General features: G+C 38.3%; 3 protein-coding genes across 7 annotated transcripts; all 3 read right to left on the bottom strand.

The window, feature by feature from the left end:
- Positions 1–24,566: 24,566 nt before the first annotated feature.
- On the bottom strand, positions 24,567–34,060 carry LOC128251653 (ATP-dependent RNA helicase p62). Of its 4 annotated transcripts, XM_052978730.1 has the most exons (7): positions 33,968–34,060; positions 33,475–33,732; positions 31,067–31,218; positions 28,966–30,087; positions 28,316–28,554; positions 26,055–26,233; positions 24,567–25,537 (listed from the first exon to the last, which is right to left on the bottom strand). In XM_052978730.1, exons 3-7 carry the CDS (start codon positions 31,075–31,077, stop codon positions 25,331–25,333), a joined length of 1,758 nt encoding a protein of 585 aa, XP_052834690.1. In that variant the 5' UTR covers positions 31,078–31,218; positions 33,475–33,732; positions 33,968–34,060; the 3' UTR covers positions 24,567–25,330. The 4 variants fall into 4 exon arrangements, with proteins under 4 accessions (XP_052834690.1, XP_052834691.1, XP_052834689.1 ...); XM_052978731.1 differs by lacking the exon at positions 33,968–34,060 and having other exon boundaries at positions 31,067–31,229; positions 33,475–33,613; XM_052978732.1 differs by lacking the exons at positions 24,567–25,537; positions 26,055–26,233 and adding an exon at positions 27,144–27,714.
- A 1,304-nt stretch (positions 34,061–35,364) lies between these two features.
- On the bottom strand, positions 35,365–38,057 carry LOC128251655 (hatching enzyme 1.2). Of its 2 annotated transcripts, XM_052978734.1 has the most exons (3): positions 37,635–38,057; positions 37,409–37,581; positions 35,365–36,260 (listed from the first exon to the last, which is right to left on the bottom strand). In XM_052978734.1, the coding sequence occupies exons 1-3, from the start codon at positions 37,646–37,648 to the stop codon at positions 35,455–35,457; spliced, it is 993 nt and encodes a 330-aa protein (XP_052834694.1). In that variant the 5' UTR covers positions 37,649–38,057; the 3' UTR covers positions 35,365–35,454. The 2 variants fall into 2 exon arrangements, with proteins under 2 accessions (XP_052834694.1, XP_052834693.1); XM_052978733.1 differs by having other exon boundaries at positions 37,409–38,057.
- A 7,308-nt stretch (positions 38,058–45,365) lies between these two features.
- Positions 45,366–46,485, bottom strand: LOC128251656 (procathepsin L). The gene has a single exon (XM_052978736.1). It carries the CDS (start codon positions 46,419–46,421, stop codon positions 45,411–45,413), a length of 1,011 nt encoding a protein of 336 aa, XP_052834696.1. The 5' UTR covers positions 46,422–46,485; the 3' UTR covers positions 45,366–45,410.
- Between the last annotated feature and the right edge of the window lie 25,604 nt (positions 46,486–72,089).

Genomic DNA, 72,089 nt, shown 5'->3' with positions numbered 1-72,089 from the left:
TTGCGGTTTGCACATGCAATTTACATGTGTAATTTTTTGGAGTGGCCCAGGCATGAAAAGTTGCCGCTTATTGTCGGTGGCCGGGACCGCAGGACTAGAGTCCCAATGACAGCTGGACGACAACTTCGTTAAACGAACTGCAGTCCGCTCGAAAACTACACTGCGGAAATGAGTTACGACGAAAAATTAGCTGATAGTTTGCTAACTTCTTGTATTTTACATTTTAAAAAACTATCCAAATTATTTAAAATAAATATCAAGCTAAAAGTTAATTAGCTACTTACTATAACTACTTTTTATGATGATATATTCCATATGTTAAATGATAAATTTAAATTTATAAAAATTTAGTGATTTAATAACATTATTAATTTATTTAGTGAGAAATATAAGCTTAGCGCGGCAAGTTAAAAAAATGATGATTGAAGCGCTAGTCACATCAGTTATTTGATATAATTTCAATCTTACTAATCTTTCATCTTTTCATAGTTTAAATTCGTAGGAAACAATATGGTTTGATCACTTAAACGATTTTGAGTTGACTATAAAAGTTATTATTTTTGTAATATGCTTATTAATTTTTTTTGATTTGTTTTATGTTAATGCTTACTAATTAATTATTGTGTTTGATTTTCAAAAATGTGTTTAACACTAACAAAAAAATTATCTGCGCACCTCATTGGCTTAAACTAAGTTTACTAAGATTAAAATTGTGCACAAATTTGAGCACAAGCTCTTGCACCTTGGGAGTATATTACTTTTAGATTAACAAAAATTTTAAAGCAATGGTAAAAAAAACTTGTCTAGTTTACTATTTGTATTTGTAGGTCGTTAATTTTAAATGGGAATTATTTCGGCATTTCAGTTTTGACAAAGTTGCTAAGCAATGTGCTGAATTTATATTTGTTTATTTATGAACAGAAATTAATTGTAGGGAAAAACATTGTGTACACTTCTGCAAGTGTACAGTTTGCACCAGTTAGTGTGCGATGCATAGACCCGTCTGCTGTTGGACATAATCGATTTACTGTTGTCGGGATTGTGGGACTCGGGACTCCATTCTACGCATTTCATCAAAGGGCCCAATGTTTGGGCCATGAGTGGAGCGCTCTGCTCCGGCAGCATAACCAGCTCCGATGAATTATAATTAATGATTGCGGCTTGAGCGGCGGCTTAGCATTTGAAATTTATAGCGGGGCCACTTGGAAATTGCTTGGGCACAATAAATTTAAATTAGCACTAGGCAAGGCGGAATACACACAATAAATAACTGGACAAGGTCAGAGCGGTCCAAGCGATCCGTCGTCGGTGGCCATTTGAATTTACTGTGGAATTTAATATTTTTATTGCCACTCATTATTGTTGAGATTATTATTAATGACCGGGGCACCAGGACCTTTTCGCCGCCTTTCAGCAGGGACTCTTTTCCTGCAAAAGTGCCGCTCAAAGCCAAACACACAACTTGCGTCATTAACATATTTACAGTCTATTAATTTGCTGAGAGCGTGTTGCAGTCGCCATTCCACCAGCACTGCAGTCTCAAGTCGTCATCAGTATAAACATCAACATCGCATCAACATCAAGCCCATTCTCGTTGGTTAGTTCACTCTCTGGGCACATAATTAGAAAGTTTTGCACTTAAATGCAAGTTGAGCATGCGGGCCACTCGAATGAAAGCATTAAGCCAGAGTGCAAGCCAAGCACACATTTGAAAATTGTGCTCTAATAGTCGTGTGGCAACGGGCAGGGGAAATGGAAATAGAAATGGAAATGGAAAAGGAACTGGGTCTACAACTGGAACTGGGTCGGTCTTCCGGCGGGATTCTTCTTCCAGTTATTAGCGTTATGCCAAATGAACCCAAGGAGCAGTAAATGATGAGACCAGAGGAACTCTTTCGAGTCGATGGATCAGATACCCCTATTAAACGAAACATCTTTGATAAAGGCCGTACAGATTAAAAATGATTTATGAAAACTGCATGAAAAGCATGAACAAAATGAATAATTAATAGTCAATAATAAAATACATTTTATGAAACCATTAATTGACCACGTTAAATCTTTCTTTTAACAATTCTTATATATATTTTAAAATTGTGCACAAACTCTATCAGGTCTATATGTACACCAATTTAGGGACTCCAAACTAGTAAAGAATATTCCAGGACTAATAAAATAAACAAAGTCTTTGTGACATTAAGGTCATCGAATTCCTTAGACCACCTTTTTATTAAGACCAAGCACTTTTGTGGCTTAATTCACAATGGCAGAAAAATGGTCGGAAAAGAAAAGTTTTACGTTTAGAAGTTTTAGTCAATGCAGTAGATTGACCCGATAAAATGTCATTTATTTGCCTTTAGCGCTATTTAAGTCCAACTGCTTTCCGAAACACCATGTTTGAAAGGCATTAAGATCCGCTGTTAATCCGAACTGCGGGAAATATTACTATGTTCAAGTCTAGAGGGAGTTCGTTAATTAATAACGTTGAAAGAGGGCCAGGGGGCATATGAATACAACTGATTTGGACAGGACGAAAATTTATACGTAGTTCAAAAAAACAGCGCAAAGGATAGGTAGATAGAAGATAGAATTTTCAAATAGCTATGTTAAGTACGAGGCGGAAAACGAAATGTTTAAACGTTTTTCGATCTTGTGGAAACTGTATCTTCCAACGAAACGGTCGTTACGCACCGTAAATTTGGACAGAGCATTTAAATATCTGGAAAAGGCAATTTCCGCACGCCCAAAATATACTATAAGTGTGGACCTAACATATAGTATGTTTTTTGTAGTTTGACGGATTGTAAGCGGAACCCACAAATAAAAAAAAAGATTTCAATGCATTACGAAACACATTTCAAATATGGCCTCAGCAATTTAAGAGCGTGAATAAAGTTCTGAGCAGTCGATGCCATTTATAAAAATATTTAAACAACGAAAGTTAGCTTTACGAAAGCAAAGGCTTTTTTGTACATACTTCCAAATATTTCCCACAACTCTGTTCCTGCATCAATAGTCAGCTTTAGAGTTGAGAAATAGGATCTTTAGGTTGCGTAAGTGATGACCTGCTGAAGTGGACTTTGATTATTTTTTGCAAACATTTAAACAATTTATTATTGTATTGCCTTTTTAAAATTTTTTTTATTTTTAAATTTTCCTAAAATTTAATTAGGCAATTTTATACAGATTATTAAACAAATAAAAACATATAAAACAACATAGATGTGGCCCCAAACAATTTATAACTAATATTTTAAACCGTTTTGTCCGTAACCCATTTCTTTTATTATTTTTAAATCTGGGGTTAATTGAAATAAAGTCGAAAGAATTATACATTACATAAAATTTATTTGCAATATTATTTGGGGCCTTCCAATGAGGATATAAACGCTTATTTGGAAATGAAACCGAAAAACTGGATATAATTAAATAGTTCCGTTCGCCTCCAGCAGAGCTCTTAATTTGTTATTCATTTTTCATCACCCAAGGGTGAACACATACAAAATCAGCAAACATGTGGCATGCATATAGTGCCATTCATAGAAAAGGAAAATGATTTTCAATAGTTAAACTAACTGGATTCGGGCGAGTGGTTTGCCTCATGGTGACCGCTCGGTTCGCAAATTTACCGTTATGCATTTGGGCATTAAATTGCTGATAAATACACGAAATTGTATGTCATTAAAAATTAATTAAGAGCAAAATATACAAACGCATCCAATCCATGTGCAGCGACCAAACAAAGTAAACTCAATTTATTTTTATTAAATAACATGTCAAACGGTATTGAGAGTAGAGTACTTTCTATCCGACCCCTTCATCGACCATCGACCCAAAACCAAAACCAGAAACGGAAACGGAAATCGCAGTTTTCATATACCAAAATAAATATGCATAAAAATTCATTTAACACTTGGCCACTCTCAAATTTGATACGCTAAACTGAGCCGAGAAAGCGCTTAAAAGTGTCCCTGCTCAGGATTGTCATTGATATTCATGAGCTCGGGGCGTTTGAACTTGACAGTGATTAAGATTTGGCTGCTGCCCTCCGCCCTCCGCCCGGCGGAGAAAGGCTTCTGGCATTTGCTTTACAAATGTAAATTAGACCGCCATTTTTTCGTCCCAGATATTTTAATTTAGTCTGTAAAAATGACACGGCCGCAAACAAAAAGCAAAGGGCGAACAGCAGGAGGGCAAGATTGCCAGCTGGAGCAGTGCTTGCCTTTTGTTTTCCGTGAGCGTTACCATCTTGCTGGTGTCCCTTTTCGTTTTCATACCCTTGCGAAGGATATATTAATACTGAACTGAAGTTTGCAGGCCGCACAGAGAGAAATTGTTTAATGATATTGTGTTATGTGTAACAAAGAAATGGGATATTAGGGGGTGCTTTTATAAATAATTTACAAAAGTGTCCAAAAGTATGGCTTATCCCATGCATAATATTTGTTTAGTTCAAAGCCGAATGGAAAAAAAACGGCTTTTCTGTTTTTCTTTGCTAATTCCTTTATAAATTATTTTTGTAATTTTATTTTCTTTTGTTAAAATCATATTAATGCTAAAATTATTCAATTGCAGTAAAAATCTGATGTACGAATATGAACCGCAAGATATTACGCTACTGATTCTGAAATGATTTATTCCATTCACTTTCATCACGTTTCAGTTTTAAGAAAATCGTGGTTTGAATATCAAACATTTGACATTTATTGTCTTTTTATGCCTTTAATAAATTCCTCTGTGGTTCTGTGCTTAAATTCAGATTAGTTACATTGTAGTACTGGGTTATTGTTTGTGTCGACCAAAGTATTCATCAGACATTTACATTGAATCTGATGACGTTGTTTTATATTTGATATAATGCTTATAGAATTTTTGCTTTGCAGTTCTGAAAAGGAATATAGTTTAGATACTCAAAGCCTAGCGAACTTTGTTATTTCAATTTTAAAAGTTGTTAGCTTTTGCGATTTTGTACAACCAAAATTTTTGGTGAAAGGTGAATATCATAAATTTGGACATAAATTATTATATTTTAGCAATCAAATCAAAATTCTTGCGATGCGACATTTATTAAACGACATATGGTATTATTTATTGTTTTGGAGTCTTATTTTGCTATCAAAGATTTGATTTTTCTAATTTTCCAATAAAAAAGAACAAAGATCCTCCTTAACCGGCCAACTATAACCTCTGGCTACTCCTGGAAAGCGTGGTTTACAAGGGTATTTGAGGATTCAGACCCCACAGCTATTTGTTTTTTCTGTGTATGTTTTTTTTGTGCACTTTGCGGTGTTGATTTCGCCAGTCAAAAGCGTGGTTACATCAAAAGGGTTGGCCCACGCGCTCGGAGCGGGCCGCGGCTATGGAAATTTTTTCCGTGGTCCTCTGTCCGACCTCCTGTCGAATTTCTATGCTAAAATGTCAGGCAAAAAGCCGAATGAAACCAAATAAATGCAAACGATGTCAATTTAATGGCTGCTGTTGCTGTTGTGGCTGCTGCGCCCGCTCCTAAGCTTGGTAATGTATAATGTCTTTTTGGAAATCATGGCCCAAACTCAACCCACCCACAAAGTTTTTTATCAGACTTTTGCAGCTACAGCTCGCTGGCTCACAGCTCCTCCAAAAAAAAAAAGTAAGTCAAGCAAAAAAAAGTGGAAAAGTTGCTGCTGCAACGGACAGGGAAAAGTAAACTTTAATTATAGCTGGCCAGAAATTTTCTAATGAATGCCATGCCTCCTGCCTGAAAATTCAGCTCGCCTCGTTGCGTTTTCTATTTGCTCACTTCCACTACTTGTACTATTTATTTTTTGTTTATTTTCTCCGCCCTCCCGAGTCCGCTTGCCTTATTAAAACTTTCTGTCAACTTCTTTTCTTTCTCGGGCTTTAAGCCCTCCGCTCATCTGTTGCCATAGTTATGTGCCTTGGATGCGACTGGGGGACTGGTGGACTGGGGGACTGGAATCCATGTGCCCAAATTTTTTCGGCTTTGCATGACAACCGAAGAAGTCAGAAATTTAATTAGATCTAAATGCTGGGCGGACTTTCTAATGTGCCGCTCGCTATAACTCGACTTGTGCGGCTTGTCTTGTATTGCTTCTTTTTTATACAATTTGTCGTAAGAAGTTATTTTTTTTTTAACGTTGCCAAGCCAGAAATTGTTTAATTAAAAGTTTTGTACTGCCATTTGAGGAAATACATACAAAATAAGGAATGGTTGAAAGACGTTGGCCTTGTTTCCCATTTTTTCCGCTTCTGGTTTCACTTTTGCCGCCCCTTCTGCTCCTGAGCACTTTAAACATTTCCCTACAAGCGCCGAATATTTCGTTTTCATTAATTAAACGCTAGGCAACTCAGCCATCGGTTGACTAATATTATTATTAAATGCCTTTTCATAGAGCTTTTGTCCGCATTTGGCCTTTTGTGGCCTCGTGGATGAGGGGAGGCAGCCCTCCAAGTTGAAAGTTGCCCAATTGTAATTAAATAAATACGCAGTGCTCAGTGCCCGAATATGGCTTTCAATATGCATTATAATTATGCCTACTTAAGGTCACATCAAAGTCAGCGTGCTAAGATGTTGCGCATAACAATGTGCCAGCCAACGTGATTTTAATTAACAAATTATCAATTAATAATGGCCTTGGCAGCCGTTGCGCAAATAGCGCAACTGAAGTGAATAATTTGACTGGGGTTAGATTGAGAAGTTTCAGCTCAAGTGCTACAAAAGTTGAAAAAAGGACTTTACAGAGTAAAAGCGTAGGTAAGTCTCAAAATATCTAAAAACCAGCTAAAATATTTGTAATATTCAAAAACAAATGATATTCGGCCGATATATATTTGTCAAACCCTCGAATGGTGACACCATTGATTGTATTCGAGCTCCTCTGACATAACAGAATTGGGAACGGATAGAGTGTGGAAATATATAAAAGAAACCAACTTTTCAGCCCAATCAATCTGCTGCTAAAAGAGAAATGGGAGCTTCTTTGATTGGATTCAGAATCAGAATCAGCATCAGCACTCATTCACTCTTTTTGGCAGTTGCAGACAAAAGCCTAGAAAAATATTTGCTTAAATTTGTTTGCAGTCCATCCCGCACCGAGTGTTGCAAAAATTCAGTTGGCAATTAAAACGCAAAGCGAACGCCACTTGAAGTCCCTGTAAAACCAATCAAAAAATACCATATCAGTGCGGACCTGGGAGAAGGGATTGTGGTTCGAGGTTGGGTGGGTTGTCCTGGTGGCAAACACTGATAATGGCAAAAGTTCAGGGCCCCGCTCACCCAAACGCAATAAGAGCCAGTATTGTGTGCGATACAACTGAGGTAAAACCGAAAGCAGACTGGCCGCAGTGGAAACTTTTTGCCAAGGGTTGACACCCATTTGAGCTGCTTTTTAGAACCCAGAACCAGTGTGCAGAAGCGAAACGGATAGGTGGGATCCAGATGGAACACGGAGGGAAAAAACACTATTCTGGACTCAAGTCTATTTTCTGAGAGTCGGGATCATTATACATTAAAAGTCAGCAGAGTTTGATGTTTTCAAATTCAACTTTCAACCCGTGGCATCTACCATCTGATTATGTACAGCCTTAAAATCTTCTTCAAAAGAACAGATAAGGGACAATAGGTACTTCACTCATAATAAAATTAACCTAAGTTTGAGAAATTCTAAATCAGATATATATTATATTATTGGATTGGTGGTATCTTTATAAAAATTAATGGAACATTGTTTTAATATTTTAATTTGAAGTTTATTTCTTTTTCTTTGCCAATATAAATATTTCAGCATTAAATGTTAATTCGAAAGCAATGGACAGACCAAACCTTTTTGTAACATTAAAAAAACACTCTGTTGACTTTGAATGGGTTTATACACTCAGAAAACCTAATTCCTTCAGTTAAAGGATAATTAACACAAGGAGTAGTTGCCTTAAATTTGTGTCTTTAAAAAAAAAATGTAGGACGGCATCACCTAAAACTTCGTTTTAGGTCATTTTTTCCTTAATTTTTAACGTAAAATTTAAGGCATATGTTCCTTATTTTAAGGCAATATTGTCATAAAATTAAGGCAATTTAGTTTTCTGAGTTTAAAATTTAATAAAATCTTTGAAACTTTTAGGGCAACTTTTATATTTTTCATAAGCTGTTATTATTACCAAATATATTTTTTTACAGGGTCAAATAACAGGAGCTTAGTGCTTGCTGCCAAGAAATTTCCAATAAAAGATGTTACATATTTTTCCCTCAGTGCAAAAGTAACCGCCACCCAAAAAGAAAACAAGCACAAATAAACCTCTATGGGGAAAATGTCCGAGCGTCTCCGGTGTTTTTTGTCTGTTTTTTTTTGTTTTGTGTTTTTTTTTTTTGTTTTTGTTGTCCGGGGAGGCGGAGCTGGAGGCTGCTGCAAATGTGCCAAAGTTAATTAAGATCGAAATCAATATTGGCCCTTTAGCTAAAAGCATCAAACAATCCCAACATGCCCGTTCGGCCTTTCCATTCCATTTCTAATGCGCCCCGTGGGCGTCACCCACGCAGCAACAAGAAAATCAACAAAATGTGTCAAAGTGTGGCAAAGGCCGGAGCCAAAGTTCCGAATTCAGTCGGACCGGACCGGACTGGGCCGGACCGACTGGCAAAATAATTTAAGATATTTCGTGTTTGCTAATCCGAATTGTCCGTAACTTGGCCATCGTTAACACATTGCCGCATCTTTGATTTGGTGTCTGGCCCCCCGAAACTAAAGTATGTAATTTAATTTGCCTAAACTTGGATACTTTCATGTTGGCCGGCCAAATGGAATGTCTCTTTTATGCCCATTCTTCGGCTCCTGCCCCCATTGTAATTAAATGACGAGCTTTTCCTGCAAAAGTGCGAAACTAGCACCGAAATTCCCCAACGAAACTATGCCAGCAAATGGCAGAGAATGGTTCAAAATGAAATCTGTGTCGCTGGGAAAGTTTCCTTTTGTGAGTGCAGCATAAAGAAATAGTTCGAAAGATTCATTACAAGTGGAATCAAACTTATATTAACTGGTTGCCCCCCGTCTTCTCCCTAAAAACCCAAACAAATGGATGGAACTTGTGGCCGGCAATCTCTTCTGGTTCGTATTAAGTGTTATTTATTGACCCTCAGTCGTAAAAAAATAGTTCTACTTGTAATGGGGTTTTGCAAAAAACATCATCAAAAGAAAACAATTAGGGATTTTTGTATTATTGTTCAACTAATTAAAACAATCGAAAATCAATATTGTTCCGATATAAGCATTTATTGAAAGACAGCAACACATTTCAAAACAAATTGCATTCAATGGATAGTATTAAATATATTTTATGTTGCAATTAAAAATTATTTTAAATTTGTATCTATATAAAGACAACTCCACATTTCACCACAAGTCGCATTCAAACAAATAGTAAATATAAATTGCATCGAACATGGCAATTTAAAAACTCAATTAAATTCCGCAGTTATATAGACTTCCCCATCAAATCGTGCTGTTATCATGACCATTACATCCAACACAAAGTCCCACACTCATCCACTCTCATAACCATAAATTAATGCCATAACATGTGTAAAATCTGTAAAATCTACTTACTAAATGCACATAAATCGGCGATTTGTTGCGGTTGCCGCCAAAGCCCTGGAAAGAAGCGCAAATTAACATAATCCCGGTGATAATTGAAAAACACATTTGCGGCGATGTAACATTTTTTGAACAAACACTTCCTATTGAGTACGGACGATTGGGTGTGTGTCTGTTATTGCAATTTAATCGCAACCGGGACTGGGCGGAGCATTAAGTTTTTGGCCAACGCAGCGATAAGCGTTGGCCAACAAACTTGCTTTGTGCTCGCTGGCCGATAAGCCACTGCCAGCATTGTTCCGCAGCATCATTTACAATGCGGCGGCAGGTGCGATTTGCTGCATGGTAACTCGTCTTCGACCGAAATTAATTACCAAGCATAATTGTGGCACAAACCTGCACTCCAGCTTAAAGCTGCCATGGACGATATACTATACAATTGAGCCAAATGGTCAGGGACCGTAAAACGCCCGATGGACAGGCAAGTCCGACTTCAGCTTTTGGCTTCGCACAGACGACCGAAATAAAATTAAAAGTTTGTGCGTGCACTTGGCCAGCTAAATGCATAAAATCTGATATTTTATGTGGGGCCAAAGTCTGTCCTGCACCGCCCGAAGCCCCCGATCCGATCCACTCCGCATTTCGCCTCACGCCGACCCAATCTCTGTGTTGTCGTTGGGTCCCGTGACAATTGCAACCGGAAACGCGCATAAATGTTGGCAACTAACTCGATTTTTTCACCCTCACCACTATTGCTGTTGCTGCTGCTGTTGCTGTTGCTGCTGTAAAATATGGCAGCAACATTGTTGGAAGGAAGGCAAGGGAAATACTCTTGAAGTTTCGGAAACCTAACTTTTACTCCGACTTTCTTTATATTTATTTTAAAAAGTTTTAGTTTTCCTTAAATGTTATTTTTAATGCTGAGCTTTAACTAGCGATTTTCTTAGTGAAAATATAATTAAAACAATAACTATAATATAAAATAAAAATAATTTATAATAATTGGAGAGGATAAAGACATTTATATAGTTTTATTGTTGTTGTTCGAGTGGTAACAAATTGTTTGGATTTAGGAAGGAAGCGTTTTTGTATTGGTTTTGGAACTTTTGTTCGTTTCGGGGATAGATTTCAGCAATGAAATTATTTTTTTGTTTGGAATTAACAATTTGGGAAATACTTATAACTAATAAAAATTGTATGTATTGTTAGTCATGACAAACTAACTAAACGGTGAGATAATATATTTTACTGCATAAAATGTTTTTAACGGACAAAAATGTCGATTACTTATATCGTTTTAGTGTTATTTCCGCACTCATGTTATAAAAATGTCATTTACATATATAATTTTTTATATAAACTAAATCACGCTTGGTTATTTAATAGCTTCAAAACATGTTATGCTTTTGTTAAGCATTATAATCCTGTTTTTTGGATTTAGTAGGGTATTTGATTGTCCCTCTGTAAAATGTAAGAATTCCATTCAGTTTTTGGCAAATCACAGCACGCATTGCAGAGCACACACTTGACGCCTCGGGGGAGTCAAAAGTCCTGTTTTCTATGTTCAGTGCGTGCTCAAACAAACAGTATTTCATTTTGTATGTTTTGACTTTTGGCCGCGGACTGCGGACTGCGAATGAGTTTGGCTCAATTAACGCGCAAGCACAAAGACCCAACTCGGGCATACTAATGTTTAATGTATTTACGGCTTAATTAGAGCCCAAAAATCGTTACTCATACGCCGGCAAGGCGAGGCCATAAAAAGGTCATTGAAATTGGGCGCGCTGCACAGTTCATTAAAACGGTTGAATGGGGCATAATTTTCGAATTAAAATTCAAAAGTTTTCCAGGCCAAATAATGAAGCCGCCACACAATCTGTTGCCAATAGTCAAAAAGTCATAAATTTCAAATGCAGCACCAGCAGTCAGGGAAAGAACGTATGGCCCCCTCAATCGTCCCTTTTGGAAAGTGTCGAAAGAGGCAAAGAAATTTGCCGTTTGTCGACTCGGAAAATTACTCCTGAATTCATCCATGCATTGTTGTCAAGGGGAGGAACCCGACTCTAAATCGGAATCGGGGCGGTGTGCTGCCAATAATAATAATAATCATAACGGCAAAGGCATCGACATCGACATCGACATCGACTTCGACATTGGCATCGGCAACTTCACGCCGAAAGTGCCAAAAACATTTCAATGATGCTGCGACTGTGACTGTGATTGTGACTGGGACCCTGCCTCCGGCTTTTTACTGGCTCCTTCTGCTGCTGCAATAATTTTCGAATTTTCATTTGCCATTGCGCCTCCGAAACACAGCACAGATGTTGTTCTCCTCGACGGTGGATCGAAGAAAATATAGCCCCCACTGCCGATGCCCCATAGCAATCGCAATTCAAACAGACCCATCCCCATCCCCATTCCCACTTCCATTTCCCTGCCCGAGCTCAATTGAAAAGCGATTTTTCTCTTTTCCCGTAAATTATGTGCCAGAAATTGGACGTTTAGGTTCGGATTGCTGCGGCTCCTTGTATCGAAAGTCTCCATAATTATTTAGGGGGCCCCAGGTCGCCGTGATAATTTGTTTGTTATGTAAGTTGGCTTAGGTAAGCTGCGGCGCATTGTTGGCCATCCGTCAACAGCTGCAGGGAATTAATTGGTTACACTTCAGCCGCCCAATGGACATAATCTGAGCTGCCTGAGACCCCTCGGAATTGCATAATTGGAACCGGTAACTCGCATTCAGGTTGGCACCATGCGATTTTCATCAATTGCATAAGATGATTGAAGGTCTAACTTACAATTATAATAAGCAAATTATTCTGATTAACAGAAAAGTGCACGAAAGATCCTTTAAATCATGCTTAAAACGACAAGTGCCTTCATTTTTAAGACATGTCTTGTAGCGATAAAAATAAATAAAATGTATCTAATAGTTTCCATAATAGCTGCCTAATAAATGATCACATTCATAAGAAAATAAACACAAGTTCTATTATTAAAATAAGATTTATATTTAAATAATATTTAATTATTATTTAAGAATAATAATTTCCGGCGATGAGTTCGTTTTATACACGTTTATTTTACTTAAAGCCTTAATCTCTTTAATCAAAAGCTTGCCCATAAGTAATTTAGCTCAAGTAAATGTGGCCCTGTTTTCTGTATATGCATTTTTTTAGATTTTTGATTGAGACAAGTATAAGGCTTAATAATTCAAATATTTTGTTAATGTGCTAAAATGATGTTTGTCAAAATGCCTTAAAATTATATCAAACATTAATACCCGTGAAAGTTTAACATAAGGACTCACAGTTGGAGTAACTACTTCAATTGTAAAGAAATAAATATAGCCCATTCAATAAATAATCATAAAACCAATTTTGTCGACAGTAACCTTCTCAAAACATCAAAATCACTCCAGATATAGTTCCAAATCAGTAGCTCTGGCTGTTGATTACTGGATGACCAAGCGAATCGGAAAAAGTTAATCTACTGCAACGGTTTTTATTTAAGAAAAATCGAGAATAAGAAACTACGATCAGCTCAGTCATCAATTAGTTACTTGGCCATTTGTTTTTTCTTCTTGTTTTTACTTTCCTCAAGACTCTTTCTTCGATTTCCCATTCTGCGGAAGCACTTTCCATTCTCGTATTTATTTTCAATTATAACGCATGCCACTTTGTAATGGTCCTTTATTATTATTTGCACTGAATTTTTTCCTGTATTTGTAGAGCGCTTTTCTCTTGCTTCCATTGCCGTTGCTGTTGCGTTTTCCTCTTCCCTTTATTACATGCCAAACATTTTTCATATTTTCCGCATTACTTGCATTTATATACAAAGCGTCAGACTGGCTGGCACACTTACACACACAATGTTATCTCTCCGCTTCCGGCTGAAAGAATTTCTTAGCCCTCATCCTCCGACGGTGAGTCGGTGGGCTGTCGCTCACTCCAGCGCACAACATCGTGACCACCAAGTTGTCTTGGAAAATGGTCAAAAAATAAATGGATGATTGAATGAAAACCCCGCCAGCTGGCAAGAGCAAAACTCTATGTGCATGAACAAAAAGTGGCCAGCAAAAGTCCGAGTCATCCGAGTCTTTAAAGCCAATGGCGGCCGCCAATTTCCGGCTCGGCGTTTTCGTGTTCGCCATCTTCTGGCGCTCACTTCCTGAAATACTTGTGCTCCAGCTCGTACTATTTTGGCAGCCCGATGCAACGTCTTGCATTCATTGGCCATAAGCTAGCAATTTGTGTGTGCGCCCTGCTTAAAGTTCACTCAATGTTGGTTGGCCCAATTTGGCCGGCGCTCCTTCTGGTCCAGATCCAGTTGGAGCTGGTTTATTAAATTCAGAGCCAGTCCAAGCGCAGACTGCAAGTCAATTGCCTGGCTAAATTCTAGCTGCTCCAATTTCGCGCAGGATTGGCGGCAACGAGAGACAAGCCAGTGTCCGCGGCCATTAAAATACTTGTTTTCGCTGGCCTTATTATTACATACATATTTTCCTTTCTGCTCCCTGTCATCTCGTTTCACAGCCGCATTCCCTGCCCAGCACTGAGAATATAATCAAGAAGCCAGAACTGCATTCCTCCCTGCAGTACTGGCTTCTTCCACAGCGAAAATATTTAACAACAAATAGGTTCAAATTCTGCTTTAACTCGAAGTTTCCAAGAACTCACTTGACCTCAGCATTTATGCCATGTATTGTATTTTTGAAAGAGTTTTGGCTTTAAGTCACAAGATTTGTAGCGAACAATCTGTTGTTTGTCCATTTAAATTTAATTTATTCTTTTTACAACTTATTGCCCCTTTAGAAATTATATTTTAATCAACAACATTTATGTTTGATGATCCTACAAAGCGTCGAATTAGTTGTTTGTGACAAAAGAACTAATGACAACTTTAACAAAGTATTTTTTTAAACAAATAATAAATGCAGGCAGTGCAAACTAAGGTATATTGGGATTAGTTTAAACGTTTCAATTATTATTTCTTATTCTAATATGTATATTTTTCCTATAGCTTGGGTAATTTTTTCCCTTTGTGCACCCAGACAAGCAGTCTGCAACGCGTCTTCGGGGATAATTGAAATTGTTTGCACAATTTTACACTCCAAAGGCTAATGGAGTAGTCGACCGAGTCGACTGACTGGGCGCCTGCCTAACTGAGGCGAGGCCACCCAGCCAACTGCCACGCAGCCGAACCAGTCAACCAGATCCATGGCACTGAAGAAAACATATATATGTCAATTTAAGGTACAGAGAATAAAAAATATTGACTCAAGAATAAATAATATTCGAATATTAAGCCGAGGTTTTGACCAAGTTACTTTTACTTTTTTCAAAGATTGAGAATTTCCACGCCATAAGTTTTCAGTCAGGACAAGTGGATGTCCCTTTTGCACTACAACGTTCTATATTGAATACAACTTCAATATTCTGCTTCTATTATAAACATTGCTGACTCTGAATAATCATTAGAAAAAGAAAGTAAGCAATTATTCTAAGTTATGTATATTCTTTTACTCTTACCGTACTAAAATGTTTTTGTTCCAAGGAGCAACAGAGTTTGGTTTTGTAAATAATTTAAGTAGAAATTTATCTAAGCACGTCTGTATACCTAGATTTGTTTCTAACGCAGAATACTTGGAAAAAAAATGTTGTCCACTATAATTCCCAAAATTTTTTGTGTGGTCAATATAGGCTTTTAAAAATAAAAAAAAAATTGTACAATATAATATATATCTGCAAATACCAAACAATCATATAACAAACTAACAAATAAATTGGATTAATACTATTTTGAAGAGATTTTTAGTCATTAGTTTTTTGAACAGCAGTTTAAATCAATTACCTTTAATATAGTAGAAAAGTAATGTGTTTTTTATTTCGGTGTGGCGACAACGCGCTAACTGGAGGCCATTTCAGAGCTGTGAGCTGGGAACCCAGAACTGGAAGCTCAGGGCTGGAGCGGGCGGAATCTCGAGCACCACAAAGCGAAACGCCAGCGCCAAAGCCACCGCCCGGGGCTGAACCGCCAGAAGTTGCTGCCAATGAAATGTTAAGCAAATTTTACTGCATAACAAATTGCAATGCAAGATAATTTGTGTTAGATAACAAAGGAAAGCTAAGCAAGGCCACAAAGTGGGCGAATCCAACGAGTTAAATAATACAATTTTGCTGACCTTGGGCCATTCCAAGCATACCAAAGAAAAGCCAGAATCCTTACAAATCTTAGCATATTTTGTTGGGCAAATAACGAGCGGATAAAAACTACAAAATTTGTCGGCTCATTGCAATCTTTTGCTTTTACTTTTTGGAAGTCCTCAACTAATATTACGCCAACCTATTTTCTAATATCAGAGAAATAATTTAAGCCGTTGAAACAAGTAAATTTCTAATCCAATTTGCGTTTGCTTAAATTAGTTGTCAGGAACATCATAACTTAACTAGGCTATTTAGTTATATTGCTTACTTTCTGAATTTGGTTCTTCAAAGTAAATTTTTTTCCTTATGATTGTAACATCTTTGTTACTTTATGACTCCGAAACAATCTAAAGCCTTAAAGCTTTGTTAAAAAAGAAGAAAGTAGACTAACCCCCTTTTTTTAAGCCACATGAGTTTTATTTTGATACTTTCGTCGTATTAATTTTAATTAATTTGATAAAATAATAGTTTAAAATTTATGTAGCAATAGTTTAGTTTCTGTGACAATATTTATTTACTAGTTGAAATAACAGCACCCGATTTAACTCCTAAAACTCCAAAACCACTAATATTGATAGGTATAAATAGCTGCAATCAACCCACATGGGAGACTTAATTAGCTGTAATGAAATCCGAGCCATTTCTGATCTACAATAACTTGGACACGCTCTTTTCAGTCTGTCTGTCCGCTGATTGGAATGCTATTACACTTTTAATTACAAGTTCTGCCGACTTGGCCTTGCACCGAACACGAGCTGGAGCTCGAGCCCTGACAGACAAGCGAGGGCAAAGTGAAAGCCATTTGCATATTAGAAGTGTTTTTCACACCTAAGACACACACTCCCTCCCGCGGCGAGTGCTTCCCCTTTTTTCTGTTTATTGTTTGTGTACGCACGCATAACGCCTGCAAATAAAAGAAGAAATTACAGCTCATTAGAAAAATGAAACAAAAATGCGAATAAAACGAATGCAGAGCTGCGGGGGATGGTACCGAATGGAAAACCCAAGAAGAGCAGTAAAAGCAAACAGCAGGCGGGCAACAAAAAAGGATTCAGCCAAGGCAGGAGTATCAAAAGTGCACTCGGGTAAAAATAAATAGGGTTTTTGCTTTTGAGTTAGAACATATTTTCAAAGAAAACTATGGGCTTCAAAATTGCACAAAAATATTTTTACTTAGTCATTTTTTTTCTTTAATAATAAAAAAGTTGGGATTTTGCAAACTCAAGTTCCTTAAGTTAAAAATTCTATTATGTTTAAATGTTTAAAAAAATCATTTTTAATAAATCCATAAACCCATGTTGAAAAGAAATATACTTCTTCTAAGCAATGAAAGGATATTTTAAAATTTAAATATTTTAAATAATTTTTTTTTAAAGAATTAGGTATTTATTAAAACAAATATGGCCCATAGAAAAATCGATCATTAGGTATAGGATATATTTTATGGATATCTACTTTAAACTTGGGAATTTAAATCTTGAATTGACTATAATTATTTAATGTGAGCTATTTAAGGCATTTTTTGTAGTGCCCCCCAGTAACAGAGGTAAAAACGGCAAAAACAGGATGCGCCAGGGCAGACGACGAGTGAAAAATGTAAATAAAATATTGCAAGGGTGGTGGGTGGAGGTGGGTTGAGGTAAGTGAAGTGGGGTCGAGGTGGCGCAGGAACTCAGAACCACTTGAACACGTTGTCAAGAAGTGTGGCTTGCTGTTTGCATACACATCTCGCACATATTTACGGCCCCGTAAGTATTTTCTTGCGCCCGGGTGTGGGTGTGTCTGCCGGCAGCGACAGAAGAGGAAGCAGCAGCAGCCAGGACACATTATGCGTCGTTTAAATAGCCATAAATCTTGCATAAAAGCACGCGTCCAGCAACAACGGAGCGCTGAAGGACAGGCCACTTGACTGCAACTTTAATATGGAAAATCAGTTGGCTAACGACGGTGCGGAGGGCAACAGCGACATTAGGGGATATTTGCAAAGCTAATTTAGCAGCCAGTTGGGACTTAGCTCCACTTGCAAAAAATAATTTCTTTAGCTGTTCAAGGTGAATAAGTTTTTTTAAGTGCTTTAAAGAAGAACTCTCTTTTAATATATAAAAGTACTAGTAAATTGGCAAACTTAGTCAGGCTAAATTCTATTTAAAATATCAACATCTCTACCTTATTTACCTAAAGTGTACAAAGCAAATCAAAATATATAGTTATTTTTTTAGATATACGATTGTTAAGTTGTTAACTTGACTTTGGTCTTAGCAACCATTTTGATTTATTTAAACCTTTTTTTGGTACTAACTTTTTTCTATAAAAATGAATTGATCAGATTTAAAAATAAAATTGTACCTCCGTTAGTTAAAGTTGATTATATATTTAATTTAAAGAAATCTTTTTAAAATATTTAATGTCTTAGGCGGTTTTTCGAAGAATCCTATATTATTTTTTTGTTGTGTGCTAATGGTGTTACACGGTTCATCAAGTCATTGGCCTCGCCCCATTAGAAGTTGAGCGTAAAATGAAGTTGACCAAAGTCATCGGCGGGTCAAATTGAATTTTGCCCCGAGGCGTCGACGCGTCTCCGGCATCAATATGGACTCAAAGGGATCAGGGCTAAATGCTGCACGCGACGTCAACGCCATCCATCTTACTTAATGTCAGATGCAGTGCCTCCCCGCTGCTCCAAAGGAACCCAGCGGCATCCTCAGGAACAGGAGCAGGAGCAGGAGCAGGAGCTGGTGGAACCTCAGCACTTTCCTCATTATGCGATGCGATGACAAAACAACAACTATTAAGCGGAGCAGCAGGAGCGGTAACAGCAGCGGCCACACTTTTATGATTTGCTAACGACATGAGCTGCGCCGCGTCCTCGCTTGCCGGCTGTTTAAAAATCAATTTCATCGCTGCGTGCAGTCCCTGCATTCGCCTGCTTGGCAGGACCTCCCAGCCTCCTGTTTGTACTCTCCTGTCAGGCTGCGACACAGCACACCCCGCTCAGCCTGCACACAACAAAAGCCAATAGATGTCAGTGTGATGGGAACAGGCTGGAGCAGCCATCACGCAGCATCATCGCCCATCAGGCTGGGTGCTACACTCAGAAAAAAAAGGGTCTTTTAGTCGTACATATATGAGTTGAGAAAACAAAACAATATAAACCAAGCTGAAACGAAGGATGATAGTCCTTGCTATTTAATAGAACTAAATAAATACTCTTATAAATTAGTAAATAAAATAACATTAAATAAATTGATCAAATAAATGATATGCATTGAACATTTTAAGCTACATTACACCTTAAACAATCTATGAGCCTTACAATGGATAAGCTCATTACCAATTATGTTAAGAATAATATACGTTTAAATTAAAGAATCATAACTTAATATACTCTTCTTTTAGTGCATCCCAAAGGAACTTCAGCCTTTGTATCCTGCCGGCAGCCGGCATGCGTCAGGTGTGCCATTTTAATAAATTATGCAGCCAGCTAAATGCTTAAACAATTGAATTTTATATTTACATAATATGTAATGTGCTGCGACATCATTATGCAGGCATCGGGTTCGCACCATAGAGAAGGCGGCTGTTCTGAACGACATGTGGCCCTGGCCGCCCACACTTTATTGAATTATGTTCCTTGCCGAGAGTGGCGGCCCAGAAATATGACACAAATTGCTGCAAGTTTAGGCCAAAACTAAATGGCATAGAATGAACTCCCTGTTTCGAACAGCCAGCCCTCCCCCAATCTCCTTTCTGTATGCTGGGCGGTAAATTTAATTTGACATATGAAAGGTCGGGGAAACTTTATTAATTATTTGGTGCTTTAATTATTATTGCGAAGCATTATCTGAACTTTTATTTGAAAGACACTTTTGGGATTGTGACTGTGTAAATGTTGTATTAATATGACAATTCGATAGGTCTTTAAGAAATTGTGGGCGTGGTGTAAAAACTTGTATTTATGACTTAGCTAAAAAGGATTTTTATTCATTATCCCTTCATACACATAAAACAGAAATTGTCATAGAAACTAAACTATTGTTACATGAATTTTAAGCATTTGGGTATGAAAAATGTATCAATAAGAAGAGTAGTAAACTAATACCACGAAAGTATCAAAATAAAACTGCAAAGTATTGGTGTTATATTATATAGTATTAAATTCATGCTTTCACTTGAATACTGTCTAGAGTATATATTAAAGACATTAACTATCAGATTATTAAAACATTTTTGGTAGTAGTAAGTTATACTTATTTCTAAAGTTTAAGCCTAAGCTTAGCTAAAAATAAAACGTAATCAATAACGTCTATTAATTTGGACTAGTTCACCTCATTTGTAAATACTTAATATAATTTAATCCAAATTTAAATTAAATATTTTTGATTAAAAAGTTATGGAAATATTTTCACAGCTTAAGGGGTTTTAACGTAGAACACGGTTGGTAAAAGGTAACGGTAAAGGTAAACGGGCTCGCATAAAATATATTTGAAAATTTAACAATTTAATGAAGACATCTGACATCAGATTTATTTAGCGAGCTTGGGCGTGTGCTGGCAAAATGCAACCAAATTAAATCATGTGTAGAGCACTCGCCATATTTTATTACGGCCCCAACTCATATAGTTTATATTGCCCGCATATACGGTACATATACCGTTTTTGGGTAATTTCATGCGCTTCGTTTTATGTTACGCATACGCCACGTGGCCCAGGACGTAGGCTGCGCCAACACACACAAGCATATACACCCAAGTGCCTAATTACGAACATGTGTCGGCGGATCAAATGTGGGGCTAAGGTGAGGGGCAGAAAGGGGCGGAGCGGGTCGGAATGGGACGGGGACGTCACGGAGCGGTATGTGTGGCGTCTAATCAAAACTTTTATTTGCATGAAATTAAATTCAAGCAATTGCACTTAATTTGCCAAACAGCCAGCTATGGTAAATAAACAGACAACGTGGGCCAGGGCAACCAATTTGTGGGGGCCAGGGGCGTTAGAGGGCGTTCCGGGGGGGTTGGGTGCGGTAAAACCGAAATTAAAAATCAAGCAGGCGTAGGCGAGGAGGTGGTGGTGGGCAGAAGGCCGCGCTCGATGAAATGCGGGAACTGAGCTGAAATTATGAGCAGGGCCGAGAAATCCAAGACGACGCTTTGGCCTCCTTGGATCTTCGACTGGGCGTGGCACTCGCAGTCACAATCGGCTTCGTTTGAAGTGCCCAAGAAAGCACACTCCGCACACACAGACGCTACACTGTGCACATTTAAAAAAAAATTCCTATGTTAAGAACGACTTTTAAGAAGTGTTTCTTAAACAAAATTATCATTTTTTGTTTAGTGGTTAAAATTCTGTTGTTTGGCTTGGTGCAAAGGCACTTTTAAGCTTTCATTCTTAGTTTTAATTTTTCTTAATTTTAAGTTATACTTAGTGCCAGAAAGGTTAAATTAAAAAAAACGTTAACTGTGTGTTTTATTAAAAGCTAAACAGGTAAGTAGTTCCTAGTGTTATTAAGTCACGGAGAAAGGAATAACAAAAGCCCAGCTCATAAAATTCATTCGTTTATTAACAACTTGGAAATTCAATTTACACCAAAAGTACCCCTCAAAAAGTGATAGAAATTAATAAAAAGTTTTCTGATTAAAAAATGTAGATGTTAAAAAAAAAATATACTTAATTTACATGTCTCTTGTAAAGTAATAGTTTTCAGACTTTTTTATAATAGTAAAACAATTACAACTTATAACCTGCATCAAAACAGTGCAAAATGTAATTTAAAACTGTGTTATTTAGTTTGAGATTGCCCATCATTCACACTTTTTAGCCGCAGTGCAGGCACTCACCCCAGACGCCCATAAATAAAGTATTTGATGTGCATGAAGTTAATGTCTTATTATGCCCAAGTTGTCAAAAACAAGCGACCCAGCCTGGCTGTTAGTTAAGGCGTGCTTAATGTGCGTGCGGGCGGCTAAAAGGGGCGGCTGAAAGGGGCGGGCTCTTATGGACTCGAGCTGGAATCTGGGAGCTGGGAACTGGGAGCTTTGGTTTCTCTTGAGTTTTGATTTGGCTTATGTACGTCAGCCGGCGTCGCCGGTTTAATGATAACAAACTCAACACAAGTGATAACGCGTCAAATTACCAAAAGCAGCGTGCATGGGAGTGGGTGTGAGTAAGGGTGTTGGTGTGCGGGGGGTGGGGGTTGGGTTCGCGGGAGTTGTAAATACAATCAATGAATTTCAACTGGTTGTCTTGGCTCCACTTCCCGACCCCCATTAATTTCCATAGCTCGGCGGCAATTGTCGGATGCCATGTGTGCGTCTGGCAAAACGAAATTAGGCAAATTTAATGAATTTATGCTGGTGGCATCCCCTTTGTAATCCGAGTGCGCGCACACCAAAGTAAGTGACCTGCTTCGTTCTCGGTTAAGTGGTCTTGCTCGGGCGGCTCGGCTTTTTGGAGTAAGCTTCTGCTGTGGGGCACTTAGAAAATTTGGTTAACAATTTATTTATTTTAAAAGTGTACAAGCAGTTTACCAAAATGTCGTTTACTTGGACATTTTAAAATTTATGGTTATACAATTTATAGTATCAGTATTATAAAACAATATCATCTTGAAACTTTTTAATACTGACTCTCAGATGCGTAATTTCTACGATACTTACAACGTATTTAAAAGTTACTTGTTTTAAACTGCCACAAAACAACAAAATTTGTTGTACTTGATCTCAAAGCCAGACATACAAAATAGAACTTAACTTTTGTAAAAATTTAAGGAGTTAACAATCTCTTTTAAGCCATTAGTTATTTTGAAACACAGATCTATAAAATAGGTATAAAAAAGGGATATAGGATCTGAGCAAAAGATTCAGTTTTTTAGAAACTTTTTAGAAATCTACATTAATTATTAAAATACTCACCCAATGCAGACTGCGGCTATACAAAAATCAACTTTATTACCTAAAATGCCCAAAACTTAACCTTTTTCCACATTTTAATTTAAGTGTACGCTCGGGGATAGGAATGAAAATGAGCTAGAGAGCCAAATGTGGAGCGTGGAATTCGGCTTTTGGAGGTGGAGAGGGGGAAGTGGATGCAGCGAGGTGGACGGACTGGAGGCAATTTTCCGTCTGTTGCGAATGCGATGAGTGCGTGGAGTAAATGTTGTGTGGCTGCTTAATGCCCCACTTGGGGCAATCATCGCAGGACGGGGGATGGGATTAATCCTAGCCTTAAATTACAACAAAAGATTAAGGAATGCGAATTTAGTTCGGTGGGGTTTATCCTTGATGCAATTTCCTGTGGTTAAACTGGACAAAGGGAATAGCTCATAAAGCTTAAAGGGACGAGCAGTCCTGTGATTCTCAAAAAAATCTTTTTTTTTCACGTTTAAATAATAGTTGTTAGCTAGTTTTGGTTTAATAATAAAACCTAAAAAACTAATTGAAAATTATTTTATAAAGAGTTTAGCTCGCATAACACAAATTTATTAAACTTAAAAATGTTATAATCTTTAATAAACTAAAATAAAAAAAATGTTTCTATAGTTCATAAACGGGTTGTGTGTTTATGCCAATCTACATATGCAACCGCAAAAGACAAGAGTAATTTCTTAGCACTGACCAAAACAAACTTTCGTTTCAAAACTTCGGTTTTACATATCGCCAGTCTAAGCTCACTACCAAAAACTCCTTTACAGCCAAACCAAAACGCGTTGCCCAATTCAAGCAATTTAACAAATGACTTCCTCCGCAGCTCCACCGCAACCGCAAGAACGCGTCGTCCCATCAGCCAGTGAATCGCAGGACCTCCAATCCGACCACATTCACGTCCCCAGAAGCGTCATTATCGGGCCCCAGAAATCGCCATGGAGCAGCGGCCCACAACTTTGGCCGTCGCGTCGAGCAAATGGGGTAAGTGGACCGGCCCGGTCCCAAGAACCCAACTAACTTGTCATAAGGAGCACGGGCATGGAACCCAAGGCACAAAGCAGGCCAAAGTCGAAAGTGAATTGGCTTCATTGCGTCTAAATGTGGTGTCAGAAGACACGGACACGGCGGCTGTCCGTCCTTTCGTATTTATTTCCTCCAGTGCTGCCAACTATCGATTCCAAGTACGTAGTAAAATAGCTACAAAGTAAATTGAGATGAAAATATCTGTTCAATTTGTATTTCTTTTCCTATGAATGTTCTTTTGGGACAAAATATTTGGTTTAATATTGAATAATAAAATTAGCTTTCCTTAGTTTGGTGTAAACTCATTTAAAAATATATGCTGGATTATCATAACCATGTTAAAATTTTAAGAACAGATCAGTTTAAACAGATCAGTAGGAAACAATTTTAAAATGCAATTCAAAAATACTCAAAATATTTCATAAGAATTTTTGAATGATTTAGCTTGATATTGTCTTTCATATTTTAAATTTAATAGTTTGGTTTATCAAGCATTTAAATTATGTAAACAAATTTTGAAATGTGTTCCCAATTTTTTCCACAAAGTATTTGTACGTTTGGTTGAAACAGCTACAAAAAAGCCATGTCGACAACACTCGTATTTCACCCCGAAGCAAACACAGCTCTCTTATCTGACGCTTTTCGAGGGGTAAAGGAGGAAGCGCTATTGACACTCTGCCAAAAGCGGCCAAATCTCTCACTTAATGATGTCTGCGAAAATATTTCTGCAATCGCGATTATTTTACACCCGCAACCTGCCATGGAAAAATGAATTCCTTTGTAGCCACCAGTGCGCTTACAATTTAGTTGAATTCAATACATGAAACTGCAGCTTTGTTGTTGGTTTAGGTTGTAGTAGGTATACACACACATTTATTATTTTTTCCGAAAAATTAAATTGTAAGTGAGAAATTCTCATCTTGTACATACAGATTTTCTTTTGTATTTAGTGTCAGTAGTTAATGTGATTTCCCGCTCGTTCTTCTTTCCTTACACATTCTTGTTGAGCCATAAAAGGTATCCAAAAAGTTAATTTTCCAAAAGTAAATTGAAGAATTTATTTATCAAACAAAGGTCGCTCTTCAGCCTTTGTTCATTGTCATCAAGACGGTACAGACGGGAATGATCCTTACACTTTTTCCTTCTCTCCTCCACTACATCATTATACTCCTCGCGCTACGTTTTCATTTGTTTTGTTTTGTTTGTTTTTGTTTTTAGTTTAGTGATACGTTGCATTAAATTAAGAAATTATCACATGATATTTGAAAATTGGTTTTTGCGTTTAAGTAAAGAGTGTTCTTGATGTTTTCAATTGGGTTGTGTGCCGACCTCGCGGTCCAGCGTCAAATAACTTACAAATCAATTAAACATAAAATAGCTATGTTCAAATAGCCCGGTTTTTGTGTTCTTTCATATGGGGGGTTAGGGTTAAGTCTGAATTTAAATCTGAGAAAAACCATCAGCGGTTTGTTGAAAGTTGTACGAAAACTTAAACTTAGGCTATTAACTTAATTTAACTTAGGGCCTAGCGCGGTTTAGTTTAGCTACTGAAATCTCCTGTTCCTATAGCTTCTATTACTGCTCTTCCGTCCCCGATCTAGTCGAAGCGCGAGTGTCTGCCTTCGCCGCCGCCGCCACCGCCGCCGCCCCCTCCGAAGCCGCGTCCGTTGCTCAGGCTGCCCTTCTTGAAGCCGCCGCCGCCGAAGCGACCGCCGCCACCGCCGCCGCCTCCGTAACGGGAGCGTCCGCCGCCACCGTCGTAGCGCGAGTTGCGGGCCATATTTTCCAGGGCAGGATTGATTTCCTGTAGAAGAAATTAATCATTAAAATTTAAAAGAAATTTAAAGAGCTCATAAACAGTTTAAGGCAGCTTAAAGTGAATTCAAATGTTTAAACGCCTAAATATGACATGCGAATTCAATATATATACTCTTCGCAAAGCTCAACGTGAATTATACTTACAAATGAGAAAATTTAGATACTAAAAAATAGCTATAAAGAAAACAACAATCAAGCCGTTGATAACTTATATAGACTTTTTGTTATAAAATTCTGACTCAAATTTGAAAAGGTTTCTGTGACCCAATACTTTAGTTTCGGCTAAAAGAAATTCCTATGCTGAGACCCTATTAAAACATTTTTATGGTGGCCATACCTCAATTAAGATCTATTATCAATGGTCTTGCCTTTCTTTGAATAATAAGAAGAACTCGAAAGCTTATTTCTAACAAAATACTCCTTTTAGGCATTTAAATAAATGAATATTTCGTACATTCATGAGCTGTTTACACTGCCGAATGAGCGTTGAACCATTAACTCACCTGATTAGCCTCTCTGAGGACATCGACCAGCGCCTTGGCTTGCTTAGCATTGTTCTTGGTGAAGAAGGCAAAGGAGGTGCCTTTTGTGTTGGATCGTCCTGTACGTCCGATGCGATGGATGTAGTCCTCGCTGTTTTGCGGGTAGTCAAAGTTGATGACATACTTGATGCCGTCCACGTCTACAGAGATGTCCGGGCAAAAAAGAGAAGGCGTTACGATTAGTCGCGTGCTTTTGGCTGTTCATACTAATTAATTGGGGTATCATATATATATAATTGACGAACAGTTTTCAAATTGCCAAATGATTTTCCGCTCTGCGCGCTCGCTTGCAACAATTTTTAGCGTTTTTCCGAGATGTTTTGAACACTTTGAACACACTTGTCTTTTCTTTTGTTTTTTTTTTTTTGTATTTTTTTACGTTAGCATACTATTAAGAGTCTATGGTAGTTTTTTTGTTTTGTGGGTTTGTATTTTTTTTTAGAGAAAAAAAGAAAATGTTTCAAAATGTACGTTACCTTCTTGGTGCTATAAATTGTTTCACTCAATTTTTCTCTCAATCAAAATCTCTGATTGGCGTCGCGCAGCTCGTGGTCCAAACTCTCGCCAGAAACAACAAGGTAGCGATCTCGATCGCACGGCGAAGCGGAGAGTTTGTTGCATTGAGCCGCGTGCGCCTCTGACTAAGCTCTCTTCTCACATGGACCATTTTGGAGGTGGCCACAGAGAGGAGACACGAACGACCATTATATATAGATTTCAACACTTTTTTGGGAGGATTAACAACAACAAGCGGGCCGCCTTTTCGTCCAGGAGCAGTGGGCTTTTGTGATGGATGCGGCGGCAAACGCAGGCAGTGGGTGGGTGGGGTGGTGGTGATCTTTTTGGAGGACGCAGCAACGCAGCAGCACTCAGCAGCAGCATCTTCGCCCCGATCCTCGAAAGCACGCACACGCACAACACATCTCGTAACTCGTAACACGTAACTCGTACTCGTACTCGTACTCGTACTCGTCTCGTCTCCTGTTCTTATCCGCTCTTCCCTGGCTCAAGCGAATAATGTCGGGTGTTCTTATTTTTGGGTGTGTATTATGTTGATGTTGTGTGGTTGGTGGTGTGTCAATGTGCTTTGCTTTTGCTGTTGCTGTCGACTGTCGACTGACGTGGTGCATGTCCAATTCTTGTGCTTTCCCAAGGGCCAGGCCACCGCATCAGTACTTTGCACGCCGCCTTCCGCCGCCTTCCACTGCTGAGGAAAAAGCTGGCTCTCTGATGGCTCGGTTCAGTTGTTGTTGTTGGATCTTTTGGTTGATTGGTTGTTTTGGTTGGTAGTTGGTTGTCTTTGGTCGCAAAAACGTATCATATCATAGCATATATCATATCATATCATATCGTATCATTCTTTCTCAACAAAAAGTCGGGGACTGCAGAGGCCACATATGATGCATGATGTTGGGGATATTCGATATTCGTGCCTCTCGACCGTCTGAATCTGAGAACTTTCATAGGTCCTTTTGCGCAATAATATCACACACACAGGGTGTGGTATCATCATATATCATCATAACAGATCTGATGTTGGCAAAAGTCGCTCAAGTCACGAGTGTTCGCAGTGGTCGCCGCTCATTCACTATCCTCCCCATCATACTACCAAAATCGGCCTCTGTAAACGAGAAAGAAACAAGAAAGAGAGAGAGAGAGAGAGGGGAGAGAGAGAGAGAAAGAGGCAGAGAGACACGCACAAAGACAAAAGGTGTGTGTGCACCAGGTACACCACAATGCATACGGAGCATACGCATACGCATTCCATACATTTTTAGCAGGGGTTGGGGCCGGGTGTTTTAGGTTGGGTGGTGGTGGGGCGGGGCGGGTCGGGACGGGGTGTGGGTCAGGGTCAGGGTCAGGGGGTGGGGTAAAAGTTCAAGTTGATTATTCGATTTTGGCATTCGGCTTATGTCTAAGAAACTGTTTCTGAATTGGCGCGCTCGCTAGATGTGGTTTCGATGTACCGGGATATATCTCTAGGTGCGGTTAGGGGATTCGGGTGGGTGGGTTCTTTGGGTTTAGCTGCTGCTCGCATGTGGTGGGTGGTGTGTAATGGTGGTGGGTGATCGGTTAGGTGCGGTTTACTCTTGTAGTGATGTGGTATGTAAGCAATGGCCCTAGCAAGTGTGACCTTATCGCTAGCAGGGCCCTCCAAAACATTCGCTCATCTGGCCGCAAACTACGAGCTATTTTCTACGCCGAAATGGGAGCAAACTTACCCAGTCCACGAGCTGCCACATCGGTGGCCACCAGGATGTTGGACTTGCCCGAGCGGAACTCGCGCAGGACGAAGTCTCGCTCTGATTGCGACTTGTCGCCGTGGATCGCTCCACAGCGAACGCCGAAGCTGCGGATGAAGCGCACCAGGTTGTCTACGCGCCGCTTCGTCTCCACAAAAATGATGATCTTGCCGGGGCTCTCGCTGGTGTCATAGATGTCGGACAGGAGGGTCTTCAGTCTGGATTAAAAAATAAGGAAAATATTATTAGGTTTGGGGGTTTTTGGACAAAATTATTTTAAGAAAATTGTACTTTTATATGCTTTGAAGATCGGAATAAATCTTAAATATTCAAACTCTCATTTAACGTGAAGAAAACAGAATTAAAATTGGTAAAACATTAATTTAGAGCTTAAAGACTTTGAAACACTTTTTTGTATATATAAGAAAATGTTTTTTCTATAAGCATAACTTAAACGTGAAGAAAATAGAGTCTAGAACTTTGTTGATTTTGCTTAAAGTGGAATTAAAAATTAATAGAATATTAGTTTTTGAAATCGATAGAGCTTTATGGTTTAAAACTATTTTTTTGGTAAAGATAATCGTGTTACAAGATCTAGAAAATCTGTAATATTAAAAGCTTGCACTTACTTTTCTTCCTTGCTGAACTCGTCGCAAACATCCACCACCTGGCGGATGTTGTGGTTGGCGGACAGCTCCAGAGAGCCAATGTTGATCTGGATGTAGTTGCCCAAAAAGTCCTCGGCCAACTGCTTGACCTCCTTGGGCCAGGTGGCGCTCCACATGAGCGTCTGGCGGTCGGGCCGGATCTGCGAGACGATCTTCCTGATCTGGGGCTCGAAGCCCATGTCCAACATGCGATCGGCCTCGTCGAGCACCAGGTAGGTGCAGCGCTTCAGGTTGGTAGAGCCGGCGGAAAGGAAATCAATGAGGCGACCGGGTGTGGCAATGACGATCTCGCAGCCGCGCTGCAGATCCCGCATTTGGCCGCCCTTCGGGGCGCCGCCGAAGACGCAGGTGTTGCGCACATACGACGAGGAACCGAATTCGGTGGCCACCTGCTGGATCTGTTGGGCCAGCTCCCTGGTGGGGGCCAGCACGAGGGCGATGGGTCCATCTCCCCTCTGCAGCGGCTGCTGGTTGTTGATGTGCACAATGGCGGGCAGGATGTAGCCCAGAGTCTTGCCCGATCCGGTCTTGGCGATTCCCACAAAGTTCGAGCCACTCATGGCGATGGGCCAGCCTTGCGCCTGGATGGCGGTGGGCGCCTTGTAGCCCTGTCTGCGGATCTCCTTCATGACGTAGTCGGGCAGATGGACCTCGGAGAAGTCTTGGATGGGATTCTGCGCCTGTCCGCGCACTGTGATCTCCTGCTCGTCCCGATACCTCTGGACTTCGTAGGGCGAACGGCTAGCCACGTTGGGGTGTTCCTGGTAGAAGTTCTTCTTGAACGGAGCCAGGTTGGAGAAGTCGACAGGTCGCATTGGAAGATCCTGGCTTCCGCCACCGCCTCCGCCACGGCGATCGCCTCCGAATCCACCGCCGCCGCCGCCACCGAAACGGTTGCCGCCTCCGCGGTCATCACGACGCTTCTCGATACGACCATTCCTCACGCCATGGTAGTCTCCGCCGCCGCCTCCGAAGCGATTGCCACCGCCGCCGCCACCGCCTCCTCCGCGGCGGTCATCTCCGCCTCGATCGCCTCCGCGACCGCCACGCCCACTGTGACCAAAGTCGCGATCGTGTGGTGCCCTGGAAAACAATAGACAAATAGCCAATTAATATTTAATACATCATAATGTGAGCTTTGTGGAAAAGGAATGCTCAAGAAAAGAACTCTCACATCTTTATCACATTGCAGCTTAGTTTATCTTGAGGGTAGATACTTGAAATATAATGTTTTTTTTTACATCAACAACTTTAATTGGGCCTAGTTTTTAGGTTAAAGTTTCAAAGTAAACAAAGTAGATTTTAAAACATGTTCCTTTCCTAGGCTTGAAAAGCTGTAACAATTGTTTTTAAAGGTTAACTAATTAACACATCATTCAATACCCCTAGAGTTTCGGTTCGTATTCCATTCTCATTCCCATTTAAGCAATTCGACTTGTGTATGGTAAAATGTGCGGAAATCGTAATTGGTTCAGTTTAAGCAAATAAATAAAAGCTTGGCTGTCCGTCTTGTGATCAAAGGGTTTAATGCTCTGTTCAGCGAAATTATTTCCACATTTCGTTTGTCCATTTATGCTTTGCTTGCATCAACCCAGGTAAGTTGGTGTCAACTATCAATGAATTTAGTTTACTGACTTTTAGTTTATATTGCTTATTTGTACTGACAAAAAGGCGAACCAGTTTATTTTCAAACTGAATTTAAGGATATTTAACTAAAACTAGTAAAGAAGAGTTTTACAATATGTTCCCGCACTCAAATGAATAACGTATTATCAAACTTATAAAGTCGTAAAAGACTTTTTGGGTCGTGGCTTTATATTTCATCTGCTTTACGATGGACATTTGTTTAATCAATTCCTTCTTATCTCCCATCTAGAATTATTTTGTGCTGCGCACTTTAGCCAAAAACGTTTTTTTGTTGACACAAACAACCTTCAACAGTTTAACAATGTTTAACTGGGTTTTTATTTTAAGGCTCGGCCTCGACAGCTGCATTTTCTTTTCTTAAGTATTTCTTTGGCAGAAAATTGGGGAAAAAGAAACGAGTGACTTGGTGGCTTACTTTGCTCGCATGCTGCCGTTAGCTTAGACGTCTGCTAGTTGGGACTTGGATTTCAACTGCGAATGGTCGACTTGGAAGGTAACTCTTTGCTTTTCGATTTCTTTCGACGCTGCTAAACAGCTGACATGGAGTTGTGCTACAACCGCAATAAACTTAAATAAAACTAATTGCGTGTTAGGGAAATTAAATAAATTTCGAATAATACAAACAGTAAGGCAAATTTGATTGACAACAACATGCAATTTGAGCAGGTTTACTATTACTCCCCTTCCACCCCGCTTTTCCACCCCAATTTACATTTACCTGCCCTAAACTGCTCAACTAAACTACCCCTCGTACAAAGCCCTGTGTTTATTGCTCTGGCATTAATCAACTTGAAGCAGTATTGTCAGCTTGGCTAGTTTTTAGTCAGATCTGGTCACAATCCAACAAAAAATTATACCGTCCCATAACAATTATTTAAGGAGCTATTCGCCTGTTAAAAAGTAAACAACTAAATCATGGATCAGTAAATTTTTAAGAACCAAAATATTATACTTTCCAAGACATTTATGTATTATGTATTAACTTTACTAATTGGGGATGAAAATATATTTCAATATCACAAATGAGTTGAGTAACAATTTTTAGAATTTAAATCAACGACAATATTTGATTCGTGGATCTATTAGTATACTTTTCAATTTATTGTTATACGTACTAGCTAGAATCTTGCGATCTTAAGTTGCCAACACCTTGGGCTCTCTATGCAAATCCAACCCTCTCGATCCAATCCCCCATTTTTGCTTGTCTATTGCTCTGTCAATTTGGAACCCCACACCGCCCCAAATGTCTATTTGTAGGGCCCAGTGGCACGCTAGCATTTGTGCCCAACTAGCGGAGCGGAACACTCTGAACATTTATGAGACAGCCAAATGTCTTGTCCCTAGTTTCGAGGGGGCAATCACCCGACGGGGGGGGGGGGCTGGTAAAATCCCAGGGGGCACCTCTGCCTGACTTTCTGTGTGTCTACCTGTCGCGTTTTGACATGCGAAAAGACGAATCGCGAGCTCGCCAAAAGGGGGAAACTCCTCATCATAATCAATTGGCGTCATTTGACATTTTAGACTAATGGGGCCGTTTATGCAATGGGACAAATTCACAAACTGGGTTACTATTACAATTCAATATTGAAATACAAGGCCCGTTTTCTCTTCTTTAGGCTTAGCCAAAATAAGACGGCTAACAAATGAAATTTTAGTTTTAATAAATGTATCATACTTGAATTTGGCACCTGGAGAAATAATGTTCTTACAATTAGATAACAAGCCAATCAAATTAGTTTGCGTTTGTCTATTTTATTTTATTAAGTTTTAAAAGACAGTTAAAAAAAGTTAAATGTTGCTCGTGTTTGGAATTTTATAAACAAAACGCTTTTTCGTAAAATTATGTTGAATACAAATAGCAGAAGAGTTACGTACTAAAACTATAAATTCGAGGTGTAAATATTGAGTACAAAATGACTTTAAGAAAATTGGACCACCTTTTTCACAGAAAATCGTCGGTAAAATTTGGTTTTTTGTTCATTTGCTCAATAAAGATTCTTTTCAATTTTTTTTTAAATAAATATAATAAATAAATTAAGTTGGTACACTAATCAGTTGTAGAAAACTTTTATACAACCATAACTTTCTGTCTAGCAAGCAAATAAAAATAGATTCAGGCATACATATACAGGTCACTAAAACCAAGCAAAATAAAGAATTTTATTTACAGTATAATTAAACATTTATTGCCCTTTAATTTGATTCGAATTAGTTATTAGTTCGGTAAAAGCACCATAAACATCGCGATATCTGTACAAAAACCTCGTGTGAGCAAATGAAAGAACACGAGAGAAAGGCATGCTGGTGAGTGAGCGAGACGGCGCTAGACAGTGACAGCCGCCGTCTGTTATACATACACGAAACTGTTCTACAAGCACGCGAAAAATGCCGCCGTCAACAAGCATACACACACATAGATACAAACATTTGTATGTATATCTGCAGCTGTATGTGTGCGCGTGTTCGGGGCATACAGACAAATTAAAATGCTATAAAAAAGCAAACGAAGCAAGAACACGTTTCACAAATCAGGCAAATTCTTTTTATGACGTGCGCTGTCGTTCTTGTTGCTTTTCTATTCCTTTGCGGATGTGGGGGATAAACAAAAAAAAACCTCGAACTGTCAAAATTTAGCAAACCATGTGTTTTTCCCCACTCTCTCTCTCTCAACGTTTCTTCGCCTTCTCTTTATTCGCTCCCACTAATTACTCATCACCTCTCACTCGCGTTTGTAGGTGTAGAGAAAAAAAAATACACGAAGGGCGATAAAATGGCGACAGCGGAAAAAACCAAACGCGTTTCATAAGTAATGCTAATACTTACATTATTCCTTCAATCTTGATTTCCTCTTTATTCTCGTCTGGATCGGTAAAAAGCGACTTTCTTCTCGTCCGCTGCCCTGCTTTCGGGAAAGAATCTGTAGAGTCGTCTAGGTTCGAACTTTCTCGAAAGGCCCGCTGCGACTGGAGACTACCGAGTGAAAGTAGTGCTGGCTCTAGTAGTATCTCCCGATTCCTGCGACTCCCGTGGAACTGTTGACGGTGTTCGTGGCAGAGCGAAGAAGGAGCGAAAGTGCCGCTGCTGGCGGAGGAGAAAAGAAAATGGCGACGTTGAGTTACACATTTCTCAGAATCAGCGCCCGGGGAAATCAATAGCAAGTTGCCCCAGCCGCAGCCGGCGGCCTGGGGCGTGGCGCCGCCCGTCCGGCGGGCCATATATTGCACAAGTTTGAGCATATTTCCCACGGCTAAGGCTAAGTGCACTCTTCGGTTATGCCAATTTTTTCACAGCTGCGCGACATCCGCGCGTGTCTTACCTAACCTCGTCGAAATTTGAAGTGATAGAGACGGGAGTGTGTCGATGCCCTCATCGATATCACCGATGTCATCGATTTTTCAATAGATTGTTTCAATCGATTTGTTAACAGTCTAGGTTCACTTACTCTAACTCGATACTTGCCACTGTTAATTTTTGACTGCACTTTTGCACCCTTAGCCTGGTTCCACACCAGTTCATGCACAGCCTCTGTTAAAGTTCTTATTTTCTGCTAAATTGCACTCGAACAATTTCAAATATGCATTACGTGGCGACATTTGTTAAGTGTACAATGTCTTAAGTTTTTCAAGTACGCAAATCCAAAATAAACCACTCTATTGTCTCAATTCAAAAGTAGAGTTCGCCAATTATAGAGCACGACCGCATTGTTATTTATTCATTCTATGTTTTAATTTAAAACCAATATTTTTTTGTAAAGCATAAGTAAAATAGAAGAAAAGGTAAGAGTTTTCAAAATTTTAAAGTTTTTCGTGTTTGTTTTATTGTTAACTGTTAACTATTCCAATGAATTTAATGCGCTGTTGTTGGATTGGTTCGAGTCCACACTGCCTGAGGGAGGGTGTATCCACTAGAGAATTCAATAGAATTCAGTAATCAAATGGTGGACACGAAAAACGTTTTTAATTAACTATTCAAGATAAACGGGTTGGTATTTTTAAATTTTTTTTTTTTTAACATCCCCAACATTGTAGTTAATAGGATCAAAGTATGCATGGTGAACGATTTTTCGATTCCCCCACCTACAAAACGTTAAATTTCAAAAATTGTATTTACAATTACATTACAATACAATATCAATTAAATTAAATTTATAGAAAAAAGACTGTAAATGTTTCGTTTTTACTTTTGATGATGCAAATGAAAAGATGAAACAAAGCAAAATATCCATTTTTGTTAGATTTAATATTTTACTAATATTAGCGTTGGGCAAAAAAAGACGGCATTTTAAAAAGTTGGTAAGCCTGAAACAACTTAATTTTTTAAGTTGCTTAAAATTTGTTTGATTTGATGTATTTGTCTAGTATAATTATAATAATATAATTTCCGAATTCGGCTCAGATTAACTAAACATTTATTTTTAGTTGCTGAAAAGATCATTCTTTTAAGAAGTCAATATGCTTAATTTTAGCTCCCTAGCTTTGCAGGAAGAGAATTACCTGATTTTGTGCAGTGCAGTATCGTTATCAATGCTGATGATGAATTCTACAATTTTATATGTTTATTTAGCCAAATGTCTTTATATGCAGTATGTACTGCATTGTCCACTAAAGGGGTGTAATTATTTGATTTTTAATCATATCGTAGCCATTATTAAGTACGCCCAACCTTAGTTAGTTGGAGCACCCACAATTCAGTTTTTAATATATCTCACAATCTGTAAGCACTGGCGAAAAATAAGAGTCTACAAATATCTTTTATTAAATAACAAATCAATGTGATTTATAAAGTCTCTGAGCCAGCTTCCGTTCACAGACCAAGCAGATGGCAGAAACTGCGATACATTTTGGCCCTACGACCTTGAAGGCATCCGTATAGCTCGTTGATCTTGAGGCAGTCGATCTTGCTAATGGTCTTCCGCTGTCCGATCCTAACGCCAGGCTGCAACGGGGTCATGGTGGGCTTCTCACCCTTCCGCTTGCTGAAGTAGAACTCGCCGTAGTGCATCACCGAGTTGTAGTCGTAGTCGAAGGCGTACTTCCCCTTTTTCTTGGAGACCAGCTTGAAGTTCTTCCTGAATCGCGGCACGATGTTGTCCCAGTGGATCTTCACAAAGTTATCCCGATCGGCCCGCGACTGTTCGTGGTATATGCCAATGGCGTGCATCAGTTCGTGCATTACCCTTCCCTCGCTGCTGAAGCAGTGGGCACTGTTGTCATCGGGTCGTTGCAGGGACACCACCTGCTCGCCCCCCCGCCTGCCCACATAGGACCAGCAACCCTGGGGCCCGTCCACCGGTGGCTCGATCAACAGGTAGTCGTCCACCTCGCCATCGTAGGGCACGAACCGCACGCAGGTCAGGGAGTTGAAGGTCTTCACGGCCTGAACTATGGCCTGCCTTTCCGGGTTCGCGTAGCGAGGACTGATCTCAAAGGGAATCGTTCCGTTGGGCCAAAGTCGCTTCGGATGACGCATTGGGTTTACACCCAGACGGAGAGTGATGTAGGTGTACGGATCGATGGCAATGTCGCCTTGGAACAGACGCGGCATTGTCTCCGGATCGTCGATTCCCAAGTCGTCGTCACCAATGTCGGGCCCAAAGGGATCGTATTCATCTGTGAGAGAGAGGAGATCAGTTTAAGGATTGTTATAGGTTGGCCTATATCTCCAATGTTGTACAAATTGTGTCATAGTTATAAATTTCTTTAGATATATATAATAAAAAGAAAGTGTGGCCTTATAAACATACAACATTTTCAAAAACATTTTGCAACATTATTTACTATGTTGGATTGCAGATTTGATATACAAGACTTTTTACAATGTGCATGTTTTGATACTTAATAACTTTACTCATATCAGGTATTAGTTGCTATGGTATTTAATGTTATAATGTTTTTAAAAAGTGTATCTTCAGATCCCAATATATTTGCTTAAAAGGTTATATACAGTTAGAATTTTAAAAAATCGTTTTATTTTATCTTAATGTACATATAATCAAGAATACACACAGAATTTCATATCGTTCCGGTGAATATTTTCAAAGTTACACGCAAATTTTATAAGGAATTTCAGAGTGCTTCAAAATACAAGTACAAACTTTAAACGCTTTTTGCTCAAAATGGTGTTTATAAAGTCGGTGACCAAAAGTACACGACGACGGCTAAGCTTCCTAAATATATTTTTTAGTTATTAATCGAACATTTTTATAAACAATTTAAGGCAGAAACTTGGGTAAAAAATCGAGTTTGTATTTCTTAAAAAAATCGTCATATTGTAAAAAAATTTTATTTTGACTTTAAGTTCTACGATTAGTTAACTATTTAACATTACTTTAACAAAATCTGTTTGGTTTTTAATAATTCGGATGATCCAGTTCAGAGGTAGAGTGGTAGCCCCAAAACGTTTTTTTTGAGGAGAGCTCCCGGAGATCAGCTGTAGCTTCATTCCAAATAAATATTATTACATACACTAATTCTTAAAATTTCAATTAAAAGAGAATATAAAATGTAAACCTATTTTAAAATCAACAATTGTAAACGTTTTTTCAGAAAAAATTTCTTGAAAATTCACTTTTTTTCGGCCTTTTAACTTTTTACAAGCCCTTAAAACATAGATTACATTTAAAATTGGTCCAAATAAATGTGAATGAAATAAGATGAATTTTGCGAATATTAAAATGTAAACAATTTCTTAAGGCCTGATCTATTTAAAGTTAGACTATTTATAAAAGAATTTGGGAAAAACAGGGAGTGGAACGCACCTGCCGCCACGCTGGTGAACTCGTGCTCGAAAAAATCCACTCCAGCGGGATACTGGCGCTTCGGGAGCTTGGCACTTTCACTGGCCGGTGGTGCCGATAGCATCAATAGCACCACCATCAGCCCAACCACCTGCACCACCGCCGATCCACTCAAGTGGGCACACATTATAGAGCTGCGATTTGTTATTGCTGTGACTATATTTCCATTCGATCGCTGTTTGCTCACTGTATCCACGCCATGCCGCATTCAAACCGACCGGCTGCACACGAAATTGGTAACTGAACCTGGCTCGAAAGCCCAAGAGCCCAAGAGCCCAAGAGCCCAAGAGCCCAAGAGCCACCGACAGTCTGCAGTCCGCAGTCCGCAGTCCGCCGGCCAGATTGTCAGCTTTAATTTATGCAAAATGTGCGAAAATAAAAGATAAATAACGCTGAATGTTGGGCAGACGCCACGCAATCGGCCGCGTGTAAACAAAACCTAAATCTATTGGCTGCCTTGCACCTCACACTTCCCTCTCACTTTTACACCTTCGACTGTGTCTCTGATCAAACTCAGTTTAATCTGCCTCGGCCTCTAGACTCTCTGAACAAACTTGGCCGAAACTCTCTGATTAAACTCGGCTTAAACTTGACTGGACGCTCACGTAATTAAAGCCGAGTTAGCGGCTTTGAGCAACGACTCTGAATGATTTTTGGTGTGGCCTACTGCAATTGAAATTCCCTTTTTTGCAAATACAGTATGAGGCATTTTCTTCTTATAAACAATTAAGGAATAAAACTAGATTTGTTAGGTAAAAATAATAATTATAATAAATAATATATATTTTTTTTTGGACAACAAAAATGTATAAAATTTGTTTTACTCTAAAATTTCTCCTTTACTGCGTTGCAAACTTCTGACTGAAATTATTACACCCTCTGCAAGGGTATAAAAATTATAACTTAGCTGTTTCTTAATTTTTTTTTAGTTCTTCGACATATAGTTATGGTTAAATTTTATCAAAACCGGACGAAAGATATCATATAGCTCCCATAAGAACAATAAATATATATATTTTTTTTTTTTTTTACTGTAACATTTTTATTTTTTAATTTTTTTATAAACTCTTTTTGACTTATTAATAATTTGACAGTTCAGAATTACGCTTTAAATTTTATTAAAATCGGCAACCGATATCATATAGCTGTCATAGGAACTATGGAATAATCAAGCTGCAAATCATCATATCTACAAATCATAATTTTAAAGTTTTTAAGAATATTAAGTTTTTGCAATAGCTGCAAGGGTATATGAACTTCGGCTTGCCGAAGTTTACTTCCTTTCTTGTTTATTTTGTGGCATGCTTTATAACCGCTTGACACAGCTTAAAAAATCTTTTCATATGGATGGAAATTATTGCAAGGGTATCAAAGTCTCGCTTTATTTTCTGAACTTATTTTACGTGATAATGTTGTCGTTGGTCAGGTTCACACTAGCGCTAAACGTTTAAATGTAATAAATTTCGCAAATTGATTTCAACGTGGAAATCGTTTTGGTTTTACCAAATGCAGGCCCAACACGAAGTATTTCAAAAAAGTGGCAGTCGGCTAACTTTTCGACTTTAACATACAAAAAAAATGATCAAAAATGAGTCTTTAAATATTAGCTTAAGGTAAACAATACGTATTTTTCTATACGGATTAAAGAAATCCCAATTAAATCAGTAATTTTAAACGCTGTTAAGTTGTATAGCCAACATGTAAAAATGTTTCTTATATTTAGGGCACACAGCAAATATGATTTATTTATTTACTTAATTTATAATTTACTCAAAACCCAATTAATTTTTCACGTGCAGACTATTCCACTCTCTTACTGCCTGTCTGCCAGTCCGTCTGGTTTTCAATTTGTTTGTTTGCCAAGCTGCCTGTCTGTTTGCCGGACGGTTTTGATATGTGACACCTTGGACTGGAATATCGGGTTGCACTTTGCACTTTGCACTTTCTTGGGCCTCCAATTAGTCAGTTGGCAGCTTAAACTGTTAACCCGGAATACCTTATCTCCATCTGGGCGGGGCTTATTTGACAATCCACTTTAATCGGTCATCATTAATTAGGCGAAATTAGTTTTCCGTTTTAATTAACATAACAGCAACAGCACGAGAATCGGGCTCAAACACATCTCATCGCGATAGCCGAAATGAATTAGTTGCATTTGTGGCAAATTAAGTTTTGATTTTGAAATGGGCGAGTTAATCGTGGGCTTTGGGTTAAGATGGTAAGTTGATGGCAGTATGCGATTCACAGAATTAATTTACTTATCGCGATCATAAGATGTATTGGCCATATGTTTTAGCTCGGAATAGTTAATGTTTTAAATCATAACTACCTTTAAGTACACTAGTTTGACATGTGTTTCAAACGGTGCATTTACACCCAGAGGAAAACAATGACAAATCCAATTATTTTCACATTAAATGAAATATTATCGGTACCGATTTAAACCCGAGGCATGCTTTGTTTAAAGTTTGGAAAAATTTAGGTTTAAAATAACAATTTGTAAATATAAAATTTTTCATACTTTCTATTTAATACTTATGTTAATTTTTACACTACCATGGTTTAAGTTTATTTTAAGTAAGTTTATATTTTGAAAAACAATGTTAAATTCAAACATTTTAATGTTTAATTTTACTAAGCCGTTTTTCTCTGGGTGTTATAGTTGACTTAAGCAGTTTCTTTTTAAAACCATAACATGATAAGTATTTGCCAATGCTAAAAATGATTTTTATTGTAAAAGTGCAGAAAACGATTCTAAATAATTAGAACTTGGAAAAATCCTTTTAGAATCATATTTCTAAAAGTCTAAACATTCAAGATATGCAAAGAATAATATTGATCATAAGCGAGATCAAAAAGTTGACAGCGTTAGAAATGGTGATAATATTCCTTTTCACAAAATTCAAACTGGCTTACGTGTCGAATGAGTAATTTTTATGGAAACTTTGGGACTTTTGCGCTACGCCTAGAACTTAAAACAAAAATTTGTTGGTTTTCGAATACATTTTTTTGCACCAAATTCAATTTTATGGTGATAATTCGGTTAATTTAGAACACGATTTTTTGTTTTTAGTATTAAAAGAATTCACAAATATTAAAATTACCATTATTTTTCCACTGCATAAAATATTATCTATTTTTACCGTTTTTTTAGATTGATTGTCGATTTGGACTGTAATTGCCAATTTTTTTGGTTTTAAATAAAAATTTGTCCTTCGACTCCACCCCACTTTAACCCACACTTACCCACCTCGGCCGAGTTTAACCCATTGAGAAGTCCACTGCTGAGATGACCTGTCTTCGATTGAGTTCACCACTTGACTTAATGTGTCAGCTGGGCAATAAAAATGCGACACCGAGTAATTTTGCGCCACATAGGGCCACAAAGAAAGAGACGGGGACAGGAGGGCAGAGAGAGATGGGGAGTGACAGGCATCAAAGGCAAAACACAAACAATCGAAACCGAACGAATCCAAAGCCAAAATCCAGCGACTAATTCAAAGTTGTCACGTAATAAAACACAGAAACATCGATGGCAAAAACAATAAGCCACAAAGGCGACAAACAATCAAAGAAATACAGAAAAAAAAAAAAAACAAAAAGCACTGGAAATTTGCATTTTTTGTTGGGCGAAGACAGCCGGCAATCGATGGCGACAAGAAATTTAACAAAGTACAAATTGTTATTTGATTTGATTACGTAATGACGTCACACATACCCCATCATCTGCCTTTTGCAATTTGCCTTTGTTTCGGTTTCTGTTTCTGTTTCTGTTTCCGTTTGGGTCCCTCAATGTTTTTGTTTTTGTTTTGTTGTTGTTTTCGTTTCGCCTCGGTTTATTTTGACACCAAAAACTGATATCTCCAATTAGATTTCCAACTGAATTAATTGGATTGCATTAAGGCGGTTTCAGTGATTTGTGGCTGAGTTGATAGCAGCACTTCGCCCCAGACTGCATTAATCTGCATAATAGAAAGATAATAATTGCCGTTTGAAAAGCTGCTTAAATGGAAATGGATTTCTTGGTCGGATTTGTGGAATATTAACAACAGATATTTGGTGGCGTATTAATTATAATGTTCGTGGAAAGTAAACTTTTTTCCCCACCCTTTGTTTTATTCTTTTGCGCTTAATAAAGCGGAAGTGCAAAACTTTTTTTATCAAGATTTTCACCGCACGGAAAAACTTTTAGTTCCGCTAATGTCGATTTTGAGAAACTTACTATGAGTGCGTGGGGATGGGATTTTCTTCCAACTTCGTATTAAGTCTTTTCTAGGCGGTGGTGGAAAAGGTTTGGACTAAGACGGCTTAACTATGAAATGAAGAATAAAAGCAGAACCGGAAAAACTTCAATCAACAATGATGACAACTTAATATTCAAAGTTGCAACGCGTTGGCTTAATTTCGGGAAATAATTACGAGGAAATTGTGTTTACTTTAACCAAGAATGGCGCAAATATTTATTCAATTTTTATTTCAACCATTTATTCAATGTTTAATTTTTTGTAAAAAACCCTATTTTGTATTGTGTTAAAATTAAAATATTATGAGTAGTTTTCCTTGGTGTGTTTAGAGTAAATAGATTTTATGCCATTAATCATTTGAATATTAGAATTATTTGTTAAGTATTTAATAACATGATATTTAGTAGATCGTCAATCACATTTGCATATAATTTTTTTTTAAAAGCTGAGCATTTATATTAATTAACAAAATATTTATGTTACAGTTTAGAATTCTTTTAACGCTTTTAAACCATTATTTTATTAATATTTAACCAATTAATATGATTCAATTCAAGTCCAAAGTTCTAATTTGCATCGATTTTTAAGCTATCTTTTTAGCATTTTGTATTAAATACTTAGACAATTTTTTGATTTAATTTAATAATTTCAATTGCTCTTTCAATACGCCACTTACCAAATCTATAAAGAGAGCCGTATACTTTTATAAGCACACTGCCATTTTCCATATGATTTTCATAGTTTTTATGACTCAATGGAATCTCCGACACGTTTATGTGGATTTTATAGTTTGCTGACATTTGATGGCACTTGAAGGGCGCCATGGATTTCTGTATTTTGTGGTGTTCACTTTGTTTCAGGAACTATCGCAAACATTGGCATGACTCTTCAACTCCCCTTCAATTTTTTTTCTGCCAGATTCAATTCGGGAAAATAAAAAAAGAAATCGCTATCGTAGGCGTTTCCTGAAGTATGCAAATCGATTTCAACGCGGTAAACTGCGAATGCAGAGTGAATGTGATAAGCAAATAAAAACAAAAATACAAAAAAAATATTTTTGATAACACATCAAAAATTCCAGGATTTGCATATTGCCAGGAAGGAGACCCAATACTGAGAGAAACCCTGTTTTAATAACTATTTTTATAGTTTTCTTGTATCTTAATTTTTAAAAGATTTTTCATCAAAAATTGAAATTTTAAAATTTAACGCAGTTTAATACGTTTATCTATGCTTAATTTTATTTAAGACCATTGTATTTTTCTTAATTAAGACGAAGTTGTAAAACGGCATCGGCTATTGAGGTAACATAAAATTATATTAAACTTTTCGAACTGGCCAACTTTAAATAACTTGTACCAAATACAATAATAAATTCGACACAAGATGGTAGAAACGGTTTGGTTCGAGTTTTAGACCAATTTGAGTTCTGGAAAATCGAGTTTTGGAGACAGAATATACAGCCACTCTCTAGTAAAAGGAGTTCAAAAGTAATTAAAAAGAAGAATAGACTACATTAAAAGTTTTGAAGTTGAACTAACATCATATCCGTTTATTGTTATATTTTTTAATCCTTGATTTCATTGGTAGGAATAAGTTTTAATTGGCAATGCAGATAGGTATAAATATAACTTCAAAATGCATAACTCGTTTTAAAATGATGCCGTAATTTTATTTTTGTTGTGTAGCGTTAGATCTTTTATTTGCTTGCGTGGCAATTATAAATTATTCACATTGCTAAGTTTTTATCATATCAATGTGAGAGTTGCCTGCTGTCCCCAGGGGCTCTGTCACTGACTCCCCGTATCTGTATCTGTATCTGTATCCGTCTCTGTCTCTGGTCGTCGTCCCGTCTCTTGCTCCTGCCTATCCCCCCTCTCTGTTCCTCTGGACAGCACGCAAAGTTCATTTAGATGCATGCCCCCAGATAGACGGGCAGCCATTCATTGCCCCGCCCACTTTGTTGCCCACTTTTAGGCAAATTGCTTGAAATTGTTTGTAGGCCGCAGGGCCGGCAAATCGCCAACTGCTTGAGTCGGAAATTAAAAGCAGCACTTGAGCAGCAGCCCCCAGAACTCCGACTCCCGATCCACTCGGCTATATCTGGCAAATGAATCAGACCTAACCAGGCTGACACCCAAAACGCTTAGCCCTGGCCATAAATTCAATTTGTTGGCTGGCTGCCTCGAGTCACCTGGCAGTTCCATTCTCTGCTACACGTAAAGAAAACGCATCGTTTTCAAACACTTTTCATATATGCAAGGTATTTTTAAACTAAATCCAAAGCCGAGATTAACCAATGTAATACTCAATGACCCATTTATGAGAGTGCATAAAGATGAAGTCCAAACAATAACGCTGGCTTAGTCTTTTTTTAGAAAATTTCATTCCGATCGCCTTGAAATTTTGACAAAAAATTTTTTTAAGTTTTTAAACATAATTTATATTAACTTACTTAATATTTAAATTAAGTTTAGGAGTTCAATTCATTATCAACTTAGAATTGATTTAGTTTTCTTTTAACACTTATAAACCAAAGGTACTTTAATTAACACTAAACTTATTCATATGGTATAATTTAAGTCCAAAGTTCGTTACATTTAAGTGGATTTCAAGTTTGCTGACAAGTGATGAAACTTATATTTCGCTCAGATCGGCTTAAAATTTTCACAAAATATTTTCAAATTTTTATTGCTTACTTAAAAACAAACTTATTCTTATAAATATATACAGTTTTACAATTTAGGTATCAATAAGTAACTTTTAAAGAAATGTTGCCTAATTTAAAGTATGAAAGAGGTACAAAAATTTATAAATAATCTCTAATATTTGTTTCTGTGTACGAGTAGTGCTTCGTTCACGTGGACACGTGCTAATGCACAAACCTGGCAGTCATTTGTCTCTCCCTGCTGCGCGTTTATCACATTTTATCAATTGTCCAGACATATCCGCTGCTCAATCAGTCGTCCTCCTTCGCCCAGCGAAGAGTCACAAATAGAAGCTCAGAGGGACATTGGGGCAATAACTACGGCCATTTGTATGCGGCACCTCACCATTAATGACAAATTTAGAATTGGCCAATCTGTAATTACATCGAGAGTTAAAGGTGCTTGGCTCCCCTTCAGAGCGGTAGGGAAATAGGGCTGGTTTTTTCGACCAAAATAAATCATTTCAACATAATAACTGCGTTAAAACACCTGATATTAATTGCAAACGGCGAAACTATTATTATAATGAATTTGTATTTTGATTGCTTATCTTAACGATCTGTGAGCTAAATATCGAGAGCAAGGTAAATAAATACATTTCCCTAAATAAATAATTTCCCTGCAGCTATAATAAAATTCAGTTTAATAAAATTCTAACAAAACTATAAAAGCACTTAATTAATAAAAAAAAAGCCAAATTAATGTGCAAAAGTAAACTTACGCAATGTAAACTTATCAAGTCCAGTGTTATTTTACAACTGATTCAGAGCTCAAGTGCTGAGCGAGCTTAATAAATTCTTTATCGCTTTAAAATGCTTCCCGGAATTCCAGTTCTCGGGAATCATGACGGCAATTTATTCCAAGAAACACAACTACAACAATATTGCAATCAGCAGTGCGTATTATAGTACATCTCTTGTATTCAATAATTGTAAACAATATGTAAAAAAATCCCTTGCACGAAAGTATATTGATAGTCGTTTATTGATCTCCAGTTCGATGTACATATATTCATACAAGGGGATATTGGGGAAGTGTGGCCACGCCACACATGTTGTCGGCGTTGCGGGCCAGCTTGAAGTAGCCACTTTCGCCCCAGGCTGTGCCGAAGGAGTTCTTGATTAGCCAGTAGTCGCCCCACTTTGGATGGGTGCCGAAGCCCACCACCAGGACGGAGTGTGTGAGGTGCAGCTTACCGGACCTGCACTCCGGAATCCTCAAGATGCCGCCGAAGTACAGCTCGAACTCTTCGTGGAGGTGGTCAATGGAGACGGCCACGGGACCGATGTTGTAGACCACCTCGGCCAGTTCCCTTTCATCGTTGCCGGTCAGCGTGACGTGGCCCCGATTGATGCCGGCACCGATCCTCTTGGTCCAGAGACAGGAGCCAGTCTTGGGCTCGTAGGGATACGAATACTTGGTGGCCAGGCCTTGGTCCCTCGTGTAGTTGAAGGCCACGCTGACCCAGCCGCCGGAGCAGCCACTGTTCGGATAGGGAACGCAGTCCACCAGGTGCTTGGGCGAAAGCGGTACCAGCGTCGCGTGCTTCTTGGCCAGATGCGCCTCCAGGGCTCCCGAGGCGGAGAAGGCCCAGCAGCTGAGGCACTCGGTGCCCTGGTTCCCAACTGGCGAGATGTAGCCGTACTCCCTCCAGTCTATCCCGCCGGTTATCTGGTCGTAGCGCTTGTAGTTCGGCGACTTGGTCACGCCCTCGTTACTGGTCTCGTAAGGCGCCGGCAACGACGTACGATATTTAAGGAGCGCACCCTGATCCGTGTCGGAGAACTCGTTCAATGCCAACATGAATCCCACGTTGCCCTCGGAATAGAGACGGTTGTGGCTGGCCACAGCCTCCACCTTCTTCTCGTATATCGCCCGATGGTAATTGTCGGTGAACTTGTACTGCTTCTTGTACTTCGCCTTGTACTGGGCCCAGTCCGCATCGCTCACCAAACCCATTCCGAGCTCCACGAAGAGCAGAAGGACAAGTACTTGTGGAGCAAGTAGCCGGAGAAAGCTCATTGCGATCTGAACACTTGGAATGTAGATTTAAAACTGATTCGCAAGCGCAAGATCGGGCGGTTTATTCGAGTGCAACGCTTGCATTATCTGGGGTTATCTATCTGAACTGTGTAATAATTTTGAAAAATAAATAAAGATTACGAAGGAAGTCACATTAAAATGCAATCAATAAAATCATTGATCGAATTTTCATTCTAATATATTTTAGCTGGAAAGAATAGTTTTGCATTCGTTTGCACTTAATAAATTCAGATGATTTTCCTTTAAAAGGAAAATAATATATGCCAAAGTACTTATTAACCTTATCATTGATTTCGGATAAGTACAGCACAAGGCAAAGCTCAAGCCACCCTAAAAAAAAAATTCAACAAAAAACTGCCAATATTATAAACAATTTTATATTTATATTTAAGACTACTTTCATTTAAAGATCATTGTTTTTTGTAAATAAGTCATTGTAACTTTTTTCAGCTGCAATTAATTTGTATGTACCTTTATTTATTTCAAACGCTTCACTCCTGTAAGTAAATTCGATTTAATATTTGCTCTAGAATAAGGTAAAACATAAGAACTTTAAAAAGGCGTAAACCCATAAAGGCCCATTTAAAACAATGCTGATAAATGTTTGTTGGAGGATTAATCCCTTACAATCTTTAAAGTTTAGGGAAAACGCTAACTGGTTGATATCAAGTTAAGGTTGCTATGCCAAGGTGCCTCCCCGAGTGATTGATCTGCCACTTTTTGGGGGCGAGAATCCTGCGCAGATCCGGCGGTTGTCTGCTGAGTCCGCGTTAATTCCGTTTTGCATCCCTAGATTTGCCGAATTATATTGCTGCGGTTGGCTGCCTCATTTGTCGGGCGTTTTCGAGTCGGAGTTGGGCTCTTGGGCGCTTGGGCGCCAAAATCAGATGCGTTGGCAACCAGCGACTGTAGCCCTTTCCCCCGGGAGGCATGAATTTGAGTTATGACTGGAGCGGAACTTTTACGGGCGACCGTAAATTTTTGGGGAACTGGCCCTGCCACCGGCTTAATATTCACACCTTTCGCGGGGGCCGCAGCGATGGCCCAGTTATTTATGCGCACGCATTATGCTTGATAGTGCCGGGGACGGCGGGGTCCTCTTTTCTGGCTGATTGCTGATGGGTCATGGTTTATTATTTACTTTGCCGAGTCTCCAGACCCGAGACCCGAGACCCGCCGCCCCAAGTTCCTGCTGTTATTGTAATTGAAAGGTATAAATAACATTAGGCTAACAGCAAATAAATTTATGTTGTTTATGCTTCCTATCTCGCCGAGTGTGTTTGTACTCGGGGCTTCCTTTTGACCTTTGTGAGCACTCTTCACGACTGTTGCGTGCCGGGGCTAATCGCTCATGGGCCATCCGTCCCGTCGTCCCGGCGTCCCATCATCTTCTATCAATTTATTGGCATTTCGGCGGGCCCACTGCGACCAGTGTTATTTATTATTTACACTACACATTGATTACTATTATAACTAATATTATTATTTGTACGGCCGCCTCGGGGGCCCCGCCCTCTGTTCGCTTATCAAACTCTGCTTGCTGCCCTCTGCACTTTTCGCTTGATTTCGTCCGTATTGGACCGCATGTTATTTATGAACTCACGACGTTTGCCACGGCCTCAAGGTATTTTTCAAATAATAAATATTCCTTTTCGGTTTTGCTTCCCTTGCTGTTTGCCGCACGTTTTGGGGTCCGTAAGAAAAGGGTATGCGAACTTTATCGGAGATTGTGGCAGTGAATCCAAATTTCAGCTCACATCAGAAAAAAAGCTGATTTACTGATGATGCTCGTGTAAGTAATATTTGTAACTCAAGTACAAGCTTTCAAAAATAATCACAAATTTTGGTAATGATTTAAACGTATACGTAATATTTAGCTTTTGTAAAAGGATATGCATTTCTTTAAACTTACACTGTATTTTTGTATATATTATATTTTAACAATATTTACATACCAAACTCTTGTCTGAAATAAAAACTGGTATTCTTTAACTATGTTAGTAACTCTATCAAGAAAGTCCTTAGAGTATTCGATACACACGTACTACTTTTGCTGGTCTTTCGGTCTTATCTCCCATATCTCTCCTTGGCATATAAACATTTTTTTTTGTATTTATTGCGTTTTTATAATTGAATTTGAATAATACATAGACACAACACTTGGCCAACAAGGCAACTTGGCTCGAACGTCTGTCTGTCTATTTGTTTGTGTGTATTTCTGCGAGCGTGTGTCTGTCGCTTTGTGGGTTATTAAATTATTGTTGCCTTTTTCTTTCGTTGTATGGGGACCAGACAGGCATGCAAATACAATAAATGTATTTAAAATTGACAAATGGTTAGCAGCATTTGTTGTTGGCATTGCTGTTAGCTTTGTTAAGATTTATGTTGAGGCAAACAAAAATACACAAACATGAATGCAATTGTATAAATTAAGCTGAATTCAATTGAGCGAGTGTGAGCTTAGAAATAAAGTAACTTAGGCATTTCCTATGAATTTTATTTGAATGGCTTAAACAAGGATGTGCAATTTAATTTAAATGAATTTCGATTGTTTTTATATGCCGTTTAAACGAAATAAATTGAATTGAATTAAATAACAGCGTCTGATTTAATGTGCTATGGAGATAATAGAGAAAATCGTGGGGAAAATCGCTGCACTAATTTGAAACTGTCAGTTAGAAAGCTATGTGTAAGGCATTACTTTTAAATAAATTAAAGTTGTACTTTGTTTGTATTTTTTGTTATGCAATTCCTTTGGTACATTTATTTGGTTCTACATAAGCTTACATGTTGTTTTCTAAAACAAAGCTCATATGCTCCCCAACGTTGATTTCAATAATACCTACCTGTCTGCGACAATTTATACTTATTCAGCTTGTTTTGATCAGTTAAAGATTCATGTCCTTCTAATTAGCTTGTGTGGCACAGTCGACAAAGGTACCGAAATCAGCTTAACTACCCACATGTCTCCCGTCGCCCAGCACGTCTAAGCTCTTTCTATTAAATATGTATTCGAGAGGTACTAGGACGGTTGGCATTGGCAATGGGATGGGAAGTGGTGGCCAGTGGGTGCCCCGCCGATTGCATTTGTTTTTGCGACAGTGCGTGGCCAGGGCTCTCAAATTACACAGGAAAAATGGTTTATTTCAGCGTGTTTTAGTTCAGGAAAAAATCTGCCTCTTTAAGCAGTATTCAGTATAAGCTTGGAATTCATATAACCACGTAAGACAACCATTAAGTGATTGAAAACTGAGAAATCAGACTATGTAATCTGGGGCTTTTGAAACGGAAAAATTTTAAATTTTTTAAGTCAGGCGATTAAGGCGATAATCGATTCAATTCTATACGCTTTTAAGCTTCTGCTCAGTGAACTTAAAACAAATTTGTGCTGAAATGCAATTCAATTCAGTGGAAAACCATTTGTTTTTTTTCTATCTGTGTAGGCGGGTGGCTGGTAGTGTCCACTAAACGGCTGTTAGTCCGGTTTCTGGGGGGAGTGCGTGTGCCGGGCTCATGGAAAATGCATGACCAACGACTAGACGATGGAGCACTCTCGACAGTTAACGACTAGTCCCAGCGGAGTCCAAAGTGATTGCGGCTAATCAACGTTGACCACAGCACTTGGCCAGGTTCCGCATCTGTATCCGTATCCGTTACCTTAGTCTCTAACTTTGACTTCTGTTCTGGGCTTCGGCTCCGGCTCCGGCTTGAATTCCGTGGGGATCCTCGGTTTGTGGACCATTAAAATTAATCACGAAATGTGACGAAAGTTTGTCCGTTTAGTGGGGAATACCTGCGGACAATGTGTTAATTAATTGACGACGGCAATGTGTACATATTTAATACCAACTTAGGATTTGTAAACAACACTTTGCCTGTCACTTCCCACACAAGATCTGGTCAAGTTGCCCAATAAGTTGGCCAAATTGGTTGCTTCAGGTAAAAACTAGTATAAATATTACATATAAGATTTTAATGTAATATTGAAATGTATTAAATTGGTGTCTCAATCGAAATGATAAAGCGAAGATAAATTACAATTGCTTTGTTTTTACCATATGATGTTTATCTTTCTTTTATAAATACCATTTTTAAGTTTTTACATTAAACATTTTCTTATACCGCCATGATAAACTATAAATAGGAAATAAACTGCAAAGTTGCATATGTTTTCTCAGTCTAAATCCTAATTTTAGATTATCGTAGTGACTAAATACTGCAATTCGGAGGATTTATATTAGCTCGCCGTAATGCAAGACAACCTGCCGGCAGTCAAGAGACCAACAAAGAGCTGCCGCGGAAGTGGTCATGCAAGTGGAAAACGTGACATACACACAGCTTTGCTGTAGGAAATTGTGGGTTATAGATGGGCCGTGGATGTGGGCTAGGTGGTTGTTGCGGACTGAACCTTCAAACCACAATTTAGCGGCGCAAAAATGCAGAATGCAAGGCATCGACGTTTGCGCTGACGATGTGCAAACGCCGATGAACGAAATGGCAGCCATGGCAGCGATATACTCACACATAGAAAAATTTGCTAAGGTTATTTTTTAATTTGGAAAAACACATTATTTGGTTTGAGACATTAGCCTGTTTTTCATTTCAAAGTAAAGTTTAAAGCAATTAAAAAGCTTATTGCTTTAAATAATATTTAAATAGTAAAAAGAAACTATAGAATCTTAAAATGTATTAAAGTCAAGCTAGCCAATCAAAATTCTAAAATCTAAATTAATTTATTGGAACTATTAAACGAGTTATGAAAAAGTCATCTAGAATTATTTCAATTGTTCAATTTTCAAATTAATTAGTTTTGTGGTTTTAGATACACCAACTTGACATTTAACTCAATATTTAATTTTGTTGCAAAACATTTGTTTTGACTATGCGTTTAACAACAGTGAAGCTAAGATTATTTTCCGCAAAATTATTCAATTGTTCGTATAGCAGCTTTATAATCTTGTTGGTCAATTTTAATAAATTAAATTTATTTATTTATTTATTTTTGTATTTTTTTGATGATTTCTATGGGAGCTAAGTGATATAGTCGCCCAATTTTAGCAAAATTAAAACCGTATCTTTGAAATATTTAACCATTATTTTAAAGAATATTAACAAATATTGAAAAACAGGTAGGCTATAATATTTTAAATTAATTTTTTTTAAATGCTCCTTTGGGAGCAATATGTTAATTTTTTTGATCCTGCTCGCTCCGATGCTAGTACCCTCGCAAGGCTATAAAAAATGCATAAAGGAAGAAAATAGGGAAATACGGAAATCTCCCTCTGAAGATTTTTCAGAGTGCAGACCCTGCTCCAGTTGATCTTAGTCCATCGAAAGGCTTATCGATCAATCCGGCAGGCTTTGTACCGGAATCGCTGCAGTCGCATCCTCCGGTTGCAGTCCGCTGCGGGGTGTTTGCCATTGACTGGTCCGTCCACTCATCCATCGCCAAATGAAGTAAGGTCCTAATGAGTTACGCAAAACGCAGTCACAGTGCCACTCAATCCCGGCGGCCCAAAAAGCAGTAAAAGCCACGCTCCGAGTGGTGCATCTATTTTGAATGCCGCTGCCGTGGTTTCGGTGGTGGCGGGACTTTGGTGGCGATGGGAACAACCGATAGCGAGGCTCGTTCCATTGGCCATTGTCGGGTATTTGCATTGATTATTTGCAATCCAAAATCGCGCAGCTATCCTTGGTTTAGCATACGCGTACATCGGGCGCATCCTAATTGAAATCGTTCCGGCTCGGGCGTCCATTGTGGTTGAGGTGAAAAGGATTCGGATTCAGATGCGCTTTAAGCGGATCCTCCACTGTCGGTAAACTAGGGCGAAATGATGTAGGAAGTCCCTAATAGTTTACCTAAGGAAAGTATGGCTCAAAATCATCTCAGCATCCTCATCAAACCTCTGCAGAGCAACTTAACATTTAATTTCTATTTATAAAGTTTAAAATCCTATGATTACTCAAAAAGGATTTAGGAATGCCAAGTGGCCCTAATTAAATTGTGTTTAATTTCAAATAGCAGCCAACACAAAATTTATCGCTTGTTTAATTCTTTTCAAACGATTTTTAAAGTCTGTTATTTCGCTATGGTTTTTCGTACTCCACTTTTCCGTGATTATTATTTTCCTTGTGCGCTGCAGCCATCAATTAGCTGCCGTTTAATCACCTGAAACAATAGCCAGCCATTTGAGCTTTATAGTTTGTTAATAGCTGTTAATATGTGCGCTGCCCACTCATTTGGCCGGCTATCTGTGCCTCTGACCATAGACGTAGCTATCGAGGCGACGGTGTAACATCTGTCATTTATGTTGTAATTATGGTTTTTATTACCCTTCGGCCATCGTTTACCGCTCTCCACTAGTCGGACATTTTCGCATACACGGGCCATAAACCCAATTGCTTTGGCATTGAGCGCTTTTCCGGCATTTGAGCACTGTCGCACATACATACTGTACACACTCACTGGGGATACACTTACGTCAGTCAAATATTCTGGACCTCTTCAGAAACGCCAGGTAGGGGTTCGAATGGGATTCGAATGGTCGTTCATCTGGTTTATTGGCCACTTGCTTTAAATTGTAAATCCAGCAGCCCAGCAGCCAAGTCAAATGTCATTTGACAGCAGCAGCAGCAGCAACAGCAACAGCCAGCCAAGTTCTTCGCATCCGACTGCCAGTCAGTCAGTGAGTCCATGCTCCACAGTCCATAGCTCTGACTCTGTCTCTTTGGGTCCCCAGCTCCAGCTCCAGCTTCAGCTTCAGCTCCATCCCAATCCCAAACCCCATCTACATTTCGATGTCCCTGCAGCCATCTTTCGAGTTTTCCGGGAAAGTATTCGCTCCTGTGTGTGTGTCTGCGTAATTGATTCGTGTTAACTCTTGACTGGCAATAGAAGAGCAAGCCAAGCAAATGCGGCTCGCAGTCAAACAACACTCGGCGAAAAAACGTCGACTGCAACGAGGATAGAAAGATTAATAACTCTTATAGATCATAAAATTGTCCTTGCTATATGTCGATATCTAAAATAAAGAAATCACTACAAAAAGGTCGAAAGTATCGACAATGCAATGGATTGTTTTACAAACCATACTTTAAAAAGTAAATGCCAAAATAAGATATTGGAGTAAGTATAGACAAAATCAACCACAATTGTGTCCGATTTTTGAAACCCTATTTTGGAGTTTTTTTCAGTGCCCTAACTCTAACTCGCCAAGCTGTAGTCGGCAGTCTTTGTGCGGGACACATTGGCTGTCATAGATCAAGCACTTGGTTAAATCAAAAATTCTTGATGTCAACTCTCGAATCAGCACACGACTGCAGCAAATGGCTGGTCTGCTTTTCGTCCTCTTTTGGCATTTGTAATTTGAATTTGATTACGTGAAAACTCTAAGCATCGTTTAATTACATTAAATTGATGTACGCCAAAAAAAAGGGAGCAGAAGCGACTCCTATGCTTGCTCCTCACACATTTTTACCAACCATGCAAGTCGGCACGAAGCGTCTATAAAATATTCATGAATTTGTATTAAGTGCGCGATCTAACCCAGTTTGTGCCAACGAACGCAAAAATATGCAGTTCTCCTTTGGCAAGTTTTGCAACTTTGGCTATATCCTTGCTTGCGTTACATTCCCCTTTTTTTTTGTCTGTTTTTCTGTTTTTTGGTTCAGTTTCGCTTCTATTTCTGGGGCTGTTTGTGCGTTTTATTTTACGACTAGGCTTACCTGGCCGTCACTCTTTTTGGGATCGGGAGTTTGGGGGCCGTTTGCCACGGAATATGGTAACTAACGATGATTGAACGCTTTCGGTTGGTTGATTTTGTCGCGCAGATACAAAACCTCCGCACACAAGTTGAAACCCCCAGCACCGCTCCCACTTTCCGCCGCATTTTCCCCGCTTTTCCACATGCCAAGGCATACAATTTGCGAAAGCTTCAGCCCCTGTCGTTGCCGCTGACGATTCTGCAGCTGAAGTACGTACTGCGTACCATACCCGCCATACTCTTAGGGCTGCAGTTGGAAAGTTTTGCATGCATTTGGCGCATTTAAAGGATTAACGTCATAAGCTTTGGCGCTACACACGCGATGACAGATGAATTTTACACAGCTGCCAGTCCGCATGGTGTGTACAAGTGCAGTGGCGAAAAAAATCTCAAATCTACTGAAATATTATATATTTTTATTAACTATAATATTAGGGCATTTAGCAGGGAACATAAAAAAATAGTGTTACTTTCACAACGAACTGCATTTATAGTACAGATTTAGGTGGAGAAAAAAACGTTAAAAACGTATTATTAAGTATAAAAAAATTATTATAAAACTCTATGCTCAATCAAAAAACATATAGCACAGTTTTCAGTAAAGGAAACTATTAAAGTATTTTTAATAAAATGTTTATGTAATTATTTATATGCCTTGTTAATAATAAATTTCCATGTAAGGAACATTATAAAACAAAGTAAAGTAAATAGATTTAAATAATACGATAAAAATGTAAAAACAAATATTTTGTGAATAAATTATAAACCAATATTCGCTGATAACTTAGGAGACAATGTTCTTTTAATGTCCCATTTAAATGAGATCGTAGGACTTATATGTATGAATATTTGACTGTATTGTTATCTTCTTAAAAAGAATATTTAATTAATTAATTTTTATCGGTCCTCCACACAAGCAAGACACTTTATAAACTTGGATTATTTTATCACGCAACTTTAAAAATGACATACACAATTTATTTTTACTGTGTTTTAAGTCTTTATGGTTGTGGTGTGTTTTTTGATGCTCGACTTGGTATTGCAGTGGCGGCTTCTTTATCCGCCAGTGTGTTGCACTTCGTTGCCGCTTTTTGGGATTGCAAACAGTTCTAAGTGCGATTGCCATGCCTGTCGTCGCTATTTTGCCTGGGTCTTCCTTGGGGCCGCAGTTTGACAGTCTGTCATCAATCAATAAGATTAAATGTCAGCGCGGCTCCTGTTTTGCCCTGTACTTGATGTTTTCAAAAATTGTATAAATAAGTTATCATTTACTGTTAAATACCTAATGATGATTCATCAAAAAAATCGATGCAGCTTTCGTTTTCATTAGAAGAATTGTGTTGTAAAAACGAAAATAGACGCTTTATGTATATGTTTGCTGATAAAGTTCATATAGTTTTTTACTTTGTTCGAATATTTAAAACTTGCTTTTCGAAATGCAAATACTCCATTCACAATGGCTTTACAAATTATTAAGTTACCAATTAGTATTTCGATTGAGCAACTGTCTGACTGCAAAAGTTGTTAGTACTTTGCATTTAAAAGCACAACACACAATTTGCGAACCATTATTGCAATGCTTGTGCTAATATTTCATTCATCCCCCAAAACAGTTGTGAAAATATTTTGCCATTATTCATTGGATGGAGAGGCTAACATTTGGGTATTTAAATATTTTATTTGTTTTAATCAAAATGCGTTTCGCCGGCACAATCCATATAAATAAATATTACAGTTTTTTTGCCCTCCTTTTTGAGTCATTTGGACTGTTTTTACGCGCATTTGGTTACGGGGGCAGCAAATGTTTTTCGTCATCTGCTGTTGTGATGATTTAGCGAGCGCAATCAAAATGATGTGTATAACAAATTTACCGTTATTTATGCATACAAAAATTGCACGGCAATTAACTTTAGCCAGGGTGTTGGTATTGGCGAAGCTTCTGCTGGGACTCGCAACTCCCCCGTTGGTAAAAAACGCAACTGACTGGCTGGCCACATATACATACATATATATATATATATAGAAGCCATGTTGCATATTGACGCCCCACAACCCCATTTACACTCTCCTCACTCCCATCTGTCCAGTCATGCCGAACAAATAGCAGTGGAAGGGGCACTCAGAAAAAAGAAAATATGCATTTAATAAGGATTACGGATATTTTTAAAATGTATTAAATTGTTTCTGATACAGGCAATTTAACTTTTAATTTTTAACTTTTTAATAGCTTTATAATAGTTACAAAACTCCTAAGCTAAGCTTTGGGTTAACGCATTTTATTTATGGCGATATAAATTCTAGGTCCATATTATAAAATAACAATCAATGATAATTTGGGCTCAATATTATGATAATGGTTTGAAACATTTAATTTTACGCTTTCTATGTATCGTTACAATTTACTTGCACAACTTTTGTGCACACGATTCAAATTAAGTTGTTAGAAACCAAAGTTTCAAAAACATTCTCAGATTAAATCGTACTAAGTATAGAGCGTTTGTTTTTTTTTGTTAAAATAATTTATCATATAGTCCTAACACAAAATATTCTAAAATATATGTATTTAACTTTCGAAAAAAAATGCAATCTTTTTATTTGGATCAAAAGTCAAGTGCATTATTTAAAACCACTGCAAGTGTTTTGCAGTGCATTGGCACATCTGCTACTGCGTTTTGTTAGTAAGTTGTCCAGTTTCCCCTGTTCCAGTTGAAAATATTATTGGTTTAGTTACATTTGCATTTGTAACTGCGATTTACACAGCGGAAATAAAACACAAATCGCTGCAAACCGAACGGTCCAAATTGCACAAAAGGGTGTGAGAAAATTTGGGAGGGGATTGGCTTGGATTGGTGGTCCTTTTGTTTCTGTCCGGGACAGAAACAAAATATAATTGCAAGTGTCTGCCAATTCGTTTTTATCGCTCTAATGGGCGACGATGAAAGAATAGTAACTTACCCTTGGAGGGATGGAACAGAAATTAAACTCAATTTTAAGACCCGGTTTCATTGCGCTCAACATAAAGTAGCTAAAAATGGAAAATGCCCTTTGTGGGATAACATATTATGGTCTTCATTTTTTATACAGTGGTTTCATATCTCTTATAACCAAATTCTAACTCAAAATCAAGTCTTGGCGTCACAGAAATTACGTTAGTATAGACAAAACGGTTAACAATTAAAATATACAGGTTTTGTGAAACCAATTTGTAACACTTGTTTAAAAAGGGTAAGATATAATAAATAATCATTTATTGAGTAGGTAAGTTTTTTAATATTCAGGGACTTATAAATTCAACAAATTGGATTTTTAATTTTAAGTGTACGAGAACAAAGTGAAATAAATATGTGAAATACAGTCTTAGTATTATTATTTATAAGTATTTATAATATAACCATCTTTAATTTAAAAAAATTATGCAATTAGTTTTAACGAGAGTAAAACTACTATTTGACTAAAATGCTGCAAATTTAGTTTAAATTTGTTTTGTACCTAAAATTAATTGAGATAACAATTTTAACTGGTAAATGTCCGTACTGTCTGTGGGTGATTAAGGGTCATTTGGTGGAGAGTAGTGGCGCTTTGCTTTGGTCAATGATACTGCTGCAATATTCAGGCCAAAATTCCTTGGCGAGCGTTTTAAAGTTTGAGGGAAAGGCTTTCAGCCAGTCACTCCGACCGTCTCTTTGCCTTTTAGATCCCCTGCATATCATCAGACCGGGAAAATTCAGGAGGAGTTGGGAAATCGAGGGGCCTTGGGGTTTGGGTTTGGGTTTGGGTGGGTAAACGTAAACGGATGCCGTCTTGCCAGGTCGCAGTTGTAGCCGCCACTGTGGCTGCCGTTTGATGATGATGAAATGGCGTGCCAGCAGATACTGTGCACCGGCCACGCCCACCTCGGCCCAGTCCGCCCCCTCGTGTGGAGTGTGCGCCTGCCAGAAAGGAATGTGCAATAGAAACCAAAAATATGCGATATAATTCCAAAGCACAATAGCATGAAGTACATCATCAGTGTGGATTTATGGTTGACTGCTAGAATAGGTCAGCTGCCGCATTTACTCCGGAGCTGCAGCAGCAACATCAGCAGTTGGAGCTGCGGAGCCGATGCTACCGGGGCATCGAGCTTTAGGTAAATTACATGCACAGGCTCGTGCACATGCCACAGCAAAGCTGAGCACATATGCCACGCCCCCACCGAACACGCACCCACCCACACGGACACGCAGAAAAATAATGGGGACAAGAATTTTTAAAAGACAACATTTTGATAAAGTTTTGTTAATATAATCAATAATTCAACTTATGTAGTAACACTTACAAATAAGTAGGACACTTGAATTTTTGAAGGTTTCAATGATTTTCACTGCGCTCTCAACTTTTCAGACTTAACAATTATAGATAATATCGATAGTGGTCACCATCGATAGCCAAAACAATCGATAGTGCACACTTTCGATGTTTGATAAATCCTTATATTCAAAACTGTTGACATCTTTAAGGCCAGACATTAAACCATAACATTAAAAACTTAACAGTTAAAATAGTGGTCACCATCGATAGCCAAAACAATCGATAGTGCACACTTTCGATGTTTGATAAATCCTTATATTCAAAACTGTTGACATCTTTAAGGCCAGACATTAAACCATAACATTAAAAACTTAACAGTTAAAATTACTAAACTTGTTATAGATTTTATTTAAAAAATTAAAAAAATATTTATTTATTTTATGCCAGGTAATTTTTAAACTTGTATATATTATCAAAGATGTAGTGGTTTTCTAGGTACTTTGTCTTCCCAACTACATTTTTTTTCTGACATTTATAAATATGGTTTTCATAAGGAAACCTATCCTGAAAGGGGTAAATAACCAGTTTTTGTAATATTTTTTTCCCGTGCAGACGGATTTACTTTGGTTTGGCTGCCTTTGGTGCTGCTGTTGTCTCAACTTGACTAGCATGGTTCGAGGGCGCTGAAAAATATTGAAATCCCACTGACTGACTAACCGAACCGAGCTGAATGCAGCTCCCGGCTGCCTTCTCTTCCACTGCTGTCCCTCTCTAATGACGTGTGTTTGACATGAAATATTCATATGGGCGACAGTCAGATAGAGTTTTCCTGGGGCACACGCAGCCGGAAAGGTCTTTAAAGTGTCACCAAGTTTCGGGCGCGCCCTTGGGGCAAAATGCAAAACTCAAATCGCTTGGCATTAGTCTAATGGCCGGCCCAACTGGCGCTGCTTTTAGCCGAAGAACCTTAAAAGGCAAAACCAGGAGCCGTCATCAGCGATGTCTTAACTTAAATTGTCCAAGAAACGAAACGAAACGAAACCTTCTGGGTCCTGATTTGTAATTCAAAGCCAGTTGGCTGCTGAACCCGGCCATGGCCGAAACATATGTTACGAATTATAAGGAATTAGATTCATAATAAAATAAAGGAGCCACCGTCAAGTTGTAATCAAAACAAAATATTCCCCATTCCGTTCCGGGTAGCCCCAAACTGTCCGCACGAACGGATCGCCACCCCGGCAATGTTGCTCCGGGGCAGCAGCATCACAGTATCAGCAGCAGCAACAACAGCAGCAACAACAGCAACATCAACAGCAGCAGCAGCAGCAGCAATCAGTGCACAGTGTGTTCATGGTTTTGGTAAATTTCTGGCTGCCATCAGGTGAAATTTGATTAGGGTCGTAAGGGCAATGATTGAGAAAACGTGATCAAATATGTTGCCATAAATGTTTAAATGTTGCTGCTAGCTTTTGACCCTGCTCATCCGCCTGTCAGCCCCCAAAAACCCCTCGAAACCCCCTTTGATTGCCATTGTCCGAGGGGACAGAGTGCATATGAAAGGAAAAACTTGGGTTTATTATGTTGATGACTTTTAGCTGTGATTATCGTTGCCCATTTATGCTTGTCGTCGCCATAACGCTTATAAATGACCCCGCATTTCCGCTTCTTCCAGCTCCTGCGTCCATTTTAATATTTTGAATTGGGTTGCGTGAAGTCCATGCAAAGATGGAATTTTATAAATTTTATAATTCGGTTTCGTTTTAGATCTGTGATTCTAAAATCATGTTTTCTTGTCAAATTTTTTTATGTTTCAATACAGATGTCATATGTATAAAAGTAAATAAAAGCAATTCTGCTTTATTAAATCTATTTAAGCAAATATTTATAATTTCTTGGTATTTCTGTGGCAATCCCCTTCTTAAGAAATCATTTGTAGACCCAAAAAAATTATCCAAAAGTGACCTTTTTACACAGGACTTAGTTACCCGGTTTGAGAACCCCATTAAGTCGCAATCTACATAAGTCACAATCCAATTAAATTTCACCGCTTAAGACAGCAGACACATGTTAACATAGCTGACTGAAGTGGGTGGCCAAATTAATTAACACTAGTCAATACAGACTGGTTACCTAAGTGGGTTAAGTTTTATTTAACCGTTAACTGGGCTAATGCAAGAGCACACAGGCAGACAGAAACGCCCGCGGCAGGGTGGGCGTTTGGCGGTGGGAGGGGCCCCAGGCAAGGTCACATGTAAATGGTAACCTATGAACCAATCTGTGCGCCATATTATCGGGAATTAAGCCGAAATTTCAGCGATGCTGCGGTTAATTTTGATATGAATATGAGCAACCACAGATATGTGGCTTGCCCCACTGACAAAGCCCACTTACCGTCTCCCTTTTTCATCCTACACACACAGTTGGGGCCAAAAAACTAGCACTAAATTATGATCATACTACACATTTAAGATATAATATATTTTGACTTGATTAAACAGAACAGAACAATATTTTGGAAACTCATTAAGAGCCAATTTCTCAATGTCATGTTAAGGCTATAGCTCGTTATCCGTCAGAAAAAATCAATGTGAAGTCTAAAACAGGGTCTGTTTTTACCACAGATAGACCTAAGCAAAGCGACAAAGCTAACTTTCAATAATAACAATAATTTTTAATAAATCCTTACATGATATCAATAAGTACTTTTTTCCGAAACAGCAGTTTAACTAAATGCCAAAAATTAACATGACATTAAGAAACCTAACCTGAGACTTAAAATTGTTTTTTTTTTAGTCCTAAAATTTAAATTAATAAATGTTTTTTGATTTTAAAGCATTTAAGCATTATTTTGTTGACCCTGTTAGTAAATTTTGATCCTTGACGGCTTCTCAAGTGGATATTAAAGGATTGCCGTGTCCACACAAGGTCCTTTCTAATCAGACCGTTAGACTGGCATGTGGGAACACTACACTACCAAACTATGGGTTTAATTACATTAACTAAGTGGCAGAGCTCCAATGCATATTGCACTGTGTCCGACATTAATTTGTGATTGCTTAATTAAAGCAATTAGATTGTCACGGCATCGTCATAGCGATGATACAGATATAGATGAAGACTTCGTCGGTGGCCTTGATGAAGCTGATCATTAGCCGCATTGGCCGGCTTCTAGGGGCTTTTGTCGCCATCGTAAGCGCATTTGCATAACTTATGCTGAGCCCCTCCTGAATCAACGACCCCGCGTCGAACTGGCGGCGTAACAAAGCTTAAAACTCGCTGTTCTTCTGCAAGGGTATGAATGGACTGTATGGCACTAAAATTACTTACTTTCAACTTGAAGAAGCTTTAGCCGAAGCTAAATCATAAAAATTATTTTATAATATAATAACAAATCAAATAGTGTGAAAGAAAAAGAATTATTAAAAAAGAATTTAATATGATTATTAAGAATATATATGTTTTTTTAATAATTTAGTTATGAAGCGATTTAAGTTTAAGCCATAGCTAAAACATAAAAAAATTTCATCCTAACGCTACAAGTTTTTTTGACCAAAAATATGTTGGCTTTGGCATTACTTGGCATAGTTTGGCTTAAGATTAATATTTATTTGTTTGGTAAAAAATGCACTTTGCTTTTATAGAGCAAGCTTCAAAAAAATAGACAAAAGCTATTGATCAGTATTTGGCGCATAAGTTTTCATTTGAATCTAATTGGTATGTCAGAGTCGGGCTGCTCACTTACAGAACTGCCAGGACGTTTGGGTCCCTCTGGGCATGGTCCCATCATTTCTAATTTATAAACCTAATGCGGTGCTGACGCAGCAGTTAAAGAAGGGGCAGCATTAGTGGCAGCGGCATCTTCCAGAAAAAGGAGAAAGGAGAAGGCGCCCGAACAGCAGCTGCATTGTCCTGACTATTTAAAATCATTTAATATGCAAGTGTCTTTGTCCTGGGCTCCGAGTGCGAACGCGAGGCCGTCGACTGTCATATTTATTTTTCATTTGAGTGCAGCGCGGAAATAAAACTTTGCCATTTGGCAAAACAAGGGCGCGAATGTCGCGCTCCTTGGACGCACGTCAGCTGGCTTCCTTCCTGCTTCCCCTTTCCCCCTGCCTTCGAGTGGAACTTGCGAAAAAGGACATGCATTTTCATATAATGCAGCTGCAGAGGATTGTACATTATTTAGCATCCTTTAGGGAAGCAGCGAACGCCGCGCCTGAATAATAGAATAGGACGCGCTGCGTAATAAATGCTTTCTGCCAATGTGGTGAAAGTTTTGGCACCCCACTCAAGTGGCCTTTGTGCTTATTGCCCTGCTTCCTTTTTCCTTCTGAAACCGGGGAGTTGGAGTGTGGCTGGCTCATCGGCGGCCGATCAAGTTGTCTGTCAAGTGGCCTCCGACATGAATTTTTCAGCGGCCTACTTAGCTGGCATAAAAATTGTTTGCCGCACGTGTTCATTTCCATTAAATTCCTATTAGCGGGCGGCGAGGAGTTCCCCCAAAAAGCTCCAGCAATTAGGCAATCCCCTCAAAAGCCCCAGCCCTAATTGCTCATCAACATCTTCTGCGTGGACTTGTAAGGGGATATGCGAGTATCTCTGTGCGTTAAATTGTATTTTTCACTTGCGAGAAATTTCTGGCTAACAAAGTTTTTTGCCGACGACTTTCGGCGTTTTGGAAAAGGCCCGTGCTAAAAAAAATAATTTAAGTAGTTCCGGAAAATGTGCCAGAACCATTGATCAATATCATTCACATTCATGCTAGGCTAGAAAAAATTAAAAAAAAAAAATAATAAGTTTGAAAATGAAATTTTTTCTAAAAACGTCTATTAAATTTATAAATTGTGTATTTATTTATACAACGAATCATTTTTGTTTGCCTTAATTTTATTATCTTTCTGAAAAGTTACAAAGTTATCTCTAAAATATATTATGTGGAAATTAATGTATTAATTTTGATTCTAAAGTATTTTTCAAACAAATATTGTTCCATACCATATTCTTTCTAATTGTTACATACAAATTCAACCAATTCTGCTGCATAATCAAGTGTAAATGAAAACAGCGAAGAAAAAGAAAGCGAGCAGCCAAAAGTTAAATGCAAAGTTCTGAATGTGAAAATGAGCTAAAGTGAAAGTTTTTCCTTTTCTTTTTTCGGCGGCTCCTGTTGCCGGCTCTTCATATTATTATTATCTGCCCTAATTGTTTTTCTTTCGACTTATTTACTTCAAGGTCCTTCTGGCTCTTGACTTCGGTATGTGGAGGCGTGGAAATTGGTGGGCGGGGGAAATACGTTCGTGGAAGTAGTCAAATTTTAACAACTTGGCTAAAAATCTATTATTACAGGCGCCACGAGGCCAAAGGACCGGTCCAGCTCGTTTATTTCCGCACGGAAATTGTCCAGTGACAAAGCGGTTTTATGATCCCGTCACCGTACTAAAGCACCAAAACACCCAACCACCTACTTACCGTCACCTTTCCACCTATTTTACCCACACTTGTTGGGCCTCTTGTCCTGAGGAAGACATCAGGTGTTCGGATGATTTGCAAAAAGTGTTTGGCGTTTTGTCGAAACGCGCGCTGGGAGATTAGTGCGGATTTTATGGACTTACGCGTCGTCAGCTAAACTGCGTGCGAATCCTACGGTCCACTGGCAGGAAAACAACATATACATTTAGGAAACGGTATAGTAAATATATCTTGACTTGAACACACATTTTTTTAGTTTGTAAAATTATTCAATAGATTTAAACTTACTACAAAGCAAATATATTAATATTTAATTCCGAAGAGTAATAGAAATACTTTTTTTATTTTATTTAAAACTTGAGATGAATCTTTTGAAATTCTTTTCAAATTATTTTTGTATGTGTCTTTAAATAAATATAGATATCTGAGTCAGCCTAAAAAATGTTAAGAATTTAGAATTTTAAAATAAAACTAGTCCCGCGAGCACTGCTAAATTTAAGTTTAATTATATAATATGTTATAATAACATTTTGTTGGGATCAGAACGAATATTTGTATTTGTATGTTTTAGTGTATATCTTTAAAGCACAAAAATTTCTGTCCTAAAATAAACTGCTAATCAATATTGAAATTTTAAATTAGTTTCTTATAAGCCGTTTAATTTTAATCTTAATTGTTTATTTTTAAATGTATTTCATATAGATTTGTTTAATAATTTGTATTTAAATACACACACAACCCATTCAATTGTTTAAGATTTTATGAATGTTTGGTTTTTCGGTGTATTAGACAGGTCCTCCCCACTTTAGCATGCACTTGCCCAACTTTTGTCGTTTCACGGCTGAAAGTTTCCCCAGCTTGTGGCTGTCGCTTTTTTGTTGGCCACCTCGCCCGCCTGTTGTCTGTTTTAATTTGTTTACTTTTATTATTGAGAGATGCCAGCCGACTGCCTGCTGCGGTTTTCCCCCGACCCACCAGCCGTGTTTGATTGGCTCAAAGCCCCTGGACAGGTGATGTCCCCCGTGTTACGGGTCGCTATAAATTGCTTCTATTTCTTCTTGGGGCGGATTTGACTTTTGGTTTGCTGTTTGTTAATTGATATTCATACAAGACGTGCAGATCAAGATGTCAACAACACTAAGAAAGCTGTTGCTCTTGAGAGTATAACTAGAATTTCCCCTATAGTATATTATCGAGCTATAGCCCCAGATTTTTAAATGGTTCTTTATATATTTGCAAAAATATTAGAAATATAAATATAAAAATAATCGTTTTAATATACAGTTGGTGCTGCTGTCCAATTAATTAAACACAAAATATGTTAACAGACATAAGATTATAATAATTTTTATTATAACTAGTGTTATTAGTTTAATTTTGAACTTGAAATGTACCTATTTTAATTTCTTTGCCATCCCTACTTAAACATTTATTTTAAATCTTATTTAGGATATACTGCAGTAAAGGAGAATAAAACCGAAACTCACTTGTTTATGTAGGTAACACGCCAGAAAGCCTAAACCAAGGAAAAAATTTAAATAAATGAAAATAATCATTAATGCATAGAAAAGGATTTATTTCGAAGTTGTTCAACAGGACGAAAGCGCTTCATGTACTATTTTATTAGTATTTGATTACGTTTTATCCTAAATTCCCCTTGCGAGCTGACATCAAAGAGCGTCCTCTGTGGAACTGGACTATCAATGGCTGGCGGAACAAAGGCACGTCCGAGACTCATTAATAATTTTTGCTGCGCGCATAATTATAAAAACACAGGCAGCGGAAATTGCTAAAAACTATGGCAGCCACCAGAAGCAGAACCATAAGCAGCAGCAGTTTTGAGCAACGATGTCAACGACAACGATGACGCACTTAACTTTTAGTGTAGCCTGCAATTTTTACTACACAACTCAGCTCCGCTCAGCTCAGTTCAGTTCAGCTCAAAGAGCCATTGCCATCGCGTCATTGTCGATGACTTCGTCCTGCCACTTGGCTGCAACTTTGTCTGGCATCAAAAAACGGCAGAGCGGTTGGTCCGGCAGCCAATAGCCATCACCATCGCCATCGCCATCGCCATCGTCATCTAGCTGGCGACCATAACTCTTTGTCCCGCTCAGCAGTTATTGAACATTTTCAATTACTTTCAGTTGAAAGCATAAATTTTTAATAATTTGAAACATGATAAAGGGAAATTAAAGCGAAACTTTGTGCCAAAAAAGAAAATGGGTAGTAAACGCACAGAAGGGGGCATGGCGTGGGCGTATTGAATGTCGCGCAGGATGTTTTATCAAACTATTATAATTACGTTGGAAAGACAAAAATTTTAATAAATGATAACTTTTTTGTCGTCAGCTCGTCGCAACTTATTAAAAGTATAACGCACAACGTGAAGGATCTCGACGGGTTTATTGGGGAGGGCTTGGCGAAAAAAGGGGGCGTAGGGCTTTGCTTTATTAACGAAATGTTGCCAAGTAAATTTTGTTATCAAAGTTTATTACGCCATGGGATGAACGGTCCCGGACACGGCTGCAGTGCGAATATTTAAATAGATTTTTAATATATCCGAGGAAGTTACGGTGACATCCTTCGTAATTTGATTAGATCAAGCTGCACTCGTGGCAATAAAGGAAGCACTTCGACGAAGTGCTGGAAAGTCAATATTTGCATTGGATATTGGACACGGAAGCATGAAGGCTGTCGGGAATTTTCGAGTTACTTTTAAGTACATTTGACTCCGGACTAATGACGTTGCTTTAAGTACTTTTTGTAATTTGTAATCCAACTTGTGTTATTAATTCGGAAAAGTGTTACTATAGGTGCAAATGAATATAAAGTTTTAAAAATGAAAAGAAGCAAGACCAAAAGATTCACAATAATTTTACTTTGTAATTTATAGTGCTTAATGCTTTTAAAAATGCTAACAGTGTTGTATTCTTTTACTATAAAATTTTTAGAATTCAAAAAAAGCATGCATTTTTCGAAAGAAATCCACTATATTTTTGTGGATCATTGATTATTGACTTCGGACTTGCTCCTGTTTAATGCTCGTTAGAAACCTAACAAAATTGTATTCTTTTATTATGAAAAGTTTATAAATCTGGAAAGGAATGAATTTTGTCCTAAAAAAATCACTACATTTTTGTCGATTATTGTACATTCCCTATAGCCTCTGATGCATTCCTATGCTAGACACAAGTTTCATTCCATTTCCCGCCAGAAGTTCAGTCAAATTTTAGCCTTAATTTCCTGCATCGCTACTTCCGCAACTTGCAGAGGAAACTTTTCGCCCAGTCGCTCAACCAGGGTGCTAAATATCCAATAGCTGCATCACATATGCATACATCTATGCAGTTGTCTTTCTTTCGGCTCCTTGGAGGCAAAGGCAACGTTGCTCGCATTCATTCATTTTTAAATGCGACCAAAACATTTGGCCCATTTCTTATTCCTCGCTCGGTGGCAGATTCCGGGACTGTAGAGTTGCCAAAATGGCAAAAGTTTTTGGCAAATTATAACGCAGGCACATTCACAGAAGTGGAATATTTGAATTTAATTTCGGGACAACGGCTGAGTCAAGAAACGGAATAGCTGCAATGGCGACAGCAGCTGTTGAGCTACTTTAACAGTCTGCTAGCTCATTAAGTTCCCGCACACACACGCGCCCAGGATATATATGCATTTAGAAAGGACAAGAGCCGGAGCAATATAATGCGGCACACAAATAAATTTGTCACTGAAAATTTTGCAACTTTGTGTAATCCGCGGGGGAAGGCGACGTCGACGACGACGACGACGACGACGATGGTCCACCCAAGAAACCACAGCGCACAGAATCTAGAAATCAACGAGTTTATCTCATTAAAAAGTTATTTTCCGCAGCAGCTGCAAACACACGCCATTGGGGAAAGGAAAGGAAAGGCGAATGCGAAGGCGCAAGGACTTTCCAACACATGCCAACACAAGGAAAAGGCCGCACTTTTCCGGGCAGGGGATCGTGTGGATCCCCGCCATATGTACTTAAAAGTACAGCCAGCTACGAAATATGTAAATCCACTTCATTTAATTTCGCATTTAGCCAAAATGCTAACAGCAAATGACAAATATTCTTGTTAAGAGGCATAAATGCAGCACTGCTGCGGGACGGGTAAAATCAGGAAGTCGCGGCGAAAGTAATAATAATACACTAAAAAACTATTTATTTTGTAAAAGGAAACTATCAAGTGTTCATTTTATTTCCTAAAACTAGTTGTTATTTTTAATTAAATAAAAATAATCTTTTAAGTTGGCTTTTCAGTATAAAATCCAGGAATTGATTTTAAGTTTATTAGTTATTAGTAACAACTTATAGGAAAGACTTTGCAAACAATATTAAAAAATTTGTTTCTTAAACATTTCTCAATTATTTTAAATTTCAATTTTCTGTGATTGATAAACATGAAAATTTTTAACGCAACTTTATAATTATCACAATGTCAATATAATCAATTTTTATTCAAGAAATAAATAAAAACTAAAATTAAACTTATAAGTCCAAGCTTTTCTCATCGGGGTATTAAAGTGAAATATTCTTACATTCTATTTTATAAAAATCTAATCTATAAAACAGTTACAGAATTTAATTTTCAGATAAATAGCTGTGATTCAAAAAGTTTAATTTATTTAACTCTCAAAAAGTTTATTATACCCAAATTTAATAAACAAGCAATGTCAAAATAAGTGTTGACAGAACCATAATATAAATTTATACCGATGACCGATGACTTTTTTGGAAATAGGCGTAAGCTTACTATTTCCCTGCAGTTATAATAAAAATGCATGTTTTATAAAAGCCTTTCTCGCTGTGCATCGAGTCTGGCTGAAAGACATTTCCTTGCCTTAGCCCGACTTGACTTGGCTTGGCGTCTATCCAAATGGGCCCTCGGCATCGGGCAAGCCTCGTGGCTGTGCCATCGTCCCTGATGTTGCCGGTTTTGTTGGTTTTGTTGGTTTTGCTGGTAGTGACTGTGCTCGACATACTTTGCCCCAAGTATTTTCCAACTACGCCGTCGCCGCCAAAAAGACAAAGTACATTTCCGCTGGCAGTTTCCTGTTTCCGGTATTGCTCTGATCCACCGCCTGGCACAAATCCTTGCCACAGCTCATTGTCCTGCTACTGGATACAGTGCTATTTCCATAATAAATCAAAGCATCGACTCGAAAATTAATATGGCTAAGTGCAACCGAAAGCGAGAATGGCAAATCAAACAAACAGGAGCACGCAGATGAAGTGCAGGAGCAGCAGCAAGGTGCAAATATCCTTCGTTCAGACTGAGGATTTGCATTCTGCTTCAATGGCCACACCCTTTTTCGGGGCATTGTTGTTGACCGTTTTTGAATGCTTTAGCAGTTTGGTCAATATTTGCGCTGCGCTTTTGCGTGTCATGTCCTTAGTTCCTGGACCTGCCTGGATATGCAGATGCCGTGGGCAGCATATGTGCACTGAAAAAAAGCGTGAAAATGGACAAAAAAAAAAATACTGGCGGCTTCGATTGACAATCGTTAGAAATACAATATTTTCCATAGCATGCTTTGAATTTCATCCATGGTTGTTATTTATTATTATTATTTTATATTTAATAGGTTCCCTATTTTTCCAACCTTGCAGAGTGAACTATTAATTCAATCAGAAGTGAAGAAGACATTTCCGACACTATAAAGTATATTTATTCTGAATCCGTACCAATGAGAAAAAAATCAAAAAACATTTTAACATTTTTTGAGATAGCTCTCATAGGAACAATCAGAAATATATATATAAAAAATGATAGCTTCGATATATAGTAATGGGGTATAGCTTCAGAATATTTAAAATTTTGCAATAGCTGCAAGATTAGATAACCTTCGACTTGCCGAAATTTGCTTACTTTTTTATTATCCCAAACGACTTAAATCTTAATGGTTTTTAGAAAAGTGAATGAACAATTTTAAAAAATCACATTTTGTTGAGTCAGCAGGATGTCTTTAATGTTAACCTAAAATAAACTTGACAATAACCTTTTCCAAACTTTAGAAAAAATATTTCAAATTTAGAGGCTATTAAGCTAAATTTTTATGATCCAAAAGCAAGTAGACACCAATTTTAATTTTCGAGTGCATCAATCCAGGTGCTTTTACTCAGGCCTCTTGTCGAGCTCTTCCTTCGGTTTTTTCAATGGGTTAACAACATAAAAACAGGCTTACACCTCGCTTAGGCTCTCCCACCCACAGGCTTTGAATTCGGCATCGAAGGACGTTTGGCCAGAGTATATACCTGCTTCTGCCCTCCAGCCCACCTGAGTCAGAGTCCCTGGACACCTGAGCTGCTGTCTTTGGATTCTTCAGTAGATTAGCATGCCAACCACCGCCCCTCAAAAGTTTCCTCCCATTCGAAATTTATTTTCGACAAATTTGAGCTATCTTTGCCGTGTGCTCTCATTTGGTGTAATGGATAAAACTTGTCTAAAACTTATTGAATGTATTTTCCATTTCATGGATATCCATCAATTTGTGATGGTTTTTCTTGCTGCTGTCATAGTTGTAGATTTCCATTGCATGCGGACGGCTTGGCCAGGCCTCAATGCATCGCATCAATGGTCATAACAACAAGCGCAAGCCCGGGCCCAGCCAATCCAATTCAATCCCTCCGGCTCGTTCCTTTTTTGAAGTCCATTTTGCGAATTTTAGCCAAGATGAGTGCAGACAGTCGAACTGAATTATGCACACGTTCCATATGCCTTTCAATTGCTTCTGACCACATTGCATATACATATGCTACATAACTACTACACATGCCGAGCCAACTCTGAGGGAATCTGAAAATCATAATTGATCTGCTGCCAATTCGAGTTAGGCAGGATACGGTTTTCGCTTTTAGAAGCGATGATAATTGCAATTCCGGATAACTAAGGCATTTACAATGCTAATTGTTACCAAAGTTAAGGGCTCTCAAAATTCCATAATTGGTAGTAGACATAGAAATATGTATATATATTCTGTGGAACATAAATTTATTAACAATATTTATTTTAATTGCAAGACTGAGAAATAAACGCACTAAAGTATGCAAGGATTAAATTAGGGTTGGTAAAACATGGTAGTGGCGATGGTATCGAAAGTTGTTTAGTTTTTGAAAAAATGGCACGAAATATCAACAAATCAAATACAAAGTTAGAACTTTTTGCTGATTAACAAAGCAAACTATAAGGAATTTCTATTTAGATAAGTTTTAAAAATGGAATTATCATATTACGCTGCCCTATGGTTTCCAGGCCAACTGTCTCACTACGGGTTTTTTTTAACTTCTTAGCCTACCTCGAACCTTTTGCAGTATGCCAGCAAATTCTTAGAAATACACAGCAATATACTTAAAAAATTCTTAAAATATACCATAATAAAAAAAATTATTTTTTAAGAACGATATTATTGACGATGATCCCTAACCATAGAAGATTACTAAATTGTTTGACCATCGATAGCATCGATAGTGCTATCGTTTTTTTACCAACCGTACTGAAAGTATGTTAGAATTAATACTTTTTGAAACATGTTAACAGTGGAGCACACATATTTCAGCCAACTTCCTTTGGCCGCTTTGAGGTTTTAATTTGAGTTTCGAGCCAACTTTATCGTGCTACCAATCAAAGGTCAACCACTTCACTCGCACTCGCACACACACAACACACACACATTCCGGTGGAAGCCCAAAACTTTATGCATCATTTGCATGGCAAACTGCTTGACGCTTTGTAGCTCCACCCCCGGAGGGTATTAATGGGAATCAATTCAGCTGAAAATTAAAGCAAACTTGTACGAAATTCCTTAGAAGTTGGACTCTCCTCTTGGGCCGGCCAACCCATTTCGTGTCCCATTGATCATCCGAGTGTTACGCATCGGCCCACATTTACTGCCAATTTGTTGTCGCCTTTGAGTTGCCTTTGTGTTATTTGCGAAAAACTTAAAGGACTCAATAAAATTGCCCTGGGATGCACGCGCTATGCCCGCTCTGTTTTGATCCTATGCAAACAGGCAGATAAAAAGTTACCCAGTAACTGACAGGAGCAGAAGCAGAAGCAGAAGCAAGTCGTCCGTCTGACTCTGATTGTGCGAGTTTCCG

Source organism: Drosophila gunungcola, chromosome 3R, assembly GCF_025200985.1.
Source record: "Drosophila gunungcola strain Sukarami chromosome 3R, Dgunungcola_SK_2, whole genome shotgun sequence".
Lineage (NCBI taxonomy): Eukaryota > Metazoa > Arthropoda > Insecta > Diptera > Drosophilidae > Drosophila > Drosophila gunungcola.
The sequence above is the reverse complement of the archived record's forward strand: the minus strand, read 5'-3'. Positions and strand labels throughout refer to the sequence as shown.

Coding starts and splice junctions, on each gene's coding strand:
- LOC128251656 (XM_052978736.1), bottom strand. CDS start 46,421: ATGAGCTTTCTCCGGCTACTTGCTCCACAAGTACTTGTCCTTCTGCTC.
- LOC128251653 (XM_052978729.1), bottom strand. CDS start 33,887: ATGCTCAAACTTGTGCAATATATGGCCCGCCGGACGGGCGGCGCCACG. Junction 26,234..28,315: donor TGTGGCAGCTCGTGGACTGG/GTAAGTTTGCTC, acceptor ACATCTCTGTAG/ACGTGGACGGCATCAAGTAT. Junction 25,538..26,054: donor TCCTCAGAGAGGCTAATCAG/GTGAGTTAATGG, acceptor TTTCTTCTACAG/GAAATCAATCCTGCCCTGGA.
- LOC128251655 (XM_052978733.1), bottom strand. CDS start 37,655: ATGCGGCATGGCGTGGATACAGTGAGCAAACAGCGATCGAATGGAAAT. Junction 36,261..37,408: donor GTTCACCAGCGTGGCGGCAG/GTGCGTTCCACT, acceptor TCTCTCTCACAG/ATGAATACGATCCCTTTGGG.